The 61,251-nt window shown below is 47.1% G+C and overlaps 1 protein-coding gene and 1 non-coding gene across 3 annotated transcripts; both read right to left on the bottom strand.

Annotated features, from left to right (window-relative positions):
- Window positions 1-5,271: 5,271 nt before the first annotated feature.
- On the bottom strand, window positions 5,272-5,375 carry LOC128061928 (U6 spliceosomal RNA). The gene has a single exon (XR_008200778.1). It is a non-coding gene; the product is annotated as a U6 spliceosomal RNA (small nuclear RNA).
- Window positions 5,376-18,114: 12,739 nt separating this feature from the next.
- ENO1 (enolase 1) lies at window positions 18,115-32,167 on the bottom strand. 2 transcript variants are annotated; one of them, XM_052654280.1, is made up of 12 exons: window positions 32,023-32,167; window positions 29,703-29,796; window positions 26,919-27,014; window positions 25,604-25,662; window positions 23,945-24,014; window positions 23,354-23,487; window positions 22,746-22,968; window positions 21,322-21,519; window positions 20,529-20,730; window positions 20,027-20,135; window positions 19,739-19,797; window positions 18,115-18,532 (listed from the first exon to the last, which is right to left on the bottom strand). In XM_052654280.1, the coding sequence occupies exons 2-12, from the start codon at window positions 29,785-29,787 to the stop codon at window positions 18,463-18,465; spliced, it is 1,305 nt and encodes a 434-aa protein (XP_052510240.1). In that variant the 5' UTR covers window positions 29,788-29,796; window positions 32,023-32,167; the 3' UTR covers window positions 18,115-18,462. The 2 variants fall into 2 exon arrangements, with proteins under 2 accessions (XP_052510240.1, XP_052510239.1); XM_052654279.1 differs by lacking the exon at window positions 25,604-25,662 and adding an exon at window positions 25,967-26,025 and having other exon boundaries at window positions 32,023-32,156.
- Between the last annotated feature and the right edge of the window lie 29,084 nt (window positions 32,168-61,251).

The following is a 61,251-nucleotide window of genomic DNA, read 5'->3' as shown; positions in this document are numbered from 1 at the left end:
GACCTACTTATGGCACAGGGAATTCGACTCAATACTCTGTAAAGACCTATATGGGAAGAGAATTTTAAAAAGAGATATATGTAAATGTATAACAGATTCACTTTACTGTACACCTGAAACTAACAAAGCATTGTAGGTCAACTGTATAGCAATAAAATTTTTAAAAAACAACTCTGTAGGAAATTGTGATAAGCATAACAGCAAAGAAACCCTCCTATAAGTGATGCTGGGAAGAGAAGAGAGACGTTAGGAGGAGCAGTTGGAAGAATCTGGGGCTTTATTCACAGCTCCAGGCAAACCGGTTTTGAGTCACTGGGAAACAGAAGGAGCGATGGGTCATCCCTCACCTCTTCTGAACCACAATGCATCCATCCTTGTTACCAGCAGAGCGGTGGTAAAGAAAGGTTACGCATAAATAGGTCGGCTGTCAGCTGCACACAGGCCAGCCTCCAGCAGTGCCCTGGGGGCTCCAAGGGAAAGTAGCCATCTCTCAGAACTGTGCTCAGGGACCAGCTGTGCCTGGGACCCTGAAACCAACATGTTACCTTGTCCAGATGCTGTGCAAACACGTAAGGACCCCTTGGCTCAGGCCTTCCCAAGAAGAACAGAGGGCCAGATGGAGGTGCCAGACTCCATCTGTGCTCAGCCCTGAGTGCTCCAAGGCCCCAGAGGGTGAACTGAGATTCTAACACAAATTCAGCCAGACCAGGACCTTGATAGGGCTGCCTGCTCCCCTGTGCCCTGAGCTGGGCCTCCTGCTCATCCAGGCTCCACTTCGTCCTTCCCTTTGCTGAACGCTTCTAAGGAAACGTAGGGGGAAGCAAACTCTGATGTTTTGCCAGCATCATTGTTTCCATTCCTCTTCTTCATCCTTTGCTTATCAAGGCCAAAGGAACCGAATTCTTAATAAATCACCTCGTAATCTAGTCCAATGGAGGTTTCAAATACAGTAGGAGCCCCAGGATACCTCTGTCACATCCTTGTTTTTATAAAGGAAAGGACATGAAGACTGAAACAAGTTGAGTTTCCAGCTGAGGCTCAGAGAAGATAAGGGGCCTAGACAAAGTCATGCAGCCAGGTGGTGGCAGAAGTTGCTGCTCTGAGAGAGTGGGTGTGAAGTTTTTGCCTACCATCCATTCACCCTTTTTCTAGTTGCATCTTCCTTTGGGAAATGCCCCTTAATTTTAGTTCATGTTGTGTGGGCTTTTTTTTTTTTTTTTTAATATTTATCTATTTGGCTGTGCTGGGTCTTAGTTGCAGCATGCAGAATCTTTAGTTGCAGTGTGGAAATTCTTAGTTGCGTCATGTGAAATCTAGTTTCCTGACCAGGGATTGAACTCTGACCAGCAGCATTTGGAGTCCAGAGTCTTAGCTACTGGGCCACTGGGGAGGTCCCAGTTCACATTGTTGAGTGAGGCTAACCTGGTCCCAGAATCTGGGGTAAACCTGTGACCCAGGCCCAAGCAGTAATTTCACCCTCAATGATCGGCTTAAGGATGGGCACATGACCCAATTCAAGCCAATAAGAATCAGGCTTAGGATTTTGGCTGGAACAGTTGGGAGAGGAAAGCTGGGGCAGCTGAGCTGAACATAAACACATGGGGGCCGCCAAGCCTGGAGAGCCTGACTGTGGGTAAAGCCAGCACAGAGGACAGCAGAGTGGAGAGATGAAGAGCTACTGAGAACTGGTGACAGTCTTTCAGCTTCTGGATCCAGCCCTGCCTGAAGCCATAAGCCAGTAAGTGTTCTTCTTGGTTTGAGCTCGTTTAAATTGCTCACTGCCATTTGCAAATGAAACGTCCTGAACCAAGTGGACTCTAAATCCAGACTCCACACTGTCACCAGCTGGTCCATCAAGCCTCTGAAGCACCATCCCAGCCCTCCGCAGGATGTCTACTTCAGCAGTATTTTGGCTTGCCAGTTGACTCAGTGGTAAAGAATCTGCCTGCCAATTCAGGAGACTCGGCTTTGATCACTGAATTGGAAAGATCCCTTAGAGGAGGAAATGGCAACACACTCCAGTATTCTTGCCTGGAGAATTCCATGGACAGCGGAGCCAGGAGGGCCACAGTCCACAGGGTCGCAAATGAGTTGGACACAACTTAGCAACTAAACAATACAATAGTACTTGGCTTCAGCTTGTCTCTACTCCATAAACAGTGTTTACCTTTAAAATCTACCCCCTAGGACTTCCCCGGTGGTCCAGTAAATCCATCTGCCAATGCAAGGGACACAGATTTGATCCCTGGTCTGGGAAGACCTTACATGCCTTGGAGCAACTAAGCCCTTCCACCACAACTACTGAGTCCCTGCGGCCCAGAATTCGAGCTCTACAACAAGAGAAACCTCTGCAATGAGAACCCTGAGCGCTGAAATGAAGAGCAGGGCCCACTCTCTGCAATAAGAGAAAACCCACACAGCAATGTAGACCTCGCACAGCCAAAAATACATACATAAATAATTTTTTTAAGGTATGTCTTAAAAAAAAAAATCAGGCCCCTGGTAATTTCCTGGCAGTCCAGTGATTAAGACTCCATGCTTTCACTGCCAAGGGCCCGGTTTCCATCTCTTGTCTGGGAACTAAGATCCCACAAGCCTTGTGATGTGGGATCACTGGCTTATGATGTGATGTTTTTTAAGCACCTGACGCAGGTGCTTAAAAAAACTAAGGGGACTTCCCTGGTGGTCCAGTGGTTAAGACTCTGTGTTCCCAAAGCAGGGGGCCTGGGTTCGATCCCTGGTCACGGAACTAGATCCCTCATGCTGCAACTAAGACCCAGCCCAGCCAAATAAATAATTTTAAAAAAAAGAAGAAGAAGAAGAAAGAAGAGGCCAGGTGAACAAGCACTGGCCGTTGCTTTCTCCTTTGGATCAAATCAGCCCCAGGGAATGTGGGACCCTCAGCAGAGCCCAGGGTGCCCTCTGTGTGTTTCCTTCCACCTCCTCTCCAGTCACCCTAAGGGCTCCTCATCCTTCTAGGAAGGAGACAGCTAGAGACAAGTGAACAAAGCTTCCATCCACCATCTCAGAGGAGGCAGGAACCATGACAGGGACTTATATGCAAAACTTTATAAGCTTGGTATCTTGTAAACTTTATTATTATTATAATTTTTTTAATTTTTATTTTTAAAACTTTTATTATTTTTTGTTATCCCACAGAGGTTTCCTCGTAATGTCTAGGGGTGGAGGAGGAAGAAGAGGAGGTGGAGGAGAAATCCCTTATACAGGAAAAAAATAAATAAATCAAGGGAGGGAGCTAGTCTGTGGAAGTGCCTGCATGAATTTCCAGCATCACTGTTGCTTTGACAAATGCAGCTGCTCTGTTGTGGGCTTGTGGGTAACAGACATCATTTCTTTTTTAAATAAAAAAAGTTTTTTTGCCATGCTGTGCAGCAGACAGGATCTCACTTCCCTGACTAGGTATCAAATCCATGCCCCCTGCATGGGAAGCATGGAGTCTTCACCACTGGACAGCCAGTGAAGTCCCCGCATCATTTCTGGCAAAAGTTACACCCCAAGATCTCAAGAGCTGTCTGATGACATGTCACCCCTAGTCTATGTGCAGTTTATCAGGGGATTTTGTTCCAAATCTCATGTGCCAACAACCTTGAAGAGCTCCCTGGCCCCTTGTATGAATGGGCAGTAAGCTTTGTGAATACAGAGTCGGTTGCCCTTTTTTGGCAGGTGCAGTTAAGACAAAGGACACCCACAAGGGCAGGAGCATTTCATTTTGGATTCCAACACTTGGGGTCAGTGGTTAATTACTAAGTCTCTGTATTCCAAGGTCACTTGAAGTGACATGAGAATGGAGACATGAATCCTATGTTAATCAGTGGATTAAGCTGAGCAAATGGCCTTCTTTCAACAGGAGGGGCCGCACCCCAAACTGTGAGCCCCCAGTACACAGCCTCCCCTGAGGCCAGAGAAAAGTGAAGTCACTCAGTCATGTCTGACTCTTTTTGACCCCATGGACTGTAGCCTGCCAGGCTCCTCTATCCATGGGATTTTCTAGGCAAGAATACTGGAGTGGGTTGCCATTTCCTTCTCCAAGGGATCTTCCCAACCCAGGAATCAAACATGGGTCTCCTTCATTGCAGGCAGACTCTTTACCGTCTGAGCCACCAGGAAAGCCAGACAAGTGAGGGTCAAGCCAGTATCTCTATTTCTGCTCCAGGATTCAGAGTCCTCCAGTGCTAGATCTTATGGAGGAGCTAGCCAGAGACAAGGGTTTTTATTTTTTTATTTTTTTCTATTTAGCCAGATTTTTTAAATTTATTATAATTTTTAAATTTTTAGTTAATTTATTTTTGGTTGAGCTGGGTCTTCATTGCTGCCCATGGGCTTTCTCTAGTTGTGACAAATGGGGGCTACTCTCTAGTTGTGGTGCTTGAGCCCAAGCACCACTGTGGGGGCTTGTCTTGTTGCAGACCATGGGCCCTAGGGCACCTGGGCTTCAGAAGTTATTGCTCACAGGCTCTAGAGCTCTGGCTCAGTAGTTGTAGCACACAGGCTTAGTTGCATGTGGCATCAGACCCATGTCCCCTGCATTGTCAGGCAGATTCTTAACCACTGGACCACCGGGGAAGTCCAGCTATATATTTTTTTATTGAAGTATAATTGCTTTACAGTATTTTGTTAGCTTCTGCTGTACAGTGAAATGAATCAGCTATATGTGTGTGTGTGCTTGCTTAGTCGTTCAATCATGTCTGACTCTGCAACACCATGGAGCCTGCTAGGCTCCTCTGTCCATGGGCTTTTCCAGGTAAGAATACTGCAGTGGGTTGCCATTTCCTTCTCCAGGGGATCTTCCTGACCCAGGGACTGGAACTCGAGTCTCTTGAGTCTCCTGCATTTGTAGGTGGATTCTTTACTACTGTGCCACCTGGGAAGCCCAGCTATATGTGTATATACAAATATATATATACACATCTAACCCTCTATGACCTCCACTCCACCCCTCTAGGTCATCACAGAGCATTGAGTTGAGCTTCCTGTGCTTTGTAGCAGGTTCACACTAGCTATTTAGTTTACACATGGTGGTGTGCATATGTCAATCCTAACGTCCCAGTTCATCCCACCCTCTCCTTCACCTGCTGTGTCTACATGTCCGTTCTGTACATCTGCATGTCTATTCCTGCCCTGGGAATAGGTTTATCTGTACCAGTTTTCTGGATTGCATATCCATGCTTAAATACCCGATACTACTTTTTCTGACTTACTTCACTCTGTATGACTGATTCTAGGCCCATCTACATCTTTACAAACAACCCCGCAAATACGGAGCACTTCACCGTTTGGGTGTCATCCTCACACAGGGGCCATGCTAATCTTTGTGTCGTTCCAATTTTAGTATTTGCTGCCGAAGTGAGTGCTACAAAAACCTTTTGATGTCACGGGCTCTTTCTGTCAAGTACTTCAGCCCCTTTTGTCTGGAGGCTGGTTGCATCTGATGTTGGCAGATAAGGTGGGACCAACTTTCTGGAAAAGCTGGGGCAAGGTGTGAGCCTGATGTCAGAAGGGGAGACTGAAGGATATGATCACTGCCCCCCACACCCCACCTGACCCCAGACTGTCCCTCTGCAGACCAGGCCTCTCTGCCTCTCAAGTCACTGCTGATTCTCCCCGAATGAAATCAGAGGGGAACAGAGAGCAGGGCAGAGCAGACTTCAAGGCCAGAAACCCAACCCCAGAGCACCCCTGGAAACAGGTGCTGTCACTCAGGGTGTGGGAAATTCCCAGCTCGAACTGCCGTCTGAGCACAGAGGCGTCCAGGGGCAGGTGGTTTCCTCAGGGGCAGGTGCTCCTGGACTCGTCCTCCCTGTGCAGCCACCTGGGCCCTGCTCCTTTCCAGCCTGCCTGCCAGCATGGCCCAGAAAGAGCCACCCCAGCGCTCCTGTGCTGTTTTTCCAGTGATGCCCAACACGGTCATGCTGGACTGAGGCCCCAGGAGGCTGGGGCAGGAGAGCTGAGACCCACGGCTTGACCCCAGAGTTTGGTTTAGGGGAAGCACAGCAAAACAGGAGGCGTGTCTCTCTGCCTGTTTCCTTCTTGTTTCCTTCATCCCTGGAAAGACTGAAAAAGAGTCCTCAACATTAACGAAATTGAAGGGAGGGACATGCGTCCTAAAAAGTTCAGAGAGCAAAACAAGGCAGGACAAAGTCCTTGGGGCCGTGTCCCCTTGGTACTGCGGCAGCCTCTGCGGTGGCCTCTGGAGTGGCCTCAACACAGCATCTGTGCCTCAAGGGAAGAGCAGAAGGGACCTCCTGTCTGGGAATTTCCCTTCACCCAGTGACAGCTCCACTCACCAAGCTTTGCCCAGAGCTCTGGACCACCTTGGCCCTGACCATGGGCTCCTGAGTCAGCCACAGAGTAGAGTCAACTGGGGCTGGAGGGGAAAGCTGGGAGGCTGGACAGCGTTAGAGCCAGCAGGATGGGCCCAGCAAGCAGGATCAAGCAGAGAGGCTAAGGGGCTCAGGGCAGCTCCCGCAGTGCCCCCTGGTGGCTAAAAGCAGCCCTAGCCCACCCCTAAGAGCCCAGACTGTTGTTCAGCCGCTAAGTCCTGTCCAACTCTTCGTGACCCCATGGACTGCAGCACGCCAGGCTCCTCTGTCCTCCACTGTCTCCTGGAGTTTGCTCAAATTCGTGTCTGTTCAGTCAGTGATGCCATCCAACCAGCTCATCCTCTGTTGCCCACTTCTCCTTCCCTCAATTGTTCTCAGCATCAGGGTCTTTTCCAATGAGTCAGCTCTTTACATCAGGTGGCCAAAGTATTAGAGCTTCAGCTTCAGTGTCAGTCCTTCCAATGAATATTCAGGGTTGATTTCCTTTAGGATTGACTGGTTTGATCTCCTTGCTGTCCAAGGGACTCTCAAGAATCTTCTCCAGCACCACAGTTCGAAAGCATCAAATTTTTGGTGCTCAGCCTTCTTTATGAGCCAACTCTTACATCGGTACCTGACTACTGGAACTACTAGCTTACCTTCTGCCCATGGTGCAGACTGGATGAGAGAGCAGGATCGAGAATCTCATTACAATTTTTGCCCCGCAGTCCTCTCTTGCCTCACCCTATCCTAGCCCTGACTTTCACCCTAGGATGGTGGATGGAGGGTCACCTTGCTCTCGGGCCGGGGGTGCTGAAAGCTGGGTGAGGGCTTGGGGTCTTTTCCACCCCTGTGGCCCCAGGTATTACATGTCTGGAGTCCTAGTTCCACAGCAGCAGACAGACTGAAGTTTTCACACTGACATGGGAATTTTGTTTTCCCAGTCCTAGCTAGGTTTGAGCTCAGCTAAAGCAGCAGTTTTGACAGCCCTGACCATACCCTAAGGGTTTATATATATATATTTAAGATAACAAGAAGCACAACCAAGGGTGAGGCAGTGTGCTGGGTGGCCATGACACTGGAAAACATTCTCTAAAAACACCACATTTCTGACAGTTTTGAAGTGATCTGTTGACAGTTGTTATGACTTAGGTGAAAATGACATCTTTGCAACCAAAGGTGTTAGGACAAGTGAATATCCACATGCCACAGCTTACACAAAAATCAACTCAAATGGATCCAAGACAGAAATGTAAGAGCCAAAACTGTTAAACTCTTAGAAGGAAACAGGGGTGTAAATCTTCAAGACCTGGGATTAGACAACTGTCTTTTAAATAGGACACCAAAAGCACAAGCACGAAAAGAAAAAATAAATACATTTGACTTCATCCAAGTTAAAACCTTTGTGTATCAAAAGACACTATCAAGAAAGTAAAAAGCAAGCTACAGAATGGGGAAAATATTTGCAAATCATAGATCTTACAGTATCCGGAATACATAAAGAATTTTCACAACTCAGTAACAAAAAGATGTAAACCAATTTAGAAATGAGCCAGGACTTCCCTGGTGGCGCAGTGGCTAAGACTCCAAGGTCTCAATGCAGAGGGCTCAGGTTCAATCCCTGGTCAGGGAACTAGATCCCACATGCTGCAACTAAGAGTTTGCATGCTTTAACTAAAGATCCCACACAGACAAATCAATAAATAAAATATTTTTAAATGGGCTGATTTGAATAGACATTTCTCCAAGAAGATATACAAACTGTTAATTAGCACACTGAAAAGATGTTCAACATCATTAACCATTAAGGAAATGAAATCAGAACTTCAGTAAGATAACACTGTTCAAAAAACCAGAAAATAAATTTTGGTGTAGATGTGGAAAATTCCCAGTGTTATGTTCCCACTGTTGGTGGGAATGTAAAATGGTGCAGCCACTGTTGAAAATACTTCAGTGGTTCCTCAAAAAGTTAAACACAGAGTAAAAATATGACCCAGCAATTTCATTCCTAGGTATATAACCAAGAGAAGGAAAGCATGTCCAGGACTTTCCTGGTGGTCCAGTGGTTAAGAATCCACCTGCCACTGCAGGGGAGATGGTTTCCACCACTGGCCCAGGATGATTCCACGTGCCTCGAAGGAACTGAGCCCATGTATCACAGCCACTGAATCCTGCGTGCCCTAGAGCCCGTGCTCTGCAGCAAGAGAAGCCACCACAATGAGAAACCTGTGCACTGCAACGAGAGGAGCCTCCACTCGCTGTAACTGGAGAAAGCCCTTGTGCAGCAATGAAGACCCAGCACAGCCAAAAAAAAAATTCCTGAACTCTGCTTAAAAAAATTATGTCCACTCTTGCCTGGAGAATCCCATGGAGGGAGGAGCCTGGTAGGCTACAGTCCATGGGGTAGCAAAGAGTCAGACACGACTGAGCAACTTCACTTTCACTTTCAATAAATATTAAAAAAAAAATAAATTACGTCCACACAAAAACCTGTGCACATATGTACACAGCAGTATTATTTACAACAGGCAAAAAGTGTGTTTCCATTTCTTGGACACTCAAATGTCCATCCATTGAGAATCACCAGGGATCTTCCCAACCCAGGGATCGAATCCGGGTCTCCACAGTGCAAGCAGATTGTTTACCATCTGAGCCACCAGGGAGCCCCCAAAATCTACATACAATACCTTACACAAAAATTAATTCAGATGGGTCAAAGACCTAAATACAAGTGTTAAAACTATTAAACTCTTAGAAAGAAACATAGGTGTAAACCTTTGAAACCTTTGATCAGTTAGTGGTGGCATATCCATACAATGAAATGTAAAAACAAGTGAAATATTTACAAGCCACCACATGGATGAACCTGGAAAACATTGTTCCCTGAGGGGTCCAGCAGCCCAGGCTGACATTTCTTGTCTTATAGTTCAGGGAGGCCCCAGCCTCCGCGATCCAGAAACTCGGGAACACTCAGGTCCAAAGGGCTACCTTCTTCATGATCCTGCCTTTTGAAAACGTCTGAAGATCTGATGGACTCCATTCTCCAGGTTTGCCCTCTCCTTTAGCTGATTCCTTCTGAGGTCATGCTTTTGGACATCAACCACTATTTTTTTTTTAATCTCTGCAATTAAAAAATATATATATTGGGACTTCCCTGGTGGTCCAGTGGTTAAGACTCTGTACTTCCGGTGCAGGTTTGATCCCTGGTCAGGGGACTGTGATCCCATCTGCTGTACATTGTGGCCAAAAAAAAAGAAAAAAAAAAAAAATCCTCCTTTCTTTTCATTTTCAGCATGCACCCAAACTTCTGAGCTTGAGTCCTCCCTGCAGAGGTGGCTGCATATATCACGCATGGCCTAGAAAGTGGCTACCATGGACCAGTGTCTGGTCCACACACTTGCTTATGTCTGAGGCCCTGCTCTGTCAGGCTCCATTCTTGGCTCCAGACACTGCAGTGAGCAAGTTCCTGCAAAGCAAATCCTTGTGAAATTTACATCCTATTGAAGGAAGACTGAAAAGCAGATGCTGAACACTCTGAGTGATGTTTTTGGTTTTGAAGAAAAATTCAGCACAGTAGGGGGATAGAGGGTCATGGGGGGCAGAGGTGTGTGTGTGTGCTTGTGCATTTAAGGGGAGACGGCAGAACCCCTCTCAGCTTGAAGTGTTTCTCAAAGAGTCATAGCCCCAGTGTCCTGACAGACAGGGAACTCACGAACAAGCAGACATACTCAGACTGTTGAGCAGGCCAGAGGTAAACTTCCTTGCAAGACCTGCCCAGCAGTATGGCCAGAGACAGGCAAACCCAAACAGCTCCAGGGTCTCTTTCATTTTTTTAATTTCTGTTTTTCTGGTTTTGGTTAAATAGCATGCAGGATCTTAGTTTCCTGAGCAGGGTTTGAACCTGCACTCCCTGAACTGGGAATGGAGAGTCATAACCACTGGATCACTGGAGAAGTCCTAGGTCTCCTTCTTTTAAGGTCAAGTTTAGCTGGGGTGCAAAGAGAGCAGCTTCAGCTCTTCGAGCAAAGGGAATTTGTAAGCAGCCATCTCCAGGAGGAGTCTGTGGCCTTTGGGAGGAAGTACCTCCTTGTCCTCACCTTGATGAGAGCTGCTCAGGATCACTTTCTTCCTCCTGGAAGATCCTGGTTTGGGATCCTAGTGGCCAAAGGCCTGGCAAGACATCACTTAGCTATGGAGGCTGTTTTTAAGGTAAAGATACGAGAATTCACACCTTTTGTGTGTCTGTCAACCTGGGAGCACTTGCAATGTCACCTTGCAAAAGGCAACTTGCAACCCACCAACTTTGTGACTTAGGGTAAGACACCTAACATTTTAGGCCCCTAAAAATGATTATAGTGCCTACTTCATAGTGTTTGGTGAGGAGTTAATAAAATGATGAATGTAAAGGGCTGGGTCATGGGACTTCCCTGGTGGTTCAGTGATTAAGACTCTGCACTTCAACTCATGGAGCTCAGTTTTGATCCCTGGTCAGGGAACTAGGATCCCAAATAATCACATGAGGAAGCCAAAAACAAAAATGAAAAAGGCTAGGTCATGTCTTATAAAGCTAAAATAATTGAAACAGTGGCAGTGGCACAAGGATAGACATATAGACCTATAGAATAGAGAACCCAGAAGTAAACTTGTATACATAATGAGTTGATTTTCAATAAGAGTGCCAAGACTATTCAATGCAGAAAAGACAGTCTCTTCAACAAATGGCATTGGGAAAACTGGATATCCACATGCAAAAAAATGAAACTGGATGCTTAGCTTATGCCATATATAAAAATTAACTGAAAATCGATTAGAAACCTAAATAAGAGTGAAGACCATAAAACTCTTAGGAGAAAACGTGAGGACAAATCTTCATAATCTTGGATTTGACAACGGTTTCTTAAACATGACACCAAAACACAAGCAACAAAAGACAAAAATAAATTGGAATTCATCAAACTTGGAAACTTTTGTACATCAAAGGACACTACAAGAAAGTGGAAAAAAAACCCGTACAGGATGGGAGAAAATATTTGAAAATCATATATCTGATAGAATCCAGAAAATATAAAGAAAATCTAGGGCTCAGCAACAAGGCAACCTGATTGAAAAAAGGCCAAGTGACTTGGAAAGAGGATAAACAAATGGCCAAAAGGCATGTGAAAAGATGTTCAACATCATTAGATACTGCTGCTGCTGCTGCTAAGTTGCTTCAGTCGTGTCCGACTCTGTGCGACCCCATAGACGGCAGCCCACCAGGCTCCCCTGTCCCTGGGATCTCCCCCTCCAGGCAAGAACACTGGAGTGGGTTGCCATTTCATTCTCCAATGTATGAAAGTGAAAAGTGAAAGTGAAGTCACTGAGTCGTGTCCAACTCTCAGCGACACCATGGACTGCAGCCCACCAGGCTTCTCCATCCATGGGATTTTCCAGGCAAGAGTACTGGAGTGGGGTGCTATTGCCTTCTCCGTCATTAGACACTAGGGAAATGCAAATCAAAACCTCAATTAGATACCACTTCTCACCTATTAGAATGGCCATAATTTTTAAAAAAAATTTTTTAAAAGGGAAGTAAGTGTTGATAACAATGTGGAGAAATTGGAACCTTCATACATTACTGGTAGGAATGTAAAATGGCACAACTGCTGTGGAAAATGGTTTAGTAGTTCCCCAAAAAGTTATACATAGAATATCCATACAACCCAGCAATTCCACTTCTTGTTATCCATCCATACACCAAAGAATATGTCCATGGAAGCATTATGCACAAAGCCAAAATGTAGAAACCACCCAAGTGTCTATTAATGAAGTAATGGATACATGTGGTATATCTATAAAATGTAACGTTATTCAGCCATAAAGAGGAAGGAAGTATTGACACAGGCTTCAACGTGTATACACCTTTAAAACGTTACACCACGGACTTCCCTGATGTTCTAGTCATTAAGAACCCGGCTTCCAATGCAGGGGACACTAGTTCGGTCCCTGGTCTGGAAGATCCTACATGACTCAGGGCAACCAAGCCCATGTGTGACAACTACTGAGCCTGTGCTCCGTAACAAGAGGAGCCACCACAATGAAAAGCCCACGCACCACAACTAGAGAGTAACCCCCACTCACCACAGCTAGAAAAAGCCCATGTGTGGCAACAAAGACCCAACTCAGCCAAAAATAAGTAAAAATCTAAAAAATTATTTTAAAAGACCATTATCTTAAAAAAAAAAAAAAAGATTACTCTTAATATATAAGTCCCTTCCCTGGAGGCTAAGATGGTAAAGAATCTGCCTGCAATGTAGGAGACCCAGGTTCAATCCCTGGGGATAATCCCCCGGAGTAGGAAATGACAACCCACTCCAGTATTATTGCCTGGAGAATCCCATGGACAGAATATCCTGGCGGGCTAGGTCCATTGGGGTCCCAAAGAGTTGGACACAACTGAAGTGACTTAAGCAATGCAAGCTTTGGATGTAATTAATGCCCCTGAATTGTACACTTGACAGTTTTAAAATGCTAAATTTTGCTATGTATATTTTGCCACACACACACACAAAAGACGAGGCATTGTCTTTCACAGTAACTTGTCCATAAGAGCATCATGGATCCTATAAAAGGACGGAGAGTCTGGGGAGCCATATCCCCTCAAGACTGTGCAGTCAGGGTGGCAGTCTGGTGGCCAAACAAGGGAGCTGAAAGGTGACTGTCACCAGTCGGAGCCAGTCTCAGAAGTGGCATCTGTGTGACAGTGATGTTGGAGGCTTTTAATTGCTCCTGAATTAATGTGCTATTCCTCACCCCTGGGGCGCCTGGGTTTAATTACTGTCTTAGGTCACATATGCAAATGAGTCTGCTATCATTCCTGGTCCCCATGGATGGCAGCCTGATTACCAGCCCTCACACTTTGCAGCAAGATGGGCAGGAAGAAGAGGGGGATGCCACTGGCCAGGCTGGCCTCCCCCTTAGAGCTGATGAGCAGAATCGGATAAAGTGGTACCCTGCCTGCCCCATTTATGGGTCTTTGTGGGCTGATGTGTTCAAGGTTGTGTCTGGGGAGTTGTTGCTACCTGAAGGCACTGGGAGGTTGCTTGTCAACAGCAGAGGAGCTCTGGAGGGCCTAAACCCCCGGGGCTCCTGGGGACAGAGGATTCTTACAGGAAAGGAACGGCATTGGGAAGATGTCAGCCTGCAGAAGAGACCGTGGACCCAGAGTGGCAGATTCAAAAGCAGCTGCCTTCAGGAGACAATGGCCGTGGACTTCCCTGGTGGTCCGATAATTAAGACTCCAGCCTTTCACTGCAGGGGACACAGGTTTGATCCCTGGTCAAGAAACTGAGATCCCACATGCTGCACAGTGAAGTCAAAAAAAGGAAGATGGCCAACTGCTGCCTTCTAGGAATGTGGGCCCAGTGTTGTCAAGTTTTAATGTCTAATGTCAATCCATTAGAACCCAGAAATTGGAATTTTTACAAGAAATCTGTGTTTTAGATTCTTGACAACTAATTTGAATTTAAAAACCACTAGGTTGTTTGCTTTTCGGGGTGGGAGTTAATTGGGAAGGGGCTGAAGGAACTCCTGGGGTGTTGGAAATGGTCTGTCATGGTAGTAATGCTGGTTACCAGGTGCATTTTTTAAAACACATCAGACTGTACACTTAAAACAGGTACGTGCGGACTTCCCTGGTGTCCAGTGGCTAAGACTCCACACCCCCAATGCAGGGGGCCCTGGTTTCATTCCTGATTAGGGAACTAGATCCTACACGCCACAACAAAGACCCAGAGCAGCAAATAAATATTTAAAAGACAACACAGTAAAACAACAGGTACCTGTGACTGAAGGTAAATCATACCTCCGTGAATTTGGCTCAGTGGGTCCCCATACTTCTCTAGGGTTGCTATGAACTTTCCGCTCTAAACTCTGCCCCTTTTTTCTTCGGTCATGGCCACAGGGGCTGTCTAAGCTCTCAAGAGCGCCTTCCCCTTTCCCTATGCCCTGGACCTCTTCTATTGTTGTTCGTGGACTACAGCATGCCGGGCTTTCCCCATGTGCCTCTTCCTAGGCAAGTGTATCAGCACTTGATGGTCTAATTCATTGTATTCTGGGTGGGAGGCTAAGGTGATGTGACCATTTCTTTTTTTAAATCAATTTTTATTGGAGTATGTGTGCATGCATGCCAAGTCACTTCAGTCTTGTCTGACTCTGTGACCCCATGGACTATAGCCTGCCAGGCACCTCTCTCCGTGGGGATTCTCCAGGGAAGAATACTGGAGTGGGTTGCCATGCCCTCCTCCAAGGGATCTTTCCGACCCAGAGATGGAACATGAGTCTCTCAGGTCTCCGCTCCTGGTATGTGGGTTCTTAACCAGCTGAGCCATCAGGAAAGCTGCTTTATAAACCTGCGTTCATTTCTACAGTACAGCAAAAGGAATCAGCTATATGTATACATATGTTCCCTCTTTCTTGGATTTCCTTCCCATTTAGGTCACCACAGAGCGCTGAGAAGAGTTCCCTGAGCTACACCGTTGTTTCTAACTAGTTATCTCTTTTATGTACAGTATCAGTAGTGGATATGGCCATCCCAATCTCCCAATTCATCCCCCCCCTCCACCATGTGACCATTTATGCCAGGGGTCTCCAACCCTCAAGACAGATCAATACTGGTCCATGAACCTGTTAGGAACCAGGCTTCACAGCAAGAGTTGAGCTGATGAAGCTTCATCTGCTGTTCCCCATCGCTTGTATTATCGCCTGAACCATCATCCCCCAGTCCCAGCGCCAGTCCATGGAAAAACTGTCTTCCATGAAACCAGTCCCTGGTGCCAAACCATGTATAGCGCTGACTCGACACGGAGTTCTTAGTCAAGAAGCAGGCTCCTGTCCAGGCTTCCTTCCTGCAAATGGCTCCGCTTGCAGTTCTGTGACCTGTGTTGACTGCCTTCAGCTGCCATCTTCGTTTCAGCTGAATTCATTAAAACCAAATTACCAGGGCCAGAGGCACAGAGCATTACCAGGCTCAGAGCTGCATACTGGAGTCAGCTGGGGAAATTTTTTTTAACACTGAGCCTCTGGTTTCCGCTGTGAGGTTCTGATTTACTTGGCCTGGGAGGCAGAGGGGGTATTTCCCTCCCAGTGGTTAAGATTCTGCCTTCCAGTGCAGGGGGTGCAGGCTCGATCCCTGGTCTGCAAACTAAGATTCCCACATGATGCAGGGTATGGCCAAAACTTTAAAAACTTATGAGGAGACTCTAGTGAGTGAAAAATTGCTCAGTCGTGTCTGACTTTTTGCTGTATCAATTCAGTTCAGTTCAGTCACTCAGTTGTGTCCGACTTTCTGTGACCCCATGGACTGCAGCACGCCAGGCCTCCCTGTCCATTACCAACTCCCAGAGTTTACTCAAACTCCTGTCTGTTGAGTTCATGATCTGAGCCACAGTCAGCTCCCGGTCTTGTTTTTGCTGACTGTATAGAGCTTTTCTATCTTTGGCTGCAAAGAATATAATCAACCTGATTTTGGTATTGACCATCTGGTGATGTCCATGTGTAGAGTCTTCTCTTACGTTGTTGGAAGAGGTTAGGGTTAGAGTTATAGTCCATGGAATTCTCCAGGCCAGAGTACTGGAGTGGGTAGCCTTTCCCTTCTCCAGGGGATCTACCCAACCCAGGGATCGAACCTGGGTCTCCCACATTACACTCAGTTGAGTGCACCAGGGAAGCCACCAGGAAGCCACCAGGGAATTGAACTGGGGTCTCCTGCATTGCAGGCAGATTCTTTACCAGCTGAGCTACCAGGGAAACCCAGCGCTGCTCGTCCTGCTTCAGTCAGAACGCCCAGGAAAAGGCTGATGGTTTGTATTTCTTCCTGGCTTACTCCTGCCCATCAGTGTCAGCAACCGTGCTGTTTCTGCTGGGTGAAAAGCTGTCAAGTGCCCCCAGGGGCTCAGCATCCCCAGGGCCAGTGAGACCCCAGCAGCCTTCCTTCTGGGTGGAACAGGTCTGAAAGGGCTCCTATCTATTCTTTAACCTGAGTGACAAATACCTTTAATTGCTGATCAGGAAATCATGGGCTTTCCTGATGGCTCCTGAAATGCAGGAGACACAGGCGATTCAGGTTCGATTGGTGGGTCAGGAAGAGCCCCTGGAGGAGGAAATGGCAACCCACTTCAGTATTCTTGCCTGGGAAATTCCATGGACAGAGGAGCCTGGCAGGCTTCAACTCAGAGTCAGGCACAACTGAGCGACTAAGCACAGGAAATGTTGACATGCAACCAAATTTAGCAATCTAAGTTTGGATGAACAAAGTCCAGTCAGACTGTCAGGCCCAGTTCAATCACTTCCTTGTAGAATCAGTTTTCGGAAGGGAACCAGTCATACAAAGCTGGGATAGGTTAGCGGTTTTGGCTGTACAAAGGAGGGCTGAACCACATTAGGTGAAGTAGGGTCTTGTTATCTGGAGATGAAGGATGGCTTCAGACTTTTGTGTGTGGTTGCCAAGTTCACAGGGGTGATGGCTTTGATAAGACAGGAGTCCTGCTATTCAAATATTAATCTAGGTATTACTGCGAAGCTATTCTGCAGATGTAATTCAAACCACTCTCTGTTGACGCTGAACAAGGAATTTTCTTGGATGATCTGGGTGGGCCTGAATCAGGTGAAAGTTCTTAAAGCAGGGATTACACTAGAGAGTTTCACCTGAACCCATGGAGTTCTTTCCCGATCACACTCCCTTCTGATTGGCCAGACTATGGACTCTCTCATTATGCCCCTCAATCATAGGAGCCAATTCCTTGCGATCAATCTCAATATTGTGTATGTATCTTCTATTTGGAGAAGGAAACGACAACCCACTCCAGTATTTTTGCCTGGAGAATTCCATGGACAGAAGAGCCTGGTGAGGCTACAGTCCAGGGGTCACAGAGTCAGACACGACTGAGTGACTAACACTGTCTTCTAGTTCTGCTTCTTGGGTTAGAGAGATGAGCAATGAACAGGAGTGTCCACAAGGGGGCCTCGCTGGGTTCAGCTCAGTCACTTAGTTGTTCAACTCTGCCACCCCACGGACTGCAGCTCGCCAGGCCTCCCTGTCCATCACCAACTCCCAGTTTACTCTGATGATCCCCTTCTCCTCCAGCCTTCAATCTTCCCCAGCATCAGGGTCTTCAATGAGTCAGTTCTTTGTATCAGGTGGCCAAAGTATTGGAGTTTCAGCTTCAGGATCAGTCCTTCCAATGAATATTCAGGACTGATTTCCTTTAGGACTGGTTGGCTCTCCTTGCAACGCAAGAGGCTCTCACAGGGTTTTAAAACACAATTCAAGGGATTTGTATCAAGTCAGGGGAAGTAAATAAAACGTTAGTAGAACACCAGAAATCAAGGGGCAGAGGGCAGAGAAGCCACAGTATTTTCACCTCTTACTGGTGCTCCTCCATTACTCCAGACAGTACCCAAGGCAGTGGGTATCAGCGACATGGAGTGTCTGAACACCTGAGATCAGGCAGATGAAAATAAGGAATGAATTAAATTCTAACTTATTTAGCTGCCCTTGAGGTACCCTGTGAGAGCTCTGCATTTTTCTCTCCCGAACAAGTTTGGTCCTGAAGTTGGGCCCTGCCTCCTGGCACCGAACCAGCTTCTGCTGTAGGGCATGGGTTGACCCCTCTCTCACCTTTTCCCCAACATGCTCTCCCCAAACACTTTTACAATGTCCTCCACAAACTCCTGTTCCTTCTATCAGACACAAAGCCTCTGGTTCTTGTAGAGGTGCTTCCAGACTCAGACACTACTTCATATATACAGGGCATATATGTACGGGTCACTCAGGTGTTTTTATTTTGCACACGAACCCACTGGACACCTCAGAGATGACAACCTAGATACACGTGGCTCTGGATACTTGGTGGAAGCGAGGTGAGAAGAACAATGATTTGGGCCAAGTATGTGATTACAGAGCTAGGGTTTCCAGCGGGGCTCCAGATGGTCAGGCGTGGCTCTGCAGCAGGTCTAAGGAAGCGGTGGGGACGTCACAGGACGAGGAGAGGGCAGCTAACTACCAGAGGCCCCTGTGGGCATCAGTGGGGGCCTCACACTGCCCGGCGACATCAGACGCAGGTCTAAGGAGCCAACGAGTGACTGCAGGGGCTCGCCCGCCCACAGCTTACTTGGCGAGCGGGTTTCTGAAGCTCCTGCCGGCAAACTTGGCCTTGCTGCCCAGTTCCTCTTCAATTCTTAGGAAACAGAAAGAGAGATAGGGAGAGAAAGAAAGACATCAAACTTCAATGCAGTAAATCTTCCCACCCAGAGAGGTGGTCAAGGACACACTTCTTGCTAGGAACTTGGGGACTCAACCCTCGCTCAGTCTGCCCGACTAATCCCTAAACTTGAGCTTCTTGGAGATGCCAGGAATAGAACATCTGGGCTCGCCTCATGCACCTGTTCTTCCTGCCCTGCCTTCCTAATATAATTAAAGAAATGGTAGGACTGTGACTTCTTAGAATACTTAAAAAAGAGAAAAAACATTTTTTTAAAAGGATAACCCAGTTTCTTGAACTAATAAGTGGTACAGGGCAAAAAGGCGGGGGCACTCATCAGTGTGAACTTTGTTTGGATCCTGATGTCAAAAACAACAGCCACTTTGTGACAAGAGAGGAGACAGGCTAGAAGACAGACCTGATGTTGACACTGAGAGGTCAGCACTACCCGTGGGAACCGCCAGAGCAGAGCGGCCACGCTAAACCAAAGGGAGACTTTACCTGAAATGTGCCCAAGTGAAACCATAAAACGCCTGGGGTTGCTTTAAGATTCGTCAGAAAAGGGTATGGCGACAAAACACGGAGGAATACGAACAGCGGGTGCTTGCCTGTGATGGGGAGGGAGTACAGTCTACTCTTCACTTATGTTTTATGTTTGGCATTTTCCAGGATAAAGTTTTAAAGATGGGGTAATGTGGGAGGCCTTATGAAACAGATGTTCCTTTTCCCTTCAAGAATGGAAGAAAAGAACAGAAGGGCAGGTCTCCCTGTGTTTAGAGGCAAAGCTTCCCAAGGACAAGAAGGAGAGAGACCAGAGTGTCCGAAGGAGCTGAACACTGGAAACCCCGCTGTTCACCCTTTGGTAATTTTTCTCTCTCTCTGAGCTCTGTTATCCTGTTCACAAAACAAGGCTGTGAAGTGAGAGAATCACTAAGGCCTCCTTGTAGCCCCCTCAAATTCTAGGATGCGACTGTCCAGAGGGGAGTGGTTCTCTCTCCCGCCAGGAGCCACCAGGCAGCGTGGTGCGGAGCAGGCCCGCTCCAGGGCAGGGCTGTCGGGTGCCTGACTGGCCCCAACCTAACACTGCTGGGGCCAGGGCGCCTGTCCCACCTCGTACCTCCGAGCACAGCCTGGGGCTCCTCCTGGGGACCAAGCCCACACTCAGCGCGGGAAGCCTCTTACCTGAGGATCTGGTTGTACTTGGCCAAGCGCTCGGATCGGCACGGGGCACCAGTCTTGATCTGGAAGGAGAAAACAAAGGCCACAGCTGCTTACAGTGGACACTGAAGCCTCTCGGACACTTTGGGCAAGGGGAGGGTGCCAGGCAGAGAGACAGCAAGGCCTTAAGGAGGCTCTCTGACCTAGGAAGGGGGGAAAAGAGGCACCCAGGACTCCACTCTCTCCACCCAACCCCAGATCTGTGTGCAGGAGAGAAGCAAGGCCCGTCCTTCATGTCAGGGAGCTCCTTACCTGCCCCGTGCACAGCCCCACCACCAGGTCAGCAATGAAAGTGTCCTCAGTCTCCCCGGAGCGATGTGACACCATGACGCCCCACCCGTTGGACTGGGCCAGCTTGCACCTAGGAGCCAGAGAAACCAGGCTGGCACGGCTCCGCGGCTCAGGCACTGCAGCCCCTCCCGAGCCCTCAACTGCTGGGGCCAGGATAACCTTCCACCTCCCCCAAAGGCCCAAGGATGTTCTCTGCCCTGTAGTCACGTTTGGAAACCTAGTGGGTTTAGCCTCCTCAAGAGAGGTGTGTGTGTGTGCCCTGACTTTCTCCGTGTGAGATGGAATTGTGAGCGCATGGCCATCCAGCGGTCAGGACCAGGCCACAACTGCCGAGTGTCCTGGTCCCCTGGGGGCGATCGCTAACTTTAAACGCCACCTGGAGTTCCAATCAGGAGCCCCCTCCCCACCACCAGGTTCAGGCCCCTCTCTTCACCAGAGCTGCCCCCGGAGGGCGGGCACTCACGCCTGCAGGGACTCGGTCACGGAGCCGATCTGGTTCACTTTGAGCAGGAGGCAGTTGCAGGATTTCTCGCTCACGGCCTTGGCGATCCGCTTGGGGTTGGTCACCGTGAGGTCGTCCCCCACCACCTGGATCCCCGCGCTGGCAGTGAACTTCTGCCAAGCTTCCCAGTCATCCTGGTCGAAGGGGTCCTCGATAGACACCACTGAGGAGAGGAGAGTGTGTTTCATCAGGGTGGCTTCCCAGGCTACTGACTGGCAACACCGCTGGAGCCCCCCCTCCCGTGAACTGAGGCTCACCTGGCCTCACCCTTCTCACCTGCAGATAGCCCGTCCCTAAAGCAAGTTCTGGAAGGAGTCTGCCCTAACCAGCCCTCCTGTGACAGGGAGCACGGTAACTGCAATCCTGCAATCCCATGGTCGTGGAGGCAGAAAACCCACTGCCCAGCGGGTTCTCAGTTTAGTGCCACTGAGAGTAAGAACAGGGCTGTGGACCCAGAGGGGCGATACTGGGGTGTGCGTTCCAGTCCCATTTCCACCAAGGTGCTCAGTGTTAAACACGGGCACTCAGAGGCACTGCCTGGTGTGAACACCTGTGCCGCTGTTGGCTGAGCGCCCCTGGCAAGTTCTAACCCACTCGCTGCCTCAGGGTCCCCTCTCCCGCGTGCAGGAGTGCCCAGCAGTCTTGGCCTCACATCTGCTCATTCAGGAGGCTGTTGTGGGAGTGACACAGGCGTGCGCACCACACGAGGGCGCTACCCGCCGCTCACACCCGCAGCCGCCCTGGGAACACTCACCTGGGTAGTCCCTGATGAAGGACTTGTACAGGTCGGCCAGCTCGTCGGGTGTGATGTACCTGTTGGGGTCATCGGGCGACTTGAAGTCCAGGTCATACTTGCCCGACCTGTAGAACTCAGAGGCAGCTACGTCCATGCCGATGACGACCTTGTCGCTGTAGCCAGCCTTGCCGATGGCGTTCTTCAGCAGCTCCAGGGCTGGAAAGAGATGGTGGTGATGGCTTTGGAGACCAGGCCAGCTCTGCCCAGTGGGAACCGTAACATAGGGAGGATAAGGTGCTCTGGCCCCAACCACCAGTCTCAAGATTCCAGGAACTTTTTTATGTTCTGGGGCAAGAAACCTTTGCTTAAGGCCACGAGTGCATGGCCAAGTTGGAAATTGACTCTCAGAGGGTTTTTCACTGACAGATGCTCCCAAATTTAGCACCAAAGAACAGCTGTGCTGGCCAAGATACAGTTACAGTGACCAGCTGAGATCAGCTGTCCCGAAGAATGGGCTTTAAATAGAGCCAAGACAGAGAATAAGATGGTTAGACAGCATCACCAACTAAATGGACATGAATCTGAGTAACTCCAGCAAAGGGTGAAGGATGTTCGGAACCCTGGCATGCTGTAGTCCATGGGATCAGAAAGAGTCAAGACACGATTTAAGTGACTGAACGACAAGGCTGCGATCCAAAAGAGAGCCCAGTGGACTGACAGGGAGCCCCACGCTGAGGCTCTGCTGTCCGGGTCAGGCTCAGGGTCAGCCTCACTCAGAAGCACTGTCTGTAGGGATACGGACCAAGACACTGGCTACTGTTGCACAGCAAAGGCATCCAAATTCAAACCACATGAGACGGCTGAGTTTTCATAAGTTAAAACAGTCGAATGTCAGCTACTGTGTATGATGGACCCAAAGGTCAGGATGGACATTTCCTTTCACTAACCATCCCTGAAGCCCATGAAATATGCTTGCAACCCTAACTTTTTCTAAAACAAAAAATTCAGCCATGAATTCTTCTCCTAAGACTTCTGTATCCTCTCTTCAACTCTCATATTTAATTCTGCATCTAAGGATTCAAAGTGAAACAAAGCATGTACGGCATTACTGTGGCTGAATGACCCGAAACCTCAGCATGCCAGTATCCTTAAACAGGGAGCAGGCCGCACACTTTTGCCATCGCTGAGGAGCAAGGATGGTAGGAGAACAAACTGCCTCTCAAGCCCAGTCAGCCCAGTATAAGCAAATCATCGGGCCATTTAGAAGTCAAATTAATAAGAAAACTTCTCTCTCTCTTTTAAAGGAAGTGCTTGTTTCTTAAATCACAAAGGGTTTTGCGATTTGGTTCTTGATGAATGGCAGGGGGAAAAGCAGCAGACCGGGGGTGGGGGTGGGAGGGGTGCCGCGGTGCCCAGGGTTGGGGCTTCCCTGGAGCTGCCACCTTCTTTGTTCTCCAGGATGTTGGGGGCAAAGCCGCCCTCATCTCCCACATTGGTGGCGTCCTTCCCGTATTTCTCCTTGATGACGTTCTTCAGGTTGTGGTAAACCTCTGCTCCGATGCGCATGGCCTCCCGGAAGTTTTCGGCCCCAACAGGAAGGATCATAAACTCCTGCATGGCCAGCTTGTTGCCAGCATGAGAGCCACCGTTGATGACATTGAAAGCCTGTGGGGAGAGAGAGGAGTATAGCTCCCGGCCCGGAGGGTCTCCCTGCCCCCAGCAGCCCCCAATGCCCAGCTCCCGCATGGAGCCCATGCCATCACTGCACTGCAGCCACCTCCACAGGTGCACACAATCCAACAAGGCAAGTGCAGAGTCCCTCTCCCATCGACAAGTAAGGGCATGGGTGCAGGGCAGCTGGGCCACCGCTCAAGGTCGCTGTCAGCCGGCGCTGGCAGAGCTGTCTGCAGCCGAGACCCCCAGAGCCCTCTTGTACCCTTGTGCTGAAGGGTCACATATGGATGAACTGGAGAGGCGGGAGCTCTCGGGTCCCCATGAGAAAGCAAACACTCCCTCCTCCACACACGGGAAGCTCAAAGCAATTACTCACTGGAACTGGCAGGATGACCTCAGCATTGCCAGCCAAGTCGGCGATGTGGCGGTAGAGGGGCACCCCCTTCTCCACAGCACCAGCCTTGCAGACAGCCAGGGACACGCCCAGGATGGCGTTTGCACCAAACTTGGCTGGAACAGAACAGTTAAATGAAGGTATGTCTTACCCACCAGCCTTCCTCTAGCTGGCATTCCTGCCTGGACCACCACTGTGTGCACCCTGGATTGTATTCTGAACCTCTTCATCTCAATCACAACAGAAATGCAACAGCCTCCTTCCCACATACACTCATTTGCTCTTCACCGAAAGAGAAAGCCCGTTCTTTGGTCTATGGAACTCTAGAAAGTTCTGCAAATTGCTAGACTATCTAAAGCACAGGCCTCTTCTGAGTAACCCTCCACACCTGCTGCTGTCAGCTGGCTGTACTCCTGATATTTAAAGATGTAATTTATGAACATGAGGCAAGGACCACAGCTATCTGGTCACATAACTCATCGTGAGGGACGACATGACCTCTCCCCAAGGGACTTCAAGAGTCTTTAGGAGAAGCTATGGCCGTCCTGCAAAGGTTCCCCTTGGGCCACTCACACTTATTTTCTGTGCCGTCCATCTCTATCATCAGCTTGTCGATCTTCTCCTGTTCCACGACGTTCAGCTTCTGCAGGGAGAAAGGAGGGTGAGCTGCTTGGACGGAATGGTGCTTCTACCCGCACACCCTGGGCCCTCCTGTCACAGAGCCACCAGCAAAGCCCAGGTCGGTTCTGTGCTTATCCATGTCAGGAGCAAACAGGGAGACACAATACTGCCCGTCACAGGCTTTAAGAGCATCAGGTGCTTCTCCCAGCACTGTGACTTTGGGGGCCGTAGAACAACAGAACTCATTCTTCTTTATTTGAAGAGCTGTGCTCATGAAAGTCAGTTTCTGCCGTCACTCAGCTGTCCTCAGTGAGGACGTCTAAGTATCTGATGGGAGATACAAGTTTTGTAGGTAGTCCACAAGGCCAAAAAAAAAAAAAAACTTTATTTATTTAATGTTTTAGGCCAGGTTGTGTGTGGCATGTGGGACCTTAGTTCCCCTACCAGGGATCAAACCTAGGCCCCCTGCATTGGGAGTGTGGACTGCCAGGAAGTCCCCAAAATGTCTGATAACTGACCAAAATGAATACTTTTGGTGAGAGTATAAAGTAACCAAATTGGCATCTTAAAAACTGGCTCAAAGTAATGAAATAAAAGTCAACATTACTTTAAAAACGTCACAACAGCAAATTATTTATCATCTTTCTTATTAAAAAACTAAAATACAAAAAGTAAACAAAAATCTCTTAAGTCCATCAAACCCTGTTAACACTGGCATCTTTTAACTTTTGTGTCAAGGCAACTTTGGGTAAAGTTAGACGTCACCCCAGTAGATGGCTCAAGGCCAACACCCACCAGGAGTAACCAATAAAAGAAAATGTCCAAGAAAGTCAGCCGTGCCAGCTGAGGGTACCAAGGCACAATGAAGAACAGGGATGCGTGGAGGGGGCCGGGAGGCTGGAATGGCACAGCAGTGATGGAAACTCTGCCTGGGGACCAATCACAGCGGGCCACATGGGCCGGCCACAGCAGGCAAGCTGGGAATAGAGCCAGCAGAGGTGCCACTTGCTATGGGCACACAGAGTGGAGCTGGGAGAGGGACCACGCCAAGGAGGACACATGAGGCCAGGCTAGGCCATAGGAATCTGGGAGGGAGGGGCTGGAGAGAGGATACAAGCGACAAAAAATAGCTGAGCAGGTTGGGCTGTGAGATCGTCAGCCTCACTTCCTCTATAGCAACTCTACTTATACCTGTTTGCCATATTGAGGCTCCAAACAGGATTTGATTTAACAAGAGTTCTGCTGTTTAAACATATAGTAAGTAATTCCACAGCTCATGAAAAATGAGTCAGTCGCCACAGGTACTACATTCAACACCGCTGGGAGCCACCCTTAAAATCTGGATCTTAACTCCCAAGAGGTCAAGATCATTGCTGGGGAACATCAAGGCTCTTGGAGCCTCCTGTCCCTCGGATCCAGTTCCATGCTGTTAGACATGGCCACGCAGGCAGAGGGCGGGTCAGCAAAGGCCAAAATTCGCATGCAGGGAAGCCCACTGGCTTCTTTAGCTCTCAGAATAAGCTCTTCTGTAAACAGGGAAGCCCCCCGGCCTAGACTGGGCGGTGCTCTGATAGCATTAATATACATTAGTCATCAGGAGGCAGGTCCTACCTTGCTAACCAGGGCAGGCGCAATAGTTTTATTGATGTGCTCAACAGCCTTTGAGACACCTAGAAGGAATAATCAAATCAAATTACCGATGCTGATGAGAGAGGCTTGAGCAGCACTGCTGGAGAACCGCTCACCATATTCACCCAGATATTCAGAGCCCACCAGAGACCTTCAACGGGACCCCTGGCTCTCTCCCCCTGGAATCGGAGGGCTTTCTGGCCCAGTCTGAGTGCTCTTACCTAGGACCCCCAGGAGTTAGAGCCACACACAGAGCCGCCAAACAGTGTCTGAAGGGAGGTTAGTTGGCAAGAGCATGCACGGGACAGGCCAGCCGCAGAGGCTAAAGGACGCCCCGTGTATTACCTGTGTGCACAAGGCTGGTGCCAGGAACTCGTTAATATATTTAACGGGTCTGGAGACACCTGACCAGCAGAGATTGACAGAGAAGGAAAAAAGAAAGACTCAGAAGAGAACAGGTTTGTGAAGGACGCTGAGTGAGAGAAAGAGGAAACAGGAAGGTGTGGAGAAGGCGGGGGGACCATGCATTCGTCCTCATCATAACTGGGGTGGGGCGCGGTCCTCCTGCCGTGGGCAGGCGTCTACCTGGGCTGCCAGCGAGACCCCTCAGGAGAGCTCTTTACAGACGCTGCCGCCTGCAGTGTAGCCGCTCTGACCCTGGCCCTGTGTCCCCCTCAACCTGACCTCGCTCGCTGTTGCCCTTCCAATGCAGTGTCCCTAGACTATTTTCCTCCGCTCCCTCCCCTGGAAAGTTGGCAGCCCACTCGTGCCCTCCACCTCCTTACAGGGTGGCCCTTGGGAGGGCCACGACCCGTGACCCAGCCTGTGCTCCTGCCTTCTCTCCCAGAACTAATTCCCATCCCTGGGGTGACACCACTCCGTGGAGAATGCAGTCCAGCCCCATCTGCCTTTCTGTGACCTGGCCTCTGGGGTTTGGGGTTCTATCTGCAGAAAGGTGAACATGTGCACAGGACCACCAGAGGCCGGCTCTGCCAGAGAGACAACGACTGCTCTATCCATCACGAGTCGGCAGCCTCTAACCCGAGACCACACCCCGGGAAGAGGCCCGCCGGCCGGGAAGGCCCTCAGAGCCCTCCTGGAGGACGAGAGGCTTCTCCTGAGCACTAGCTAACGTGTCTTCTTCTCCCTCGTTCCCTGCCCCAACCAGGAGTTCTTCACAGACTGGAGACAAATTGCAGGAGAAAGAAGAGTGAAACTTTTTGCCTGCCCTGGGTTACAGGCTCAGGGGCCCTGGCATCCATCAGCCAGCGCCGAGCTGGCCTGGGTCTGCGCTCACCTTTCCCCATGTAGCGCGTCTTATCATTGTCTCGGAGCTCCAGGGCCTCATAGATTCCAGTTGAGGCACCACTGGGCACAGCAGCTCTAAAGAGACCTGGATGTTGAGAAAGGGAGGGGGGAAATTGTTTACTAATGATTAGGCAATAGCTCCCAGATCCCTCCCGGCACAGAGGGCATCGGCCCTCCGGAAGTGGTCACTTCCTCCCAACATCGGGGAGACTCAGATGGCTGTTCCTCCTGCCTCCCGTGCTTTTATGACTTTATACCGAAGACCCTACAGCAGAGCTGATGGATCTCTCTAGTTTAAAGAGAAAGGTCCGGAGCAGAGCTTCTCCAGCTTTAACATGCGCACACAGCGCCTGTGGGTTAAAATGCAGCTCCGGAGGCATGACAGGACATTTGAGTCTGCATCTCTGAAACCTCCCAGGCGGTGCCCTGCCGCTGGCCCAGGGACCACACCCAGCCACACAGTCCAACAGAAGCGCCATGAATCCACTTGTGGGATCTGTCATGTTCTAGGAGCTAGTAACCCATGGAAACACCAAGCTATTTTAGACAGTCCTGCTAGAGAGCACTGTGGCTAAGCTTCCCTTAGACAACTGAGATCATGTTGCTAGCTTTCAAGTTTGGAAGGCGATGGCTCAAGAGGAATCTCTACAGCTCATGTGCCTCAGCTCAGGCAGCAGTGAATGCTATTTGGAGGTTCTCTGCCGAACAGGACAGGCTGGAAGAGAAAAGGAATAAGGACAACAAAGGCGCAGAGTTAATGACACTAGAACCCAATCACAGTCCCGCAGATACAGAAACTGGCCGCCTGGCCAAGCCTAGACTATGGAGCAGAAAGTGGCAGCTGTCCTTGGAGGACAGATGGGGTCAGGAAAGGTACTGCAGAGATCCGGTTACATGGGGCAGACAGGGTTAGGGGAGCAGGAAGAGCAGGCAGCCTTCTTGAAACTATCAGGGATTTCCCCTCTGAGAACTGGCGAGTGCAGGGATGTGAAGGCAACTCAAGAGGAAAAAAACCAACCAAGTATCTCAGTCACACTTGGTTACATGCTTGTGTCACCACACGACTATGTGAGCAGCAGGCCACATGTTCTTTGTATCCAGCCCCTGGCTTTCTCTGTATCCATCAGCTCTGGACGAGGCGAAGACGCGATGAAAGTAAGAGTGACTCTAAGGTCAGCTATGGACTTTGGCTGATAACAAGTCAATACAGGCTTGACTCTAATAAAGGTTAGTCTAGGTGAAGAAGGTCAACTATGGATTTTGGGTGTTAACGTATCAATGCAGGTTTGACTCTAACTACTGCTCAGCTGAGAGTGTTGATGGTGGGGATGGGGGATAGATGAGAACACTCTACTTTCCACTTGATTTTGCTGTGAACCTAAAACTGGCCTAAAAAATAAATTCTAAGAAAGAAAGAAGTGATGAAAGGTTCTTAACAAATTTATGATTTCCTGGCATTTTTTTTTTCTTTCTGAAAAGGATTAAGACACATAAGAGAAAGTTCCATTCATTTAAATGTTAAAAGCAATTAATTTTAGTCATTTTAAAGAGTTTCAAAGAAAATGCCTCCTTTTCAACAATCTTCTAGCATCCTGGGTCTTTTTTCGTTGTTCAAAGTCCATTAATTTCCAAGTGGAAAGTTCACTCTCTAAGTGAGCCATTCTCATAAACTGAAAGGAAATTCTTGCAATCTTTGGAGAATCCACAAGGCACATGCCCAGAAGCAATGGTGTTCTCATGACAACCCCCACAGTAACCACAGGTAGACTTCTGCTAGATGAATCTAGACTTGAGGGGCCTTCACTTTCTGGGCAAGGGGGAAGGCAGGACAGGAAGGGATGGGCTGGAGGTTCCTCTGCCAGGCCTATGATTCAGACCATGACTCAGCTCTGACTGGCAGGTCTGTGCTCGGCACCACTCGGTGCCTCTCTGCCTGAAGCTCCCTTTCCAACTTCACGCACTTGGGCCATTCAGAAAATGGCTGAGATGTTGCCAGAGGTAACACAGGGGGTAGGGAAGCACCAGATTTTCTTAAAGTAAAAAAGATTAAGGAGGGGATATTTTAAGGGGGTCCCATTCTATCCTTTTCAAATGTGGGCAAATTCTTCCTATGTGGACTTATAGCCAGGTAAAATACCAGCCTCTGGAATGTCCCAACATACAGCGCTACATATACCCTTGCTGCTAAGTCGCTTCAGTCATGTCCAACTCTGCGCGACCCCATAGACGGCAGCCCACTAGGCTCCTCTGTCCCTGGGATTCTCCAGGCAAGAATATTGGAGTGGGTTGTCATGTCCTTCTCCAATGCATAAAGTGAAAAGTGAAAGTGAAGTTGCTCAGTTGTGTCCGACTCTTAGCAACCCCATGGACTGCAGCCTACCAGGCTCTCCCTCCATGGGATTTTCCAGACAAGAGTACTGGATTTGGTTGCCATTGCCTTAATCTCTTTCCTTTTCAAGGAAGATCCATCCTATCACACCGTACCTACTTATTTGGTCACAACAAGCTGTGAGTGACGGGCCCTTTTAGGGACAAGGTATCACCTTACCTCCCTATCTCAGTGACCTGGGAGCTGACCTGCGTCCTGTTCTAAATACCAAGAAGCACAAGGGCCTCTTGCCTCCCAACCTCGGAGCACAGCCTACCAGCACGTGCAGATCAGAAAGAAAGGCTTTCAAGACCACAAGCTGTTTCTTGCCTAAGGCTCTGTCATTTGAAGCTTTAAAAAATGGAATGTGGCGCAACAGACTATAGAAACAAAGGTGGCACATACCTTTCGCGGTGAAGAGATCAACCTCGACGGTGGGATTGCCACGAGAGTCAAAGATCTCTCTGGCGTGGACCTTCAGGATGGACATGGTGAATTTCTGCAGGGAAACACAGTTCACGTTTTCCATGAACCATAACGAAGCCTCAGCTCATTATTCACGAGGTCACGTCTGCGGATTCCTATACTAGGAAGAGTCTGCATATAACTAAAATTAATGTAGGAAAGGTGACTAGAAAATGTCTGCTGGAAAGCAGTGGGAATTGTTCCTAAAAAGTAGGTGGGGGGCAGCTCTGAAAGGCCCTACTGTTCAGGGCTGGTCCTGCAAGCAAAGAAAGCCTGACCACATGTGTGCTGGTGGGATTAAAAAAAAAAAAAAAAACTACAGGAGGAAAATTTGGTTTTTAGCAGAACAGTGAATTAAAAGCTGAAGACACAATTCATCAGGTAACTTGAGGCAGCAGGAGGATCTTTAATGGGTTGATATAGGATAATCAGAAATTGTGAGTTTGGAAGAGAGGAGTGAGCTTCTTGGTCGGTGTGCTGTGAGCTTTGCCAATTTCTGAGCCGTTCAAACCTCACAGTGCTTGGGTTTTTAGCAAGACAGGGCACAAAAATAACGTTATCTAATTAGTGTCTCTTTCAATGGGCATGTCACCCCATCTAAAAATCTTAATTATGAAATCTTAATTGTACCTAGAGAAATGATTTTTTGAGCACTAGGATATGCCAAGTGAAGAAGTTTCCTTTGAAAACACCTTTTAAAAAGGTGCGGGTTGCAGCTACAAAGAGTAAATATCAAGAGCTAAAAAAAAAAAAAAGTCCTTTTCTTGCTTTCCCTCCCAGGGGATCTCCAAGGAATAAACTAATTGAACAACTTGTAAGACAGAGGTAGACATCTAATCACTGTTCAAAAGCCATTATCTAACCGGGCCCTCCTCCAGTATCTTCTCTGGAATGTTCTGAAGCAGCAAATGGCATCTTTTTAAGTTTCAAAATTAGACAAGAAGTCACGTGTGTGGCTTTGTCTTTCTAACAATGGAGTTTTTATTCATTAGCCAATAAAAAGACATCTAGTTTTTAATCTCCTATCTTACAAAAAGGTAAATTTGCTTAAATTTTTTTTCGTTTTAAAATTCTAGTTAACTCTGGGGTTTGGGAAATCATACCTGTGTAACATTTATCACTGCCAAAAAGTTCCCTTAGGCCATTTCCAGTCACCGTCCCCTCATCCTCAGGCCACCACTGATTTACTTTACAGATTTTAGATACACTTTTAAACACATCTTCATTTCACTACCTCATCACACAGTTTTAAGATTTCATTTTTGGTTTCCTTTTAGTGATATAAGACAAAGTAATCAACTTATTTCATGATGTAAAAATAAAATTCAACTTATCTTTAAATTGGATAGAAAAACTTTTCTCCGAAGTTATTAAAACGCTATGAGCACAGAGAGAGGAAGGTGTGTCTGACTGGGAGCCTGCACGGCTTTTTATCGGTCTAGACCGAACCCTGGACTAGGGGCAGCATGGGCAGACCGGGCAGCCGGGGCCTCCACGTGCCCCGGAAGCAGGTCAGTCGGCTGCCCTCACCGCTCAAGGGGAAGACCACATTGCAGAGGAAGCAGCGAACAAGATTTCGTAAAATACATCCTTTTTATGTCAGATCAGGGTTTGACTGTTGGTGGCCAGCCCGGGGAGCCGAAAGCGGCTCGTGCCCGACATGGGAGAGGTCGCCAGGAGGGCTTCCCAATGACTCCCCGGCTCCGCTGCAGTCTCTTCTAGGACAAGCGCCTTCTAAACCCACATTAGTTTCTGCTCATTCCGGAGCAGCGACGGGCTGGACACCCAGGCGCCAGGCCGGGGGCCACCGGCGGGAGGCAGGGGCGCGGGACCCGGAGCGGGGAGTTGCAGCTTCGCGGGAATCTCTCCTTTCCCGGCCTCTTTGTCCATTTTCTTAAGGGCCTGGCTTTAATAAGCACGCAGGTTGGACCTGGAGCGCTTCCCAAACCTTCCACCCTCGCCACTTGCTGTCTTGGTGACTGCGTGTTGTATCCCTGATCTCCCGGGACAGTTACGCGGCCCCGTAACCCGTAATCTCAGGCTGAGGTGCACTTCCCCCTCCGGAGAAACCGGGCGCCGTGCCCCAGCGTCGAGCCGCGACTCCGGCCAGGGAGGCCAGTCGCGAGCGCGGACCCACCCCTTCCCCATCCCAGCCGAACCCCCCATCCGCAGTCTGACTGGCAGGAGCGCCCGCGAGCCCAGGGGACCCACGCGCCGCCCGCCCGGGTGCTCGCTCGGCAGCCCTTCCTCGAGTTCTCACCCGGCCGCCGGAGGTCGCCGCCCGAGAGAGAGACAGAGGGTGCTGCGGACACCGAGGATGAGCGATTAAGTCGCAAAGGCCGAGGGCTCCGACTACCCCGAGCTCTTCTCCGCGCCGCGGGACAGGACTTCCTGCCCAGCCCGGAGCGGACCCCGCCCACTTCCCGCCCCCTCCGCGACGCCTTGCCATTGGCCCAGCGCGCCGTCACTCGGTCTCTCGTCCGAGGGAAGGGAGGAGCTGCGGTCGCTGCGGATGGATAGATGGGGCGACATACCAGGGAGAAGGGGCGGGACCGGGCTGGGGCGTCCCCACTGCCCCAGCAAATGGGTGGGGGTATGGACAAGCCCCAATTCCCCCTGCTCCAGTGTCGGGCTGAGATCCCCCCCGCCCGGCGGAGCGGAATCTGTGGCTCTGGGGCCCCGGGGGAGAGGAGGGGCGGGGCGGCGCGGCCGGCATGAGGACTCGGGGTTCCGTCACGTACTCCGAGTCCCGCACGCACGCAGCGTCGCTCCGGCGCCGCACGTCCGGCCCACGACCTTGGTGACGACCTTCGCGGCCCGTCCTTCCTGGCCGCCCCACCCCTCGCCCGGCTGCGCGGTGCTGGAGACCCCAGGGAGACGTTGGCGGCCACGTGCCCCAACCCAGCTCCCAGGCCGCGGAGCCGGCAGCCTAGCCACGTGCGCTCACTCGCGCCTGCGCCCTGCGTTCCCGGCCGCCCGCCAAGGTGACATGGTCCCTTTGTCTTTGTGCGTCGGTCACTCATAAGTTATCAGGCCAAGATAGCGGAAAGGATGTTCACTTTGTCTTAATTGGAGCTCATTCTTTTTGAGCGCTTCCTACGGCCCAGGCACTCCTCCATGTGCGTGCCCAGGGTTAGTTCATTCTTAGCCTCTTGTTAATGTTGCATCTTAAAAGGAGGCCCCATCCCTCCCTTTCTCATCCCTGTGAACCATACTTGTCCTGGTTTGCGTGTGTGGGTGTGTTAGTCGCTCAGTCGTGTCCGGCTCTTTGCGACCACCATGAACTGTAGCCCACCAGGCTCCTCTGTCCATGGATACGGGAATGGGTTGCCATTTCCTTCTCTAGGGGATCTTCCCGACCCAGGAATGGAACCAGGATCTCCTGAATTGCTTGCAGATCCTTTACCATCTGACCTGCTAGGGGAGCCTTGGTTTGGCAGTGGAATTTCACACAGATCCTGGGGGATTTCTCAAAATTCAAAACAGGCAATATTCCTCAGTGGTCTAACAAATGAAAAATAGACAATAGTAGATGTAGTTGTTTTACCCTCTGCTGAAGAAAGAACTGATTCCCGTTTTAAATCAGTTCTTCAGTACATCCCCACCCCACCCCAAACACACTCAAGGGAGGGCTTTGTTTTCCAGTGAGAATTATTTGTACTTTCTTAGCCATCCTCTTGGTGTGTAATTCAGAGAGCTAAAACAGTGTCATACATCTTCAGGTTTAACACATTGCATAGAGAGATCAAAGTGTATATTCAAATTATTATTTCTTCTTGTCAACTGCAAAACCTGCTTTTCTTCCTTAATCCCTAGCTTTGGATAAAGCTGAAGGCCTACTGACTAAGAAGAAAGAACTTTAGGAATAAATTCAGCAAAAAAGCAACAAGGAAATTGTAAAATATTTGCCAAAGAATTATATGAATTTTGCAAGCAGAGTTTGTGATTTCCTCAACAATACACTGATGTTTCAGACTGTTTAAAACCAAGATCCCAGCCCCATGACTCAGCAGCTAAATCAACAGCCACCATGTCCTAAACCTTAAGAGTTCTACAGAAATCAGACACAGCTCTTATTTTCAGAGCAATTCTAAGGTGTGGCCCTGAAAGGGCTCCAGAACAATCTCATTTTCTGTTAAAATGGTTAGAGAGATAAAGATAGAAAAACATGACTCTTATAACAGCTCTCTGGCCACAACCAGTGATTCTTCTCAGGAAATCAAATGTAGAACATGATCTCAGACCACTGCTATTGCAAGATTCTTGCTGCTATTGCAAGATTCTTGGAGGCCACTCCCCAGTGTTTTTGAGCCAACACTTCAACCTCAAATAGGAGCTCAAATGTTAATGATTAGTAGAGATGTCCTCCTATCCTTTCCAAAACTCACAGGCTGCCAAATGCCCTGCCTGTCTCCACGGCTCCTGAGGATTTGTTAGCAGGCTGTGGGACTCATGGTGCCTTCAGTCCATTGCAGGCCATCTACTTTGTTACAGGCATTTAGTTATTATTTATCACTGACAGTATGCTGGGTGAGCAGTTTCAGTGCAGTGGCAGACCAAAGGCCATTTTCCTCCTTGCTGGTGGGCAAGGAGAAAAAATGTGTATACAAGGCTCTTATCAGAAGATACCTACCCTCCAGGTAGGGACTGCATGACATTTGCAGAGGCAATGCCAGGATTGAGGGAAGATGAATCTTCAGCAGCATGTGATCCACCTGGGTCATAGTGATTCTGTCTGTGGTCTGTGCACTCCTGGTTGAAAACTGCTGGTCAGTGGAATAGGTGGCATACCCTTTTTGGAAGGCAGGTCTTTAGCCAGATAGGAAACTCCAGGGTTAGAGAAGAAGGCCTAGGGAGATAAGAGTTCAGAGTAGTGTAGAAGGACCTCAGGGTATCTAGGCGGATCGCCCCTCCTAACAGTCTAGAAACTTTCTGTGTTTACCTCTATGGACAAGGAATGTCACCTGCCTTATCAGTAACCAAAGGATGTTACTTTGCAACAAATATCCGTGTAGTCAAAGCTATGATTTTTTCCAATAGTCATATACGGATATGAGAGCTGAAAAATAAAGAAGGCTAAGCACCGAAGAATTGATGCCTTCATACTGCAGTGCTGGAGAAGACTCTTGAGAGTCCCTTGGACAGCAAGGAGATCAAACCAATCAATCCTAAAGGAAATCAACCCTGAATATTCGTTGGAAGGGTTGATGCTGAAGCTGAAGCTCCAACACTTTGGTCATCTGATGTGAATAGCTGACTCATTGGAAAAGTCCCTGATGCTGGGAAAGATTGAAGGCAGGAGGAGAAGGGAACGACGGACATGAGTTTGAGCAAGCTCTGGGAAATAGTCTAGGACAGGGAAGCCTGGCATGCTACAGTTCATGGGGTCATAAAGAGTTGGACACAACTGAGCGACTGAACAACAAAGGATGTTACAGCCATCGAGCCATCAGACACTGCAGCCACCTCAGCACTCAAGAGGGGATTCAGGATGGAGAAGGATAGGATACCTGCCCTAGAGAGTTATGGTGCATCTCAAAGGAAAAATTTCATTCAGCCTGGACTCTTGTATCTTCTTATACATAGAAAAGTGCTGAATTCATTACCTTGAGATGTCCCAATTTTCTTTAATTAGCAGTAATCTTGATGTTTGATTGCCTGAGTTGTTTTTGATTTTTCAAAAACTCATATATCTTGGCATCTCCCATACCCCTTTGGAATAGTCCCTCAGAGCTATCTGAGAGGCTGTATCCTGAGCTTAAGTCCTCAGTAAATCCACTGAATAAAACATAATCCTCAACTTTTCGGTAGTGCATTTTTCCCATCCTACACACTAAGTATTTCACATATACCAAAGACTGCATAAAATATATCTGATGTAAAAAAATAATAAATGTCTGTGTACCTAACTTACCAGCTTAAAAAATGGGGTACTGGCAATGCCATTCGTGTCCCTTGTATATTCTTCCCTGGCCCCAGAGGTAGCCACGATCCTAAATTTTGTGTTTACTTTCACCTGGCTTTTCTTTGCAGTATTTAAATATGTATTGAACTTTATATAAATGGCATTGTACTGTTTGTGGCCTTTGCTACAATATTTTTTTTGCTCCATTTAACATTTGTGAGCTGGAGATAGATTGTTTCAGTGCTGAATAGTATTCCATTGTGACTATCCACATTTCCTATCAATATACATTTGAGTTTCCTGATTCTTTCTGTCTTGCTAATAACAACATTGCTGCTACAGACTTGGTTTCAAATATCTCTTGGGTACAGGTGCAAGAGTTTCTCTAGGACAAATACTTAGGACTTTGTTTTCCAAAGTATTCTTTTGAGACTTCCCTGCTGCTGCTAAGTCGCTTCAGTCGTGTCCGACTCTTTGTGACCCCATAGACTGCAGCCCACCAGGCTCCCCCGTCCCCGGGATTCTCCAGGCAAGAACACTGGAGTGGATTGCCCATTTTCTTCTCCAATGCATGAAAGTGAAAAGTGAAAGGGAAGCCACTCAGTCGTGTCTGACTCTTAGTGACCCCATGGACTGCAGCCTACCCGGCTCCTCCATCCATGGGATTTTCCAGGCAAGAGTACTGGAGTGGGGTGCCATTGCCTTCTCCGAGACTTCCCTAGTGGTCCTGATCTCCAGTGGCCTCGGCCTGTAATGCCTTGGAGCAGAGCTTGGGTTCCCAGGGAGAGACTTAGGCCAGGTCGTAATGGTGTGAGCACCAAATCCTAGCCACTAGACCAGTGATCAGTGACAAGGGCTCTGGCCCTTCAGTTTTGCAGAAAAGAAATTCCACAAAGACAGTAGTTAAGCAAGTAAAGTATCTATTAGGAGAATAAAAGAGTACAGCGCATGTAGACAGACACACGGGCAGACTTAGAGAGAGAGTCACTGAGCTGCACCATCCTGACTGTTTAATCGCTTATGTGGGACATCTCCTCCAGTTTTCTTTGGTTGGCCGTTTTGACTTGCCTGGTTCACAGTCCATATTTGGTATATCTCAGGCTCCTTCCATGTGTGTGCATGCACCTCTTAGCTAAGGCAGATTCTACCAGAAGAGCCTAGGGGTAGGGCATCCTTTGTGCTTCCCTGGTAGTTTAGATGGTAAAGAATCTGCCTGCAATGCAGGAGACCTGGGTTCGATCCCTGGGTTGGGAAGATCCCTGGAGGAGGGCATGACTACCCACTCCAGTATTCTTGCCTCAAGAATCCCATGGACAGACCATGGGGTTGCAAAGAGTCGGACATAACTGAACGACTAACACTTTCTTCTCAGAGCATCCTTAGAGGTTGCTCCCCTTTTGACCTCCAAGGAGCTTTTCTGCTCACTTGTGGTCAAGGAGGTCTCCTGACTTCAGGAATGAGAAATATGTGGTCTGAGGCAGGCCCAGCCTTCTCTCTTAATTGTCCTGCTATTCTTGTCTTGGAGTTTTGGCCCTCAGGGAATGAATCTCCAATCGCTTTACCATGGGGTGACCCATGTACCTCCTGCCTCAGTCCAGTGGCTAAGACTCCACACTCCAAATGCAGCAGGCCCAGGTTCAAGCCATGCCACAGCTAAAGATCCCCCATGCTGCAGCTGAGACCTGGTGCAGCCAAGTAAATAAATATTTTTCAAAACCCAACAAAGTATTTGTGTTTTCATGAGAGATGGAATATTTCCGGCAGTATCAGCAGACAAGGATGTCACAGTCACCGACAGTTGCAGCCACCACGGATGGTGAGCCTTGAGGGAACTCAGGAAGGAAAGAACACCTGCAATTGAGCAGGCTTCAGACTCCAGAGGCTGCCTGGAGAGCCCTGAGCTAGCCCAGGATGTGAAAGCAGGATACTGGCCCCAGAGAGCTGAGGTGCACATCAAAGAAATCATTTCTGTGAGACCAGACTCTTCCGTCTTCCCACACATAGTAAAGGACTAAATTCCTTAACTTAAGATATCTGGTTTTCTTTAATTAGCAATAACCTTTTGATGTTCAGATCACTTGCCCTTTGTTACAAAACTTCTATATAACTTGGCTCCCCTCCTCACCTCCTCAGAGCAGTTCTCTCAGGGTCATTTGAAATGCTTCTCCTGGGCTTGAAGTCCTAAAAATTCCCACTAAAGAAAGCATAACTCTCAACATTCAGGTTGTGAATGTGTTTTAAGTGCACAACCAGAAGTGTACATGAGTTTTGACCTGGATGGAAAAAATAAAATTCAGCTCTTCCTTTGCAATATTTTTCTAGAAATTTGATCAATTTTCAATAACCCCCTTTCCAAGTCTTTTGTTTAAGGAAACCTATGTAAACTCTGTAAATTATAGTCAGCATTCTACCCCATCATGGTTTTGAAGGCACCTCTTAGGGCTCCCTGCTGTCTGTCCACAGCCCCTCCTTTGCCTTCCAAAGTCAGCTGTGGAGGTAGGGTGTGGATAAGACAGATGTTTGGGGAGGCACTTATCAGTGGTTCCCAAATGAGGGGAGTAAGGAGCAGAGGGGTTAAAGAAACCCCAGGACTGAGGACTGAGAGCAGCTAATGAAGGTGGGGAGGCAAATGGGAACTAAGAGGAGCTGTGCACCAGCCAGAGAAAATCTCAGTGGAGGATTGCTGTCTTGTGTCAAAACAATTCTGTGAGGATCTGCTGTGCCTCAGCTCCTTTATCTTTGAAATGGGTGTGAAAAGACCACCCTCTGGAGGCAATTTTGAGCTGTCACTGCCCCAGGTGGCTCTTATCATCCGTTTGGGAATCATTGCTTACAGCTGGAATGGAGGCCTGCAAGGCACTGATAGCTCTAAATAGCAGCTGCATTTGGCCCCCTGCCCCAGCAGTTTTCCCTTTTCATCTCTATCCTTTCCCATCCCCTTTTCCTCACTGTTTTTAAGGTTTTCTCTTGAAGGGAGGCCCAGAGTAGCTGCAGCCCAGGGGCAAAGAAACCTTGATCTATCAGCCAGGCTGGTGGCTCTCCTAGAGGCTGTGATACCAACCAGAGTCCTTGGCCTTCCCCAAACAATAGAAATGGACTAGAGGCCAGACAGGAAATTCATGCAAGGCTTTATTGGGCTTTATTACACTGGCTGCAAGAGGGAGCAAAAAGCAGCCGCAGGGGCAAGCTCGTTTCTTATGTGGGTTGAGGGTAGAGGTGTGCCCCGGGGTCTGACCACAGTAGTGGCTTAGTCATTCTGCCCACCCATTAGGTGGTGGTGTGTGCAGGAGCCATGTGCAGTGCCCTGCTTTTGCTCCCACACCCAATTTTTGCTCCTGGCTCCTCAGAAATGGCTGTTGGGTTTTTTGTCTTTTTGTATCTTGTGGTCCTAAATTTGCCCCAATTGCCCATGCACACAGTTATTTTCAGTACCATATAGTTTCTTTGTATTTTGTAGCTTGAGGAGGAGAGGTTTGTCCAGGTACCAGCATTGCAGCACTGCTGCCAAGGGTCCCAGGTCCCAGGCCCATCTCAACCGGGGTACGGGACCCTCGGACGGCAGACTCCAAAATGCCAGTCACTGTGAAGGAAAGAGAAGTCATGTAATAGGGAAGAATAAGTCTGACTCCATATTAGATCTGTTTCTTTAACGTATATATTCTATTGCTTATGCTTTGCTTTAAGCTTGTTGCCTATAGGGGATTCCCTGGCAGTCCAATGGTTAGGACTTGGTGGTTGGCATTTTCACTTCCAAGGCCTAGGTTTGCTCCCTGGTTGGGGATGTAAGATTCTGCAAGCCACGTGGCATGGCCAAAAAAGAAAACAATGTTGTCTGTAGCCTGAACTATACAGGCTAATTCATTCTCAAGGCTCTGACCTTAAGGATATAACACTTTTCACTTATACAGAGATTAAAAGTTGCAGAATAGAGACAAACGTTTGTCTTATTGGACATTTAGAAGAACATCATGGCCTGACCTATGTGGACAACTACTAGAACAAAGGATTTCTACACCAAGAAGAGTGTATCAACTAACCACGCCCCTTCCTCACCTTGTTTTTAAAAATGCTTTTCTGAAACCCTGGAGTTCCAGCTTTTGAGGGGCATGAGCCACCTGTCTCCTTGCGTGGCCCTGCACTAACCTTCCTCTGTTACAAACTCCAACATGTATTGTTTGGCCTCACTGTGTGTCAAGCACCTAAACTTTCCCTTGGTAACAGTCAAGTGGTGCAGTATGTGAGCTCTAGACAGCAAACAAGAGCCAGGTTTTTCCTCTAGAAGCAAGTGGAGGGAATTCCGTGGTGGTCCAGTGACTAACATTCCACACTCCCAAGACAGGAGGCCCAGGTTCGATCCTTGATTGGGGAATTATATTGTACATGCTGCAACTAAGACCTGGTGCAGCCAATTTTAAAAAAAAGGAAGTGACCCTTTGTGATTCACTGACAGTAGGGTTTCCGTGGAGGCTTTGCATGGATGGCCTGATAATGAGAAAATGCTTCTTCCTCCTATCAGTGGTTGATAACATTAGGGGAGGCCTTGTTATCTGCCAGGTGTAACTCTGTAGCCCATATTATCCTGTTCCATGCGGTCATTTCTGCTTTTCAAAGTTCAGAGAGGTGAGCTGAACTGACTAAACCCAAAACTAGTGAATAGCCGCGGTGGACGAACCTGGCTCCCAACCCTCGCCCCCAACCACTCAGCATCCTGCTTTCCCAAGATGAAGTTCCACTTGCCCTTGGATCTGAATGAGATGCCACAACATTCAGTACAAAAATCCTTCTCTTCATTTGCACATCCACCCCACGACTATAAGCATGTGGTGGTGGTGGTTTATTTGCTCAGTCGTGTTCGACTCTTGTGACCCCATGGATTATAGCCCGCCAGGCTCCTCTGTCCATGGGATTTCCCAGGCAAGAATAAGAGTGGGTTGCTATTTTCTTCTCCAAACTACGACCATGCACAGAATTTAACCACAGCAGCATCAGGTTTTGAGAAATAGGACTCAGGAAGACCTCATATCTGCGGTGTTCTCTCTAAAGGTTTGCAGTCGGAAGAAGAGAGCAGCCTGCAGAGTGGGAGTGGCGGTTACACTGTATCGCAGTTTGAGTTCCAGTTACAAAATGTCCCCAATCCCACACTTGTGGTGGCATTGCTGCCATCCTAAACAAAAGGGTAGAAACTCTGATTTTCTCCAACCCTTGACAGTTCCCATGAAGCGAAGTCTGAAGAGCTTCTGTTTTGGAATTCCCTGACTGATATATTTTTTTGTTTGTTTGTTTCCTGGTAGCCAGGCAAGTGGGGAGGAGCGAATAGATTTCAGGACAGCATTTGTCAGAGTCTGTTGGGATATTCTTGTGGCCAGAAGAGCAATGCAGACTGGGGGGATTGAGACCCGGCTGCATGGGTCTCCTAAGGGGCTGATCTAAGACTGAAGGCTTGCCCCTGGACGGGTGGCAAGAACAGGCAGCCGTAAATTCACAGATCAGCAGAGCTGGGCCAGACAGCTGCCCTAGTGAAGGGCTGACTCAGGATTTGCAACAGACAGCCAAGCTGGCTGCCAGACCAATAAAGTGCCCCCTTTAGAGGGGTTTATGTGTGCCTGCCACTCTCACAGAGCCTTTGAAAGGGCTTCACAGACTGGTCAGGCTTTGGCCACCTCAATACAACTGAGTGGACCAAGGATTAGCACCATTCCTCTTCTCTCTTTTTATAAGCAATTCACATTGTACTTAAAGCCCCCCTTAACCCAATATGACCTTATAATTTGATTACATCTGCAAAGATTGTATTTCCAAAGAAGGTCACATTTGCAGGTTCTATGCAGACATGAAGTCTGGGGGACACTATGCAACCTGGTACAACCTCCTACCTTGCAGGGTATCTCCCTGCAGCCCCTCCTCATTCAGTAGTCTAGCTCAGGAGTTGACAAACTATGGCCCGTGGGCCAAATCTGTTTTTGTAAGTAAAGTTTTATCAAAACACAGCCATGCACCTTTTTTTACATATTGTCTGTGGCTGCTTTCAAGCTACAGTGGCAAAGCTGAGTAGTTGCAACAGACTTGCAATTCCCAATCTAAACTTTATAGAGAAATTTAGCCCACCCCTTGTCTGTCCCTACTTCTTTGATGGTAGCTGTAGCCCAAGAAGCATCCATCAAAAGGACAAGTCTCAGTGTGAAGAGCTGATGGAGATACCTCTTGCTGATATCCTATTAGCCGAAGCAGGTCATATGGTCAAGCCTAGTATCAGTGTGGGAGGGGCTACCTACCAGAGTGGATACTAGGAGATTGGCTTATTGGGGCCACCAAGGAAACAGCCTTCCATGGGGGCAGGGCTGGAAACAGGAGGCCTGTCTAGGGGAGAGATGATGGTGGCGCCACTGGTCCCTGGGCTGGTCCCTGATGAGAAGCGTTTGGATTCCAGATGTATTTGCAAGCTTAGCTGATGGTTTTCGCAGATGATCTGAATGTAGGCAAAGCATAGAATTATTTATTTCTACCCCACCTACTTCCAAAAGGAGTCTGAGATTCCTTGAAGAGAGTTTGTGGATAAAATCAATAAATACCAAATAAGACTGGGAAGATAAGTATCAAGGGAGAGGGGCAAGCAGGCATCAATGGGACAAAAACTCATGGGAGCAGGGCTGCCCATGGGCCAGAGGGCACCTGTGTGGGGATCACAAAAAGCCACCTCTCCCTCGAGACTTTTTGCTTCCATCTTAGGATTCTATAGTTGTAATAAAAACATCAAAATGTCAGAATAAGAAAGATGGCTGTGCTGGAAATGATGCCTCTTTAGAGGCAGTACCCTTGTGTGTTGCAGTGTGAGGGTATCCATGCGATGACCCTGCTTTCAAACTTAGTTCAGTGTAAGCCTTGTGGGGGGTGTGATTGGTCTTCATAATACTGTTGCAGTAAGGGGGACTCCTTCCAAGGCCCGAGAGTGGGCTCTTATCAATACTCTGAAATGAATTGTTTGAGGAGACACATGTGCTGACAAAGCAAGAGATTTTATTGGGAAAAGGATGCCTGGGCGGAAAGCAGTAGGGGAAGGGAACCCAGGAAGACTGCTCTGCCACGTGGCTCACAGTCTCGGGTTTTATGGTGAAGGGATTAGTTTCTGAGTTGTCTCTGACCAATCACTCTGATTCAGGGTCCTTCCTGGTGGCGCATGCATTGCTCAGGCAGGATGGATGTCAGCGAGAAGGATTCTGGGAGATGGTTGGACACATGGTATCACCTTTTGACCTTTCCTGAACTGTTCCAATTGGTGGTGGCTTATTCATTCCATGTCCCTTACCAGGACCTCCTGTCATAAAACAACTCACACAGATGGTTACTATGATGCCTGGCCACGGTGGGGAGTTGCAGACTGTGCTTCTCCTAACAATAGTGTGCATATAATACAAGATTTGGAAAAGATTATTGATGAGGTTGCTTCCATTACAGCCAGGAAAGTATAATAAATTTTTTTGGTATGAGTAAAATATGTAAACTTAAAGTGATGTGAGTTTTAATAAACCTAGTTTCCAATTTTTGTTTATTTTTTTCAACCATTTTGATATTTGGAAAAAAAAATCAGCTATTAAGAATACATTAAAATGTAATGGGGGCTATACATATTTCCTCTTGCCTCAAGTTCTTATTTAAAATTTCAATATTTTGCTCATTGTGGATTTTTGGCGTTGATGTTTCAAAATATGAACTCTTTTGATTTCTGAGGTTCTTGGCACTCTTACATTTTTTGCCTAAGGCAAGTGCTTCATTTCAGTTCAGTTGCTCAGTCGTGTCTGACTCTTTGCGACCCCATGAATCACAGCAAAATAGAATCTTATTCCAAAACAACATGCAGTTCCTGCCACTGGGAGCTGTTTGGGGAGAGTCTGGGGTCTGCACTTGTTCCATAGTATGCAAATATATATATATATGCTTAAGGTGAATCATCTGTGAAACTTACTTTGAGCTTAAAAAAAAAAGTTAGGTAGATAGAACAGGGAAAAGGAGTCCAAAATGGCGGTGGCTACAAGACAAGTAAGGGAAAAGCCCGCGAAAATGAAACAAAAGAAGGTCCGAGGACCAGGGTGAGGACCTCAGGTAAAACAAACAACAGTCCTGGCTGGCCCAATTTACATAGGACAGGCCCAGGGAGAGATAAACGTATAAATAGAGGAGCCAAAGCTAGCTCTCTTTCTCTCCCGTGTGCTGGGGCGCTCTTCTCCTCACGTTTTTAGGTCGACGTGCCCTCACGCCTCAAAGATGGATTTTCCTGCTATCTTCTAAATAAAATAGAGCTGAAACACTGAGCTGTAACACGGATTTGTCTAACAGCTATAGCAGGGTCCATTCGAGACCTGAGAGCTGTAACACAGTCTATCCAAGAACTGAGAGCTGTGACTCGCCGAGGGGGCTTTAATGTCCGGCTCTCCAAATCTTTGTTGTGACGAGACAAAAAATTGAGGAACATACACTCGCATGACAAAAAGAAAAGATAAACATAAACCCCAAGGCTGATCTCTCTCTCTCTCTATATATATATGTATGTGTTTTATATATATATATATGCATTTTATATATATATGAAACTCAACAACATAAAAACCATTAAAAAAAAGTTTAAAAAAAAACACCAAGAAAACCAAGGCTGAGAATTAACATTCCAGTCTCCTGCCTCTTATTCCATTCATTGCAAACAGCTTTTTGAATCCAGGAAAGACAAAGATGATTCAGCAAAGACAAAGATGCTTCTGTTTTCAATTAAAGTCCACCCCGCTGGACCTGGTCCCGGGTCTTGCTAATGCGATGCCAAGGGCGTCTCTTGGTTCCATCTTAATGGTGTCTTTGGGTTTACACTGGACAGAGTTTTACTCCTGCCAGACCCATAGATACCAGCTCCACAGACAGGGGCTTATGTCTTGGCAGTGCTTCTTGTACTATGAGTTTAATTTATTCTTATTCCTCAGAAGAGTCAATATACTATGTCCCATTTGCTGCAAAGCACAGTTTCTTAATCTGGGCAAGAGTCCCATGAACGAGCTGTCAGAGGTCCAAGGAATGCCCCAAACTGTGTACAAATGTGAGGTAGCTGTGCATATTTCCTGTGGCTAAGGCTTCTGCTTTAAATCCCTGAAGAGGTCCATGGCCCCATCCGCTTCCAAGGTCACCCTGATTAATTCTGTCTTGGCATATCTGTATCACTGGAACAAATGAATTAACTTTTCTATGAGTTCTGTAAACTGTCACTATTCTCTCACCTCGGGTCATAATAGTTTTCCACTTTAAGCTCAGGAATTCTGTTACATGAGCCGCGAAGCTCTCCACACCCTCTGAAAGAACCCATTCATTTTCTCTCCTCTTCTCTCAGCTTCTCAGGAGATGTCCTTGGAAGGAGGAGGCGAGGTCTCTCATGTGGGTTGTCCTGGCTCCCAGCCCTTGCCTGTGCCAGGCAAGTGCTGCATGTGTGTTGGGTGTAGGGTGTGTATAGCTCTAAGTGTACAGCCAAGGCTTTGATTCTGGCATTTTACTCCCTTGAAAAACAGTCAGGAGCTTAGCACAGCATCTTATGGAAGGAGGTAGGGAGGGCTCCCCCTTCTTAGCAGGAAGAATTACCCCCCTGCTTATTTGATTTGCAGCAATGCTTTGGGTCAGAATCTATAATAAATATGCTGGAGGAATATAGCCAAAAGGGGAAAGAAAAGACATCAGTTTGTACCGTGAAATGAAATATTTTCTGCCCTACCAGTAAAAGGCTTTTCCAAATGCAAATTTCTGAGCCCAGGTGAAACAAAGCCAGCTATTTGGAAGCCATCAGCTACTTCCTCCCTGGGAAGCGCTGAAGAGCTAGGGGGTTGTCAGAGGTGGCCATAGGCTACATTTGCCATCTCTTAAGGTTAATAAGGAATTAATATGTGAACAATAAAGGAAATAGGATTGGCCCCAGATAGCTACATGCATATGAAAGAAATGATTTCAGCAAGCCCAGATGCTTGCATCTTCCCATTCATAAAAGATCGCTAAATCTCTTCACATGAGAGATTTAGTTTTCTCTTAATTAACAGTAATCTTTCAGTATTCAGATTACCTGCTCCTTGTTGCAAACTTGCATATGGACTGGCACCTCCCCTGCCTCTTCAGAGTCACCAGAGATACTGCCTCTAGGCTGGAGTCCTAACATTCCCACCGAATAAAACCTAACTCAACTTTTGTGTTGCGCATAGTTTTTTAGTTGACACTACCAGCCAAACTGGTATTTTTTACCTTTTGAGGGAGGGTTTTATACCCCTTTTGAATTTGGGATTCTTGCCCAGTAAAGAAGTACATTTACGTGTATATTCAGAGTTTTAGGTTGTTCTTAGATGTAGGTAGGGAAGACAGCACCCCTTTCTTGCTTGCCTTACAGATGAGTTATTCAGAAAAGCTTCTCATGCAGTGATGCTTATTAAATAACCTTCCACCTACTAGCTCACTGCTGGGGATTCTAAGATGAGTCAGATATGGTTCCTCCCTTCAGGGCCCCTGAGCTGGCTGAGTGGACAAAAGCATACACAGCTGTGATGCGAAATTAAATGTTGAAGGAGTCCACCATAAACCACTGCGGCATGAGAATTATTTTGAGCTGAAGGCATTTGAGAACAGGATTTTTTTTCTTCTGAACTCTCTTATCTGTCCCAAGGCAGAACCTCCCCCAAATAACTCAGTTTTTCATAAATTCTCTCCTTAGGGTTAACCAGGGACGATCGACTCTTATAAACAGACATTGTCATAAAACTGTCATATATTCCATCTACTCTCCTTTCCCTCCCTTCTCTTTCCCTATTAAGATGGTATATAAGCCCCCAGCGCTAATCAATTTGAGTTACGTTTTTTTGCAAATTCCCCTGTATATGGGAATAAAAACCTTTTTTTCTTGCTAATCTTTTGTTTGTCAGTTTTAATTTGCAGGACCCACTCCAGCATTCTTGCCTGGAGAATCCCATGGACTGTGTAGCCTGCCAGGCTCCTCTGTCCATGGGGTCGAAAGAATCGGACATGACTTAGTGACTAAACCACCACCACCACCAATTACAGAACTAGTGGCTCAGACATGAAAGAATCTGCCTGCCAATGCAGGAGATGCAGGAGCCTTGACTTCAATCCCCGGGTCAGGAAGATCCCCTGGAGAAGGAAATGGCAACCCACTCCAGTATTCTTGCCTGGAGAATTCCACGGACAGAGGAACCTGGCAGGCTACAATCCATGGGGTTGCAAAAAGTGGACACAGCTGAGCAACTTTCACACACACAATCACGGAACACGAGAGTAAAGTTTTCTTTCCTGACAATGTCATTGCTGGGGTAACAAATCCTTTAATTTCTGATTTGTGATGAAATATGCAAGCTGCATACCCTGAAGTTACCTTCCCCTTCCTCTGCAGGTCAAGGTTCATTCAACGAATATTTACTGAGGTCCTGCTATAAACCAGGAATTGGAGTTAGAACAGAAAACAAAACTGTCTGCCAGAGGGCAAAGTTCTGGCCCTCAGGTTGCTTATACTCTGGTGCAGAAATAGAAAATACACCTGTAAATACATAGATGATCAGTTGATTGTAAAAGCTACAGAGATCACTGAACAGTTCTCAGGGGGAAAGGAAGTGCTGGGGGTGGGCAGCATGTGTATGAGTAGTATGTTATGTGATCCATCTGACAATTCTCAATACAAAATTCTAGCAGTTTATATTTTTAAAGATGCTCCAAGTTTCTTTTTTAAGGGCAGAAAAGAAGCAATTGAGTGTCTTACTACTTTTTTAAAAATTATTATTTCAAATGTATTTATGTTTAGCTGCACTGGGTCTTTGTTTCTGTGAGGGTTTCTCTAGTTGTTGTGAGCAGGGGCTACTCCCTAGCAGCGTTGTGAGGGCTTCTCACTGCTGTGGCTTCTCTTGTGTGTGTGGGCTTCAGTACTTGCGGCACCATGGGTTTTTTGTTGCCCCAAAGCAAGTGGAATCTTCCCAGACCAGGGCTCAAACCTGTGTCCCCTGCATTGGCGGGCAGACTCTCAACCAGTGGATCAGCAGGGAAGTCCCAGACACTTGCTTTTTAAAATAACAGAAATACTCTATGCTGGTTATAAAAAATTTCAAAACAGAAATATACTCCTTCCCTTTCCTTCCTATTTTTCTTCCCACTGTTAAAAGTCTGGTGTGTGACCCTTCAGATATTTTTTTCTATGCATGTTTCAAGAAACATATTCATATTCATACAGAGGTGGTTGCCTACTTTAAAAAAAATGAAAACAGAATAATGGTAGACACGTTCTGCAATTTGCTGTCTTCCCCACACCCCCCATGTATCATTCCTGTCTTCAGAGGAATACCTCTGCTGTTCATCTGTCCTTGCTCTTCTGAAGGCTGCCCTGAATATCACAGTTTAAATGTCACTCAGGATTTAATTAGTGTGCTGACAATGGACAGTGATGTTGTTCCCACATTTTCATTCTTAGGTAGGGCTGCAACAAACCTCCTGCATGCCCAAGTGTTTCTGTACAGCAGATTTCTAGAATTTGAACTGCTGAGTCAATTGGTCCAAATATATAACATTTTCACAGACATTGCTCAGGTGACCATGTTGCAGTGAAGAGGAAAAAGAAGACAGATGAGTTCTTTTTTCCTTTCCTTTTCCTGGGAATAAAGGAGATAAAGAGAACAGTGAGAAGGCCTGAACATTCCTAGTTTTTTTACTTTAACTGCTCCTAACTCTGAATGTCTGTAAGTTTGCTTTTCTGCCCCATAACTCTGCAGGAGCTACACTTCGAACCTGTTATCCTTTGACTCTATGCTAAATACATCCTGTATCTGGTGTTTACCCTTACAACACCCTTCCCGTTGTAGTTACACATCAGAAGGAAGTTCCGCAGGGCCACCAAACTGCCAGACTCAATTACTGGGTTACTGACGCCAGCCTATGACTGTCATTGAAACAAGCCCAGAGAAAGAAAGAAAGAGCCTAACACCTTTGTTCCTCATCACACTCTTGATATTTTTTATTTGGCTTTGATGGGCAGAGAAAGCCAAAATTTTGGCCAGCAACAACCATATCAATTTCCATGACTTCACTGTCATCAAAAGAGAGTTCATATTTCCCAACATTTGGTAATGCCAGTATTTTATTTTTTGCTAGTCTGTGAGATGAAAAGTCTTCCCTGATAGTTCAGCAGGTAAAGAATCTGCCTGCAATGCAGGAGACTCAGGAGACACGGGTTCTATCCCTGGGTTGGGACAATCCCCTGGGAAAGGGAATGGCTACCCATTCCATTATTCTTGCCTGCAGAATTCCATCAACAGAGGAGCCTGGTAGGCTATAGTCCGTGGTGTTACAAAGAGTTGGGCATGAATGACTAACATTTTCACTTTTTTCAGAGTGTATGGTAAGACCCAATAAGACCTTAATAAATGTTTATTGACTGGTATCACGTGAAGGAAAAAATCCTTTTGTTTTCTGAAAGCAGTCTGAAGGTTGTGAACCATAATCAGGACAAAAGAAACAAAGCAAGAATATTAATGTGGATAGTCACTGTGAAACAACCTTCTAATTATAGCCCTTTTCCTTTTAAAAAGCAATCAGAAATTCAGAAAATATAGACAAGTGAAAGAAGCAAATTACACCCACACGTCATCCTATTAACAATTTGCGATGGTTTTTTTTTCTTAGCAACTTTATTGAGGTAGAATTTGCATAATAGAGAATTCATCCATTTCTCCAAAGAAGACATACAGATGGCCAATAAACACATGAAAAGATGCTCAATATCACTCATGATTAGAGAAATGCAAACGAAAACTATAATGAGGTATTACCTCACACCAACCAGAATGGCCATCATCAAAAAAAATCTATAGACAGGGAGTTCCCTGGTAGTCTGGTGGTTAAGACTTGCACTCCCAGTGCGGGTAGCCTGGGTTCAATCCCTGGTCAGGAAACCAGGTCCCACATGCCACAACTAACTAAATAAATGTATTTTTAAAAGTCTACAAACAATAAATGCTGGAGAGGATGGTGTGGAGAAAAGGGAGACCCTCGGCACTGCGGGTGGGAATGCAAATCGATGCAGCCATTATGGAGAACAGTGTGGAGGTTTCTTTAAAAAACTACCATATGACCCAGCAATCCCACTGCTGGGCATATACCCTGAGAAAACCATAACTGAACAAGATGCATGTACCCCAGTGGTCACTGCAGCACTATTTACAATAGCCATGACAAGGAAGCAACCTAGATGTCCACCACAGGTGAACTGTGGTCCATACATACAATGGACTATGACTCAGCCATAAAAAAGAACGATTTTGAGTCTGTTCTAGAGATGTGGATGAACCTAGAGCCTGTTATGCAGAGTGAACTAAGTCAGAAAGAGAAAGACAAATTAGCACATGTATATGGGATCTGGAAAAATGGTACTGATGAACCTCTTTGCAGAAAACATACAGACATAGAGAACGGACTTGTGGACACAGCCCGGGAAGGAGAGGGTAGGTTGAATTCAGAAAGTAGTATTGATATATATATATACTATCATGTGTGAAATAGATGGCTGATAGGAGGCTGCTGTGTAGTGCAGGGAGCCCAGTCTGGTGCTCTGTGATGACCTAGAGGGGTAGGGTGGGAGAGGAGAGGGAGGCTCAGGAGGGAGAGGATATATGTGTAATTACGGCTGATTTGTACTGTTGTACAGCAGAGGCGGGCACAGAATTGTAATACAGTTATCCTCCAATTAAAAAATAAATAAATAAAAATAGAGAATTCACCTACTTATAGCCCCAAATCACTGTGGATGGTAACTGCAGACACAAAATTAAAAGATGCTTGCTCCTTGGAAGGAAAGCTATGACAGACCTAGACAGCATACTAAAAAGCAGAGACATCACTTTGCCAACAAAGGCCCATATAGTCAAAGCTTTGATTTTTCCAGTAGTCCCATACAGATATGAGAGTTGTACTGTAAAAAAAGGCTGAGTGCCAGAGAACTGATGTTTTTGACTTGTGGTGCTGAAGAAGACCCTTGGAGAGCAAGGAGGTCAAACTAGTCAATCCTAAAGGAAATCAACCTTGAACATTCATTGGAAGGACCGATGCTGAAGCTGAAACTTCAATACATTGGCCACCTGATGCATTGAGCTGATACATCGGAAAAGACCCTGACACTCGGAAGGATTGAGGGCAGGAGGAGAAGGGATTGACACAGTATGAGATGGCTGGATGGCATCAACAACTCAATGGACATGAGTTTAGGCAAGGTCCGGGAGACAGCAAAGGACGGGGAACCTAGCATGCTGCAGTCCATGTGGTCACAAAGAGTCAGACATGACTTAGCGACTGAACAACAAAAGTATTTGCAGTCACTACCATAATCTAAATTTTAGAATATTTATTACTTTGTCAACAAAGGTCCATCTAGTCAAGGCTATGGTTTTTCCAGTGGTCATGTATGGATATGAGAATTGGACTATAAAGAAAGCTGAGTGCTGAAGAATTGATGCTTTTGAACTGTGGTGTTGGAGAAAACTCTTGAGAGTCCCTTGGACTCCAAGGAGATCCAACCAGTCCATCCTAAAAGAGATCAGTCCTGGGTGTTCATTGGTGTTCATTGGAAGGACTGATGTTGAGGCTGAAACTCCAATACTTTGGCCACCTGATGCAAAGAGCTGACTCACTGGAAAAGACTCTGATGCTGGGAAAGATTGAGGGCAGGAGGAGAAGGAGACAACAGAGGATGAGATGGTTGGATGGCATCACCCACTCAATGGACATAGATTGGACTCCGGGAGTTGGTGACGGACAGGGATGCCTGGCGTGCTGTAGTTCATGGGGTCACAAAGAGTTGGACAAAACTGGGCAACTGAACTGCACTGAACTGTCCTCAATAAAAGAAACCAACCCAGTAGCAGATAATTCCCATTCTCCCCAGCCCTAAGCAACCTATTTTCTATTTTCTGTCTCTGACAAAATTTGCTCATTCTGGATGTTTTGTACACATGACATCATATAATATGTGACATTTTATGTCTAACTTCTTTTACTTGTTATTATCTTTTCAAAGTTCATCCATGTTTTAGTATATGTCAATACTTAATTTCTTTTTCATTGTAAAATAATAATCTACTCTATGGATATGCCACATTTGTTATTTATCCATTTAACAGTTGGTAGACATTTGGGTTATTTATTTTTTGGGGGTATTATGATTAATGCTTGTATGATCATTCACATTCTTCCTTTTGTGTGGACATCTTTTCATTTCTCTTGGGTGTAAACCTAGAAGTGAAATTCTTAGGACATATTCATCAAAGAATATGACCCTCACTTACATATTTATATAGGGGTTCCCTCCTCCTACAAATGGACATCTTTTTGAATATACTGTAAAATGTTAGGTGAGTTGATGCAGGTTGTGAAAGAATTCATAAAAATATTAATAAGGGAGAAAAAGAGAGTTTTTTTAGTGTCTTTCCAAGAGAAGAAAGGAGCCAGAGACATTGCATGACCCTGAAGAATGAGGGGTTGTCTTTTATTGAGTTTTAAAGGGCAAAGAGCAGGAACAAAGGGGTGGGTTCACATCTATTTTGGGCCCCAGTTGTATCCAGGTGGCCGTTCCTCTAGAGGATGTGGTTCTTTTGAGAACAGACTTGTTGTCTTCAGTCATTTTCCAGTCCTTGGATGTCTGGAAGAGACTTGATACTGGCCTTTGACAGGCATTACTCTATTTTGAATAATGTTAGATGGGTTTCCATTTCCCCTCTCTGAATATTAACTTACTCTTAAGTTTATGTGGAACCCAGCTGGCCCATTTATCAGGAATTGTGGCGGCAGTCATATTTTCTATAACTTCTTCCTGCTGAATGGGGGTATATAGCTGTTCCTACCTGGTGGGGGGGCCATGTGGGTTGTTTTGGGTTGAATGGTACTCTCCCCATGAAGAAGGGGAGAGTTCAGGCAAAAAATTATAAAGTACAAAAGGAGAAATAAGAAAGTAAGGAGTGTGAGAGCCCATTCAAGCATATTAATTGTGAGCTGTGCTCACAGTTTTGGCGGCCTGGGTTCTGGTAAGCCTGTAGTCTTGTGTCAGATAACTGCTGACAGCAATAGAGGGCCTGTGTCGAGGGCCCCACTGGGGATCAGTAGGCTTGAGTCTTGGCAGATGGGTCCAGGATGGGTGTCCTGAGAGCTTGTCTGCTGTCAGAGTTGTGGCCAGTACCTGAAATGGACCCTAATAAGGGAGTAGGAGGGGTGTGGTGTGTCTGGGGAGGTCCTTTAACAGGATCCAGTCCCCAGGTTGTAGGTAGATAGTGGCAAGTCCTGAGGTTGGGGTAGGTATTTATTAGCATGGATTTGTAAAGCCTGCAAGTTAGTTTTTAAGGCTGGAAGGTAAGAGTCCAGAGGAAGTGGCTTTGTGGCAGAAAAGGGAGTTGGACATACTTACATGAGTAAAAAGGGATGGAGGTATAAGGGGGCCTCAGAATAATCTGGAGTCAGAAAAGAGCCTAGGGGAGGAGTTCTAGTCAGCTCTGATTAAGCTTCAAGGCAAGCGTGGAGGAATGAGCCTTTTCTTTTATTTTTTTTAAGATTGAGGATGCCAGGCTGCATGTAATGTAATGTGTATTTAATATCTAAACTTGAGACACTTCTTGGGTAGTTTGAGAGGTGACAACTGGGCCATTGTCATTCTGAAGAGAGGTGGGAAGAATGATTCTAGGGATTTTCTTGAAGAAGAACCCGAGTTACTTCAGAACACTTTCAGGTGTGGTGGGGAAGGTCAATCCACCTAAAGAAAGTGTCTGTGAGTGTTAACAGGTATTTCATTTTTAATGAATGGGCATATGGGTGAAATCTAATTGCCACTCCAGTCCTGGCAGCTGTCCCCTTAATTGGTGGGTTGGTTAGATGAGGTCCTTGGGGATTTACCTGTTTGCAAATAAGACAGAGCGTGGTAATCTTTCAGGGCTGATTCTAAGTTAGTGGAATGGAGAAGAGGGGTTTAGAGAAGCTTTAATGGCAGTGAGGGGTTTGAGTACCCTACGAACTTCCCATCAAGGGATACTTTCCTGGTGGTTCAGTGGTTAAGAATCTGCCTTCCAATGCACAGGATGCGACTTAAATCCCTGGTCCAGGAACTAAGATCCCACATGCCGAGGGGCAACTAAGCCTATGCGCCACAACTACTGAAGCCCACGTGCCCTAGAGCCCATGCTCTGCAACAAGAGAAGCCACCACAATAAGATGCCCATGCACTACAAGTAGAGAGTAGCCCCCACTCCCCGCAATTAGAAAAAGCCCGCATGCAGCAATGAAAACCCAGCACAACCAAAAAGAAACAATAAATAAATCTCAAAAAAAAAAAAAAAAAGAAGACCCAGCACAGCCAAAAAAAAAGGAAAGAAAAATAAAGAACTTCCAGTTTTATAGGATATTGGGAGTGGTGGGGAAAGTGAGAGAGGGGTCCCTCGTGGTGATAGTGACCGGAATTAGGTGAGAGACCCTCCCAGGGTATCAGTGTCCCACAGCACTGAGGGAATTTGTATTTCTGGTGGGAGATTGGAGAGCTGAGCATCAGCGGGAAAGTCTCCTAAGACGCCGAGGAGGGAGGCTTGTGGCTGGAGAATTAGTTGAGTCCCAGGTTTGGTAATAAGGTCCCTGCCTAGGAGAGGGGTGGGACAATTGGGAAGGACAAGGAAAGAATGAGAGATCTGATCTCCCAGTGAGCATGGTAAGTCAGAGGTTTGGAGTATGGGAGGAGGTTTGCCTTCTACGCCAATGGTGGTGATTGGTGAGGGAATCAAGGGGCCCAAAAATTTGAGGAGAAGGTTCTCTTAACGTCTCTTCTCCAGTACCGATTAAGAAATTGATTTTCTTACCTGCTACGGATAGAGTTACCTGAGGCTCGGCCGCGTTGATCTTATGTTGTGGAGCCAGGTGCCAGGTCCCAGGTCAGGGCCGTCAGTCTGGAGACTGTAGAAGTCCTTGAAGGTTTCTGGGGATGGAAGGAATCCTTTCAGGAGGGTTCCTTCGCTCTGGAAGGGGATTCTGTTCCCTCTTATCAAGGAGTGGGCAATCCTGTTTCCAGTGCCCCGTTAGTTCACAAAGGGGGCACAGTCCTCGAGGTACATTTTCCTGGAAAATCTTGACTCCAGGGCCTCCTTGTTTGCAGCTAAAGCAGGAGCCAGCACTGGGGCCCAGTTGGTGTTTTCCTTGTTGATTGAGGGGAGTCAGGTATGTGTGATTCTGAAAGTCAGCCACTCAGTTGTGTCTGACTCTGTGACCCCATGAACTGTAGCCCACCAGCCTCTTCTGTCCATGGGATTCTCCAGGCAAGAATACTGGAGTGGGTTGCCATGCCCTTCAAAGGGCACCTCTGATTGTGGAGGCAATTTGCTCTTGAGACCATTGTGGGCCTTGCTCCCTCTTTTCCTCTCATCCATCCTCATCTTGGTTATCAAAGCCCTTAAAGACCAGGTTGGTGAGTTCGGGCTGGGGAGTCTGAGGGCCCATCTCTGATTTCTGGAGTTTGTGACAGATATCAGGGACTGACTGGGAGATTAAATGCATTGCCAAGATTGTCTTGCCTCTTCAGAGGTTAAATCTAAATTGGTGAAAAGGCATAAAGCCTCTGAAAGGTATGACAGGAAAAGACCTGGGTTTTCTTCTGGGCCTGAGTCATTTCTTTAATTTTGTCATTGTTTACGGCCTTGCTGGTGGCCCTTTTCATGCCTTCAATGAAGCAAGTAAGCATATGGTCCTATCGATGTCTTTCTTGGGATCCTGCCTGATAGTTCCAGCTGGGGCCATTGTTAGGGAGCACGGTGGGTTTGGGTGCATAAACGCTGGGTTGGTGCCCGTTAAGTTAGTCCCCAAATTCCTGAGCTTTAATCCAGATTCTAGGTCTTTCTGTGGTATTTGTGCAAGTGGAGAAAATGATGTGTAAGTCAAGTCAAGAAAGGTCTTAAAGTAAGATATTCAAATTCTTTAGTAAATTTGGTAGGGTCTTCTGAGAAATGACCTAGTTTGAGGTCAGTGAGGGAGGGCTCAGACACAGAAAATTTCCTTTTTTGCATTTGAACAGAAATGCAAATGATTCCCTCAGAACCAGCCACTTCATGTAAGGGCCACTGAGGGGCTGCTGGCTCCAGAGAAGGCTGAAGGGAACATCCAGACAGAGTGTGATGAAGGTGAGAAGGAGAACTAGGGGCCAGCAGAGGAGAGGCTGGTGGTAGGGAAGGAAGGGGTGCTGGGGGTCCAGGAGGGGAGTCCTGGCCTGAAGAAGGAGATTCAGTGGGGTGAAGGGGAGGAGGAGGATGTGGCTGAGTGGGGACTTAAGGAGGGCATGAGTGGAAGCAGGGAGATGCTCAGGATCTGAGAAAGGGAGAAGTGAGTGAAGTGGAGTTGCTCAGTCGTGTCCAACTCTTTGCGACCCCGTGGACTGTAGTTTGCCTGGCTCCTCCATCCATGGGTTTTCCCAGGCAAGACCTCTGGAGCGGTTGCCATTTGGGGGGAAGTGAGATAGGCATTAATAATAGCATGCATCAAGAGGACCGCACTTTGGGGTCTTGGGGGAGCTGAAAGAAGGCCTGGACATAGGAATTTCAGACCATTTGCCAAGGCAGCGACAGCAAAGGTCAAGCTGGAGAATAGCATCATAGTTGAGAGAGCCATCCTTGCTCCAGACCTCTTGGTCACCCAATTTATATCGAGGCCAAGCCAAGTTGTAGAAGAAGACCATTTGTTTGGGTCTGAGGTCATCTAATTTGAGATCTTTCCAATGTTTGAGGAAACATCCCAAGGGGGAGTCTTTCACCACAGCAGATTGATAGTTGTCCATAATGACAACTTAGGAAGAAGAGTAAAGAGAAAATTTTGAGGACAGAGGCCATTATTGGAGTCCTGGAGTTCAGAAGGAGCATCTCCTACTAGGGTTCATCCTGGAGTCGAGTAGCCCTGATTGTGAGAAGATGAATCAAGGACAAGAGGAAGATGAACAGGAGTTGTCCCCTGAGGCCAAATTCCAACCTAGGTGGTGATAGATCCAATGTTGGGCTTTTTGCCACCTCGATTCTGCCACTATTTTCCCAAGAAAACCCCATCAAAGGAATAACTTACAGTTTGGTGGAGTCTTGCTGGATGATGAAGAAGACTGAGCTGGAGGTTGAGGTGAAAGGAATTTGGATAGTGACGATTTTCCATACAGCTCACCAAAAATCTTAGATTGTGAAAGAATTTGCAGAGGTATTAACAAGGATATAAAAAAAGAGCTTTTTATTCTCTTTCCAAAGGAGGAAAGGGGCCAGATGCATAGAATGGTATTGGCCTTGAAGGCTTAGGGGTTCAGTTTTTTATTGAGTGTTAAAAGGCAAGGGGCAGGAAAGAGGGGGTGGGTTCATGTCTATTTTGGTCCCCAGTTGTACCCAGGCTGGCTGTGGCTCTATAGGATGTGGTTCTTCTGAGAATAGATTTCTTGTCTTCAATCATTTTCAGTCCCTGGATGTGTGGGAGGGACTTGATACTGGCCTTTGACAGGCATTAATCTGTTTTGAACAATGTTAGATGAGTTTACATTAAGTAGCTTACTTTTATTTTTTTTACACTTAAAAACATACTCTGAAGATCTTTTCATATCATTAAGTATTCTCAACCTATAATCTCAAAAACAAATGAGTGTTTTGGGCAAAATACCACCTAAGTCTCAGTTCAGTTCAGTTCAGTCGCTCAGTCATGTCTGACTCTTTGCAACCCCATGAACCGCAGCACACCAGGCCTCCCTGTCCATCACCAACTCCCGGAGTCCACCCAAACCCATGTCCATCAAGTCGATGATGCCATCCAACCATCTCATCCTCTGTCATCCCCTTTTCCTCCTGCCCTCAATCTTTCCCAGCATCAGAGTCTTTTCCAATGAGTCAGCTCTTCACATCAGGTGGCCAAAGTATTGGAGTTTCAGCCTCAATATCAGTCCTTTCAATCAACACCCATTAGAATGGACTGGTTGGATCTCCTTGCAGTCCAAGGGACTCTCAAGAGTCTTCTCCAAGACCACAGTCAAAAGCATCAATTCTTCAGCGCTCAGCTTTCTTTACAGTCCAATTCTCACGTCCATACATGACCACTGGAAAAACCATAGCCTTGACTAGATGGACCTTTGTTGGCAAAGTAATGTCTCTGTTTTTTAATATGCTGTCTAGGTTGGTCATAACTTTCCTTCCAAGGAGTAAGCGTCTTTTACTTTCATCGCTGCAATCACCATCTGCAGTGATTTTGGAGCCCAGAAAAATAAAGTCAGCCATCATTTCCATTGTTTCCCCATCTATTTGCCATGAAGTGATGGGACCGGATGCCATGATCTTAGTTTTCTGAATGTTGAGCTTTAAGCCAACTTTTTCACTCTCGTCTTTCACTTTCGTCAAGAGGCTCTTTAGATCTTCTTCACTTTCTGCCATAGGGGTGGTGTCATCTGTATATCTGAAGTTATTGATATTTCTCCTGGCAATCTTGATTCCAGCTTGTGCTTCCTCCAGCCCAGCATTTCTCATGATGTACTCTGCATAGAAGTTAAATAAGCAAGGTGACAATATACAGCCTTGACGTACTCCTTTTCCTATTTGGAATCAGTCTGTTGTTCCATGTCCAGTTCTAACTGTTGCTTCCTGACCTGCATACAGATTTCTCAAGAGGCAAGTCAGGTGGTCTGGTATTCCCATCTCTCTCAGAATTATCCACAGTTTATTGTGATCCACATAGTCAAAGGCTTTGGCATAGTCAGTACAGCAGAAATAGATGTTTTTTCTGGAACTCTCTTGCTTTTTCAATAATCCAGCAGATGTTGGCAATTTGATCTCTGGTTCCTCTGCCTTTTCTAAAACCAGTGTTCATGATTCACATATTGCTGAAGCCTGGCTTGGAGAATTTTAAGCATTACTTTACTAGTGTTTGAGATGACGCTGCCCCGACGCACGAGCACGGCAGAGAGGAGCTACCCTGGGCCGGAAGTCAGGGGCGGTGACCAAGAGGAACTCCCCAGCATTCAAGGTAAGGAGCGGCGGCTGTGCTTTGCTGGAGCAGCTGTGAAGAGAGACCTGGCATCCAAGGTAAGAAAAACCCAGGTAAGACGGTAGGTACTGAGAGAGGGGATCAGGAGGAAGACAGACAGAAACTAAAGTCACGGACAACTAGCCAATCTGATCACATGGACCACAGCCTTGTCTAACTCAGTGAAACTAAGCCATGCCGTATGGGGCCACCCAAGTCAGACAGGTCATGGTGGAGAGGTCTGACAGAATGGGGTCCACTGGAGAAGGGAATGGCAAACCACTCCAGTATTCTTGCCTTGAAAACCCCATGAACAGTATGAAAAGGCAAAAAGATAGGACACTGAAAGATGAACTCCCCAAGTCAGTAGGTGCCCAATATGCTACTGGTGATCAGTGGAGAAATAACTCCAGAAAGAATGAAGGGATGGAGCCAAAGCAAAAACAACACCCAGTTTTGAATGGGACTGGTGATAAGCAAGATTTGATGCTGTAAAGAGCAATATTGCATAGGAACCTGGAATGTCAGGCCCATGAATCAAGGCAAATTGGAAGTGGTCTAACAGGAGATGACAAGAGTGAGCATCGACATTCTAGGAATCAGTGAACTAAAATGGACTGGAATGGGGTGAATTTAATTCAGATGACCATTGTATCTACTACTGTGGGCAGGAATCCCTTAGAAGAAATGGAGTAGCCATCATAGTCAATGAAAGAGGCCGAAATGCAGTACTTGGATGCAATCTCAAAAATGACAGAATGATCTCTATTCGTTTCCAAGGCAAACCATTCAATATAACGGTAATTCAAGTCTATGCCCTGACCAATAACACCAAAGAAGCTGAAGTTGAACAGTTCTATGAAGACCTACAAGACCTTCTAAACTAACACTCAAAAAAGATGTCCTTTTCATTATAGGGGACTGGAATGCAAAAGTAGGAAGTCAAGAAACACCTAAGTCTAGAAAACAATATTTAGGAGGTGGAATTGTCAGCAGTTCCCCAGTTGCCCCCACACACAACTTTCCTGATGTTATTTTGATAACAAAGCCAAACAAAACATCATTGTCTGTTTTTGTGGAATGATGCATAATATTAAAATATTTTTATAACTTATTTATTGATTTTTGGTTGCACTAGGTGTTTGTTGCTGTGAGAGGTCCCTCTCTAGTTACGGTGCATGGACTTCTCATTGCAGCGGCGTCTCTCATTGCGGAGCATGGACTCTAGGCTCATGGGCTTCAGTAGTTGTGGTGCATGGTCTTTAGTTTTCTGTAGCATATGGAATCTTCCTAGAGCAGGGATCGAACCAGTGTCCCCTGCATTAGCAGGTGGATTCTTATCCACTGTACCACCAGGCAAGTCCTTAAAATATTAATAAGCACTAATAAGGAATCCACAGACTGCAAGGAGATCCAACCAGTCCATTCTAAAGGAGATCAGTCCTGGGTGTTCTTTGGAAGGAATGATGCTAAAGCTGAAACTCCAGTACTTTGGCCACCTCATGTGAAGAGTTGACTCATTGGAAAAGATTCTGATGCTGGGAGGGATTGGGGGCAGGAGGAAAAGGGGACGACAGAGGATGAGATGGCTGGATGGCATCACCGACTCAATGGACTTGGGTTTGGGTGAACTCTGGGAGTTGATGATAGACAGGGAGGCCTGGCATGCTGCAATTCATGGGGTTGCAAAGAGTAGGACACGACTGAGAGACTGAACTGAACTGAATAAGGAATCATGAAAAGTGAGTGGCTCAGTCATGTCTGACTCTTTGTGACCCCATGGACTATAGAGTCCATGGAATTCTCCAGGCCAGAATACTGGAGCGGATAGCCTTTCCCTTCTCCAGGGGCTCTTCCCAACCCAGGGATCAAACACAGGACTCCTGCATTGCAGATAGATTCTTTACCAACTGAGCCACAGGGAAGCAATAATTTCTTTTTGTTGGAAGTTTGGGTCATGTATTTCCAGTAGATGCCTTCAGCCCAGAATTCCTTCCCCAACAAAGGCCCTGAGGAGGGTGGGGGCTTTTCTCCTGCAGGGAGCAGCTATTGTGCAGCCAACAGGGGCCGGGAGTACTCCTGGGGTTTCACACTGTCCTCAGCTCCTCTGTGACCTGCTGACCCTCCAAGTGTTTTGAGAGCTCTGAACTGGGCAGCAACAGACTTCCTGAGAAAGATTTTAGTGATTTTTTAATTCAGTTTTCAAACACTGTGGGTATAAAAAAGACTAACACCAAATACAGAAAATATTTTGTGGTTTAGTCACAAAGTTGTGTCCAAATCTTTACGATCCCACGGACTATAGCCCGCCAGGTTCCTCTGTCCATGAGATTTTCCAGGCAAAAATACTGGAGTGGGTTGCCATTTCCTTCTCCAAGGGAATCTTCCTGACCCAGGCATTGAACTCAAGGCTCCTGCATCTCCCGCACTGGCAGGGAGATTCTTTACCACTGTGCTGCCTGAGAAGCCCCTAGAGAAAATATACCTAAAATGAAATTATTGGATTAGAAATGATTAAAAATTAAAACAGTTCATTGG

This window comes from Budorcas taxicolor, chromosome 16 (assembly GCF_023091745.1).
Source record: "Budorcas taxicolor isolate Tak-1 chromosome 16, Takin1.1, whole genome shotgun sequence".
In the NCBI taxonomy this organism is placed as follows: domain Eukaryota; kingdom Metazoa; phylum Chordata; class Mammalia; order Artiodactyla; family Bovidae; genus Budorcas; species Budorcas taxicolor.
Note: the sequence above shows the minus strand (reverse complement) of the source record. Positions and strands in the feature narration are given on the sequence as shown.

Bases quoted from the DNA above. Each gene is read 5' to 3' on its own strand.
- ENO1 (XM_052654280.1), bottom strand. From the start codon at position 29,787: ATGTCCATCCTGAAGGTCCACGCCAGAGAGATCTTTGACTCTCGTGGC. The intron at 20,731-21,321 runs GTGAGTGTTCCC...TCCTCTCCTCAG, and splicing joins CTTCATCAGGGACTACCCAG to TGGTGTCTATCGAGGACCCC. The intron at 19,798-20,026 runs GTAAGGAGCTCC...TTCTCCTTCCAG, and splicing joins TGGGGCTGTGCACGGGGCAG to ATCAAGACTGGTGCCCCGTG.